General features: G+C 41.0%; 1 protein-coding gene across 1 annotated transcript; it reads left to right on the forward strand.

The window, feature by feature from the left end:
- Positions 1 to 18022: 18022 nt before the first annotated feature.
- On the forward strand, positions 18023 to 60443 carry ATP1B3 (ATPase Na+/K+ transporting subunit beta 3; the record flags this gene model as incomplete). The annotated part of the gene is made up of 7 exons (XM_084232029.1): positions 18023 to 18131; positions 42339 to 42467; positions 47036 to 47143; positions 53047 to 53231; positions 55039 to 55089; positions 57487 to 57573; positions 60273 to 60443. 7 exons carry the CDS (start codon positions 18023 to 18025, stop codon positions 60441 to 60443), a joined length of 840 nt encoding a protein of 279 aa, XP_084088155.1.
- Positions 60444 to 72089: the final 11646 nt, after the last annotated feature.

Here is a 72089-nt window from a genome sequence, read left to right on the forward strand (position 1 = left end):
TCTTGTATGCATAAACAAACAAAATCTTTAAAAAAAAAAAAAAAAGTTCTTCTCCCAAAATATGGAAGCACCAGAGTAATTCTAGACAATAAGTGTTAGGGGGAACAGGATGTCCTAAAGCTAATTCCCTACAGGCTTTGTGGACTCCACCCCCACCCCAGGCCAAAGCCAAAGACACTGGGAACTCCAAATCCCATCACCACAAAAGGGAAGGTGGCTGGGACCTGAGGGTGGGGTTAAGCAGCCAGGTTGATATAAGGCAGACATGTGGGCTTTGGAGGGGTCCCCCATTTTGGCTCTCTACCAGCTAGCAGCATCCGGCCAGCTCTGAAAGTGCCTTTGGGTTTCCAGTTTGGCGGATCGGGTAGGACGCATTAAAGACTTTATTTCCCTATTTTCTCCCTGAGTTGTACATTTTCCTTATTTCCTTTTCCCTTGCAAATAAACATTTTATTAACCTTTTGTGTGTGTCTGTAGTGGAGTATTAATAAGTCCTTTTTAAGCGCGCGGGTGAGGACCCACAGCCAGGCAACCCGTTCAATATCGGGGCTGCCCTATAACATAAGGATTATTATTTTGAGATGTTGATATTGCTAGAAAGTACATAGACTAAATCACAATTCAAATGGTATCACATGAAAGTGCCTGTTCCACTGAATTTCTGAAATCTTTTTCATCATGTAAATAATTTCCACATCTCTCTTTTATAATAAACTAATGATATCCCCCCCCCCCGAAAGGTGGGGGTAGAGGATGAACATAACAATCAAATGGAACCTCTGGTTCTGGATTGCTTCATGATTTCTGTAAACAAACTGGAGAGCATTTTGGGGACCAATGAAATTTGAATATGGATTAAGTAACAGGTAATAAGAAGAAATCATCACTAGTTTTGTTGAATGTGAAAAATGTCATTTTTGGTTATGTAGGAAGTTCATCATATTCTTTAGAATGCATACTGACTTGACTGCATCAAGAGTTTTTTTTTTTTTAAGATTTTTTTTTTATTATTTATGCATACAAGAACTGGGGTATAGGCCAGGCGTGCCAGGGTTGGAAAAAGTGTGAGAGGATTCACCAGAGACAGACTGGGAAGCAGAACAGGCAAATCTACTGAAATACACTGCTGAGGGGAGCACCAGGCACAACAGGAGAGGTCTGCTGTACCATGTGGGTTATCTCCCTGCCTGGGGGTCGCACTCATGCCACATTGGCTGGCCATAGCTTAATAGCGCTGAGACTTTAACCCCTGCACCATCAGGGAGGCCCTGCATCAAGAGTTTAGAATAGTAACCCCAACCTGATTCCTGGCCTCTCACCTTTGTGCTCAAACAGCATGAGCTTCACCACCCCTCCACCTCTCCACCAACTAATGGTCCCTGGTCTCTATGAAGTTGCCCAGCCACAGAGTCCAGCCAGTCGGCAGCCCAGTCTACATCTCCCCAGATCTCGGTGTCCCTCTCTGCCAGCTTCCAGGGCTCTGGACAGGGGTCTGGCAGGCATGGGGAGCATCCAGGGCAAAAATGAGATCATGCAAGACCTGAACAACTGCCTGGCCTTTTATCCAGACAGGGTGAGGATCCTAGGGGCTAGTAATTGGAGTCTGGGGAGCAAAATCCTGAACACCTAGAGAAGAAGAGACTCCAGTTCAGAGATTGGAGACATTACTTCAAGACAATTGAGCAACAGAAGGCTCAGATCTTTGCAAATTCTATGGACAATGCCAGCACTGTTCCTCAGATTAGTAAGGCCCATCTTGCTGCTGATGACTTCAGAGTCAAGAAAGAGATGGAACATCCATATGCCAGTTTGTGGAGAGTGCCATCCATGAACTCTACAAGGTCACTGATGACACCAGTGTCACTCGACTGAGAGGGAAATAGAGATAGAGGTTCTCAAGAAGGAGCTACTCTTCATGAAGAAGAACCACAAAGAGGAAGTAAAGGCTTTAAGCCCAGATTGCCAACATTCAGTTGATTATGGAATTAGAGGTCCCCAAATCTCAGGTAATCAGCCAAGACTACGGCAAACATCAGGGGCCAGTATGATGAACTAGGTCAGAAGAACCTAGAAGAGATGGACAAGTACTGGTCCCAGAAGATTGAAGAAAACACTACAGGGATCACCACACAGAGCACTGAGTGTGTAACAACGAAATGACCCTCACAGAGCTGAAGTGATTGTCCAGACCTTGGAGAATGACCTTGGAGAAATTCACAAGAAATACAAGAATACAAGTCCCTGCTGAACATCAAGTTCAAGCTGGAGGCTGAGATGGCTACCTACTACCACCTGCTAGATGCTGGGGAAGACTCAGTCTTGGTGATGCTCTAGACATCAGCAACTCCATGCAAACCATCCAAAAGACCACTTTGCACAGGATGTGGATGGCAGAGTGCTGTCTGAGACCAGTGAAACCAAAGTTCTGAAGCATTGAAGCAGAAGAAGTGGGGCACCCTTTGGGGAGCAGGTCAATAAAAAGTTCAGAGGTCACTGCACATCAAAAGAGAGAGAGGGGGGCGGAGAAAGAGGGAGAGAGAGAGAGTTTAGGGCCTCCCTGGTAGCGCAAGGGGTTAAGATGCAGCACTATGAAGCTATCCGCAGCAACTACAGCATGGGTTCAATCCCCAGCCAGGTAGCTGACCCACATGGTGCAGCAGACCTCTCCTGACTCACCCGCTGCTCCCCTGAGGAGTGTATTTCAGTCGATCTGCCTGTTCTGCTCCCCACTCAGTCTCTGGTGAATCCTCTCACTGTCCCCCCCCCACACACACCTCTGGCTTACACCCCAGTTCTCGTATGCATAAATAAATAAATCTTAAAAAATAAAGAGTTTAGAACAACAAAGATTTATTTTTCATTAATGCAGCATTACCACCCCAGGTCAGCTGCCACTCTCCTTGTCATCCTCAGTCTGGAAGCAGGCTGCATGAACAGCATTTTCTAAGATGCTGCTGGTCTCCTTGCAGAAAGAGAAAAAAAAGGTGGTGGAACCACACTGTGACTCTTAAAATATAGGCTTCCTTTCCACTCCTATTTTGTTAACTAAAGTGAGTTGCACAGCCAAGTCTAGCGTCAATGGAGTAAGGAGGTACAATTCTCCCACCAGTGGGACAGTGTGATTATTTAGAAATCAGTGACAATGAGAACAAAGCATCTCAAACTCCGAGTCATAACAAAATTGTTTCTCAGGGAGTAAATTATGTTAAATCCAGATGTCAGAAAGAAAGGTTGAAAGTAAATGAACTTAACTTTCAACTCTAGAAACTAAAACAGAATAACAAACCAAAGAAAGTAGAAGGAAGGAATTAATAAAGATAGAATAGATAATGTGAAATAGAAAACCAAAACAATTGACTTAAATTCTGTTTTGACATCAAAACATAGGAAGCCTTTGGCGAGTAGGATCCAGAAAAGAAAACAAAAAAAGACATAATAGCATTAGAAGTGAAAACAGGATGCAGAGATTTTAAGTTTTTGTAATGCTATTTACAACTTTATCTCAATGTTTTAAAAATAAACACATACGATGCAGAATGATTTTATAGAAAAATAGAAAATTACCATATTGACTCAAGAAATAGAACGTCTGAACTATCAAGAATAGCATAAGAAAAGGGAGTCAAAGATCTTCCTTCTTTTTTTTTATTTATATATATTTTTTACATCTTTGTTCATTTTTAAACAATGCTTGCTTCACCCCCCCCCCTCAGGTGTAGTCCCCATAGAATTTCCTTCACAAATGCACCCATGCTCCTCCCTCCTCCTCCCCTGCAGGATGTCTCTGATTTATAATTGTCTGTCAAAGATCTTCCTTCTGAAAAGGAAACAAGTGCAAATGACACACTAGGTTGGATATTTACCAAGCATCAAGGAGGTAACTAAACCCCATATAATATGAAATGTCCCACAGCTCAGTGAAAGATGGGAAGCTTCTCTGCTAAATATACCATGTGGGGCCTCCCTGGTGGCACAAGGGGTTAAGTCTCAGCACTATCAAGCTATCACCAGCTACTGAGGCCTGAGTTTGATCCCCAGCCAGAGAGCAACCCACATGACGTGGCAGACCTCTCCTTTCAGGCCCGCTGCTCCCCTCAGCAGTGTATTTCCGTCAGTCTGCCTGTTCCGCTCCCCACTCTGTCTCTGGTGAATGTTCTCACCAACCTCCCCCACTAGCCCCGCACCTCTGGTCTACACTCCAGTTCTTGTATGCATAAATTAAAAAAAATAAATCTTTAAAAATAAATAAATGAATATACCATGTGACTACATTGTGACCAAGTTCTGGCCAATGAGCTGAAAGAAGAGGGAGTAGTGTATCTGCTTAGGGGAAAGGTTTTCTTCAATAAATAAAGAAGAATGTATGAGGAACTGGCTCATCCTGCTCTGCTACTGCAGCGACCTTGTGACCCTGCGGGCACACACATCTGCCCCATTGAAGATGAGATGGGCAGAATTTGGATGGAATGTGATGTTGCACTAAAACAACCCTACATCTGATGCAACCCTTCCTCAGAAAAAGGTATTCTTATTGTGTAAACCACTTTTCTTTGATTTTGATTTTTGTTGTTGGCAGTTGAGAGCGCTCTAACTAAAATACATGAATGCTATCAAATTTTTACAGAATAAACATCCTAGGTAATATCAATTATTTCAAAGCCCAGGAAAAGTTCCTTTTGCATTTCGCTTGTTGGTTTTGGATATTCCTGGTACTACAACTGGATGCTTTTCTATACCATCTCTGAGGGGAATTTTACTTTTTTCTTTCTTTTTTCCTTACTGAAGTAACATTGGTTTTAAACACTGCTTGTGATTTAGGGGAATAGATGTATGTTCCCGCAGATGTATGTTACCGCTTCACACCTACCATCCAAACACCCATAGTCCTTTACCCTAGACCATTGTTCCCCTCCTGTCTTTGCCCCCACAACCACCCTCCGTGGAATTTTTTCTTTCAAATCCTATACTGTAGTCAGTCATTTTGGTGATAAAATAGAGACCAAAAAACACTGTCTTTCAGAAAAAGATGCTCCAAACAAGTTCTCATTGTCAAAGTGACACATTTCCTTTTTCCTGCCAAGTTAACTTAGAGACAAAACAGAATGTAGTGGTTTTCTTCTTCCTGTTTGAAACAGCAAGATGATTATGGCAATTGTTATAACTATGATTCTTATTTCTTACGTTTTTGATCGCTCTTGAAAACTAACATGGGATTCTTGACCATATTCTTCAGCAGGTTCACATTTTATTTTTTTTTAAAGATTTATTTATTTATGCATACAAGAACTGGGGTACAGGCCAGAGGTGTGGGGGGTGAGAGGATCCACCAGAGACAGAGTGGGGAACAGAACAGACAGATTGACCAAAGTACACTGTTGAGGAGAGCAGCGGGTGAGCCAGGAGAGGTCTGCCGCGCCATGTGGGTAGCTCCCTGGCTGGCCGGGGATCAAACTCATGCTGCAGAGGCGGCGGATTGCTTCATAGTGCAGTGCTTAACCCCTTGTGCCACCAGGGAGGCCCCGGTTCACATTTTACTTAAATATTTGTACTGGTTGTTGTCCATATCACATTGATATTTAAGCTCCTCTTGCATATGCCCAAGTGAAAATATTAACACTCTTACTGTTAAATGAGGATTCCATGTCAAGGAGGGATGAACTATATCAGATGATTCAGGCATAGCAATTTAAATCACACAAATCTAGTTACTGGAGGAAATAGGGGACCATAACCTCACTGAGAAACTGGGAGGAACGCCAAAATACTAAAGACTCGGGAACAGGAGACAGCCAGGAACAAGAAGATGGGCAGGTAAGAGCAAAACCAACTCTTTCCTGAGTCAGTGAGTTTCTGGCCTGGATTCTGCAGGCCTCTTGCCCACAAGCACTGTCTAGAGTTGGACATAGTACTGGTGGGAGGTGGTCGTAGTTTAAGAGCCTAGCAGCAGCTCCAAGATGAGTTCATTATACCAGACAAATAAACTACTTGCTTAGAATCTCAATCAGGCTCAGAAAAACTGAATACCACTGCTAGAGCCATGGGTCAAAAAAGACCTCCTGGGTCTAAAAAGATCTGACTCCGGTGAAAAATTTGAAGGCATGTATGTAAACCCCCTTCCAACCACCAAGTTAACTCCAGAAATCAAACTACATTAACTTCAGAGGATTGACTTCTTCAAGAAGTCCAAAGTACCTAAAGAATATGCCCTAGCCCCTCTTTCAAAAGACTTGCAAGTAAGATACTTTGCTCTAACTTCCAAAGTAACCATTTGAGGATCAACTCTATTTGTAAATCTGGAAAACACAAAAGGAAGTTAATCTAGGCTGGTACTAGCCTGTTGGAGAGAATCCATGGCTAACGGCAACAGTGGATGTGTCAGTTCAGCCCTTGGGGGCTGTCCTACTGAAAATGAGCAGGGGACCAACATGGGTACAGAACTTGGACGAGCGTTTCTTCCTGATCAATCTGCATTTGCTTAGAAATAAACACCACCTTTTTCATGTACTGCTCTTTTCTTTTTCAATGACACCTAAGGGACTTTCACTAAAATATTTACTATAGACATGGAGAGTCACATCTTGGTAAGAATCAAAGGACACCTTTTTTCCAAGTGAGGTCACAAAGCCTGATTCTGTTTTTCTCTAATTTTCCAATGTGTCTCCCTTTTTCCATTTCTTCTCCCACATTCCAAATTTATTATATGCGTTGCTGCCCTCACGCAAGTTACTAGAACAAGTTCCAAAGTCTCCACTAGAGGATCAGAGTGTCCTACTGAATACCAAAACATTTCTTCCCCCTGGTAAAGCAGATAGATATAAATGAATCCTCAGGGTCCACAAATTTAAAGAGAGAGAGAGAGAAAGAATTGTCTTCATCCCAGGCGATGGTATAAATACCGAGGCCTCTGTTTTTTGCTAGATGATATTCTAGGTGTGTAGTAACTTCAGTTATTTCAGAATACTTTCTACAGGCACAAAGTATGGATGCAAACATTTCGGTTGTGTGGTCTTTTATTTTCTCATGCGTTTTTCCAAAGGCTGCTTTCTCAAAGGGAGCTTGGAAGAGGCCTGAATCCTCTATTATCTCTCTTGCTGCTTCCGCTCAGTCAGTGGGAATATCCAAAATATATGAACGCTTCCTGTCCCTTCCTATTTTATATAGCCCACATGCTAGAGAGATTAAGTTTTCTGATCTAACTTGAGCTGGGCCTTGGGTGGCACTTATGAACCATTAGATGCTATAACTGTTCCAGGGCAGGGTGAGGGGCATCCCAGAACCCCCAAACCTGCCTATTTTAAATAGGTTCTACCAGGGCCTCCCCTGGTGGTGCAAGGGGTTAGATGCAGCCTATGAAGCTATCTGCAGCCACTGCAGCACAAGTTCGATCCCTGGCCAGGGAGCTACCCACATGGCACAGTAGACCTCTCCTGACTTGCCTGCTGCTCCCCTCAGCAGTGTATTTCAGTCAATCCGCCTGTTCTGTTCCCCGCTCTATCTCTGTTAAATCCTCTAACCACCCCCCCACACACACCTCTGGCCTGTACTCCAGTTCTTGTATGCGTAAAATAAATAAATCTTTAAAAATAAATAAATAAATAGGTTCTGCCATCTGCCACATCAAGACAAAACAGACTCTAGTGCATAAGATGTTTAATGAAAAAAAACTTTAATACAATTAGCATGCAATACAGAAAAGGGGAAGAATGTTTCCAAAACAAGCACCCAAAGTTACCCATGCCCTCGTGAGAAAATGTCCAACCAAACAGGGTTGGCCCAAAGGAGGGCCACTGAGGTCCAAAAACCTGCCAAAAGTCTAAGGCACCTCCTGGTGGGGATCCATAAGAAAGGGACAGAAGTGGCCCAGCACATCTGGGACATAAGGAGCAAAACCAAAATCAAGATAAAAGCTGCCATTTTTAAACTTCCCACAGGTCTCTCACCCATGTCTGTTTCAACCAATCCAAGGCCAAGAAGCAAGTGCAGGTTCTTCACAGGCCTCTCTGCTCCATGTGCCTCCTCCAGGTCTTTTTCTTGCTCCCTATCTTTCTTCCTTCTCCCAATCTCCTCTTCAGCTTCTTCTCCCTGCTCAGCTCCACCCTTTCTTCGGTAGGGCAGGGAACCTGGAGCCTGGAACCTCCCCGTTGCCTTACCCTGTTACATAACTACCCCTTCCCTCAAATTAGGTAAGAAGTGATCTCCCCCAAAGAAAGAAAAGCTGTTTTCAAATGTCACAGTCAGATAATAATGTTGTAAATCTATGTTCAGAATTGGATCCTTTATCCACATTAGTGATCATCTAATCATCTAACCTAGGCCTGTGAATGGTCTTGGAGGCCTCTCTTAACCTCCCAAATTGTGACTGGTACACCAGGAAGATGTGTCCTGGGTCAAATCTTATCAAAGTTTGGGCCCTGGGTCAAATCTTATCAAAGTCAGTAACCTCTGGTCTTTAACTGTGTTCATCTATAAATTCTCCTTATTGTTTAAGTCCATTGAGTTTGCTTTCTGTTTCTTGCCACAGAAAGATCATTACCTAATATAAGCTTGTGTGATTTGCAGGAAGTTGAAACACAGTGTGTGCTTGATATGGAGATTTCCTAATTCCCAAACCAACATTTAGCTAAAAGACCATTTTCTGCATAATATCCCAGAAGGCAGAATTATCTATTTGTATACAATGCATTAGAGATAATGAATTTGTATAAAAGTAATTTCGCTGTGGGTATACAGTGAGGCAATTGCAACACAATAATTAGAATCAAGGAACTTGAATTCCCACGCCCCTGGAGACATTATCAAGTCTCTTAGGAAATAATGTGGAGATATTGCCTAAAGTGACATTTAAATTTTCCCTCATGTTCCTCTTAGTCAGATTGTGACAGATAGTTCCTGCTTAAAAAAACATAATCATTTCTCTGACACAGTTATCGTCTAGTAAAAGCAAAATATCAAACTCAAAGCAAAAGAGATTGTTTAAATAATATTAAGTTATTTATTAATACTATCAGATCCTGGCAACTAGAAAATTGGATTCAAGATTTGAATTGTTCTAGCCTTGCCCTAGGAGTCATCTGGCAAACACGCCAGAAGACCACAGCTTATTTGAATACAGGGAAATGAGCACTGATCACTCTTTGTGAGATGTCTTTGTTCAAATAAAGATGGAACATGAAAAGAAAGGACCTGCAATTCTTTAAGTTCACATTTTCTTATTCATAAGAGGATGCCCTGGACTTCAGGATATGGAAAGTATTTTGTTTACCATCATTATTCCTGACCTCTGAGGGGCAACACGTTTTTATTTATAGAACTTCTGGACAATCCTGATTTTCCAGGTTTATAAAAGTCCATTTTTAACTAGTTTTATTTTTACAGCACACTGATTTTTTTTTTTTTTTTGGGGGGGGGGATGGTAAGTTTCTGAGTGAGGAAAACAACACAATACAACAGAAAAAAGACCTTCCCAGGAGCTGACCACCCTGGCCCCACCATGTAGGCTGAACCTTGGGGTCTCTCAGTGTCTCAGTTTCCTCATCTGAACAGAGGGGCTTAATCCAGTTGATCTCCAAGGTCCTTTCCCTAAGAGAGAGATGAGTCTGTGAGGACTGTGTTTATCTTTCCATAATGTCAAGAACCATAATTTGAAGCTACATAGCCTCTGTAGCATTTAGTCTTTGATGATATTAGAAATAAATTGTCAGTTATAGAATGTCAATACTCATGAAAGATTCGTGATGAAGAAACCAATACCTCCAATTTGGCAGAGCATCTGTGTTTCATAAAATATAGAAACAGAAACAAAGGCCTTAAGACTAACTCTTACTGGGGCCTCCCCTGGTGGCACAGGCGGTTGAGTGCAGCACTGTGAAGTTGTCTGCAGCCTCTGCAGCGCCGATTCGATCCCAGCCAGCCGTGAGGGTCCCATATGGCGTGGCAGACCTCTCCTGTCGCGCCCACTGCTCCCTTCTTCAGTGTATTTCGTCAGTCTGCCTGTTCTGTTCCCAGCTCTGTCTCTGGTGAATCCTCTCACCCTCCCGTGCATCTGGCCTGTAACCCGGTTCTTGTATAAATAAATAAATAAGTCTTTAAAAAAAAAATGACTCACTCCTATCATTCAATTACAAACAAGTTTTGCTGTAAAACAATGATTAAGTATCAGGTATTATTTATAAGTCTGCTTTGCCCTTGTGTAAGGAAGCTGTTTCTGGCCCCTCTTTAGTTAGAGCTCCTCGTGAAAGAAGTAAATGGGAAAAAATGTAGTCTGTATTACTTCAGTATAGTATGAATCCAAGGGACCTGATGATTTAATAGATGCCTTCACATGACATCTTTTTAGTTTTAAATCTGAATTAAATTAGGAGGTTGCTTTGCAATAGACATTTCAAACAAAAATAAACCAAAACTCACTGGAGATTGAAGGTTTAGCCTTTTTTATGATTGCAAATAGTTCTGTGTTTTTAATTGTTCTCTGTGGGGTTTAAAAATACTTTTATAGTCAAATTAAGTAGAAAATTCAATTCTAAAAACAAAATGTATGCTGTCTAATGGACCATAATTGCAGTTTTGACTTCACTTTTTTAGTGAAAAGAGCATAAATTAAATAGACTCGCATGAAATTGTGCTCTTCTTAGGTCAAAATTTCATTTTGGTTTTATATAAAACCTTGTAAGTCATTATTTTTTAAATGTTAGTTCTTACCCTGTTACCAAAAACTTAAATCTTCCTTAAGGATGAAAAAGTTTGCAGTTAAAGAATGTGAGTTTCAGAGTTTGCAATGAAGGAACCATCTATATTAAAGTGCTTTTCTTACCATTTAACTTAAACTATCAAACTAGGACAAACTAGTGGTTAAAAAGAAAAACTCAACTGTACAAAAGTAAAAAAGGAAAAGTATACTTATCCTGTCCCAATTCTCCCTGGAAAAACATATATGAAAAGTCACTAAACTCCCTAGAGGCACTTTATTTTTTTTTTTTTTATAAAGGTCAATGGTTTAATGTCCATATATTATACACAATGCATATTGTAATTTACATATTTACATGCTATTTTTAAGTTACATGGTACTAATACATTTCTTACTAGGCATTAGAAATCTTAAAATGGGTCCTAGAGGCACTTTAAACCCTTTTTAGCTTTAGGTCATTTGATCACTGCAATGGTATGAATGTTTGAGTCCACCCCACCCCTACTTCCAAATCCATACGCTGAAATCCTAACCGCTGAGGTGATGGTATTAGGAGATGGGGCTTGGAGAAGAATAGGTCCAGAGGGTGGAGCCTTCAAGAATGGAATGAGCGCTCTTAGGAAAGAGGTTTGGAGGAGGTTCCCCTCTCAATTCTCTTCTGCGGTGCGAGGAGACAATTAGAAGTCTGCAGCCTGGAAGAGGTCTCTCACTCCACTGAACTGGCACCCTGATCTTGAACTTACAGCTTCCAGAACTGAGAAAAATAAATTTCTGCTGTTTTCGAGCCACCTGGTCTATGATACCGAGTATCATAGTATTTTGTTATAGCAGCCAGAACATACTACGACACTCTCTCCTTAGCTAGCAATAATGTGCTTATATACCTATTTTTTAAATCGCCAGCTTTTGCTGCCAAGGAAGCTATCAATGAGCAATTTATGTATTATGTCCCACTTCATCCTCCAATTCATATTTTGTTGGCATTAGTATGATGTCAGTATTTATAATATATGGTGTTATTTAGTATTTACTTTGTTTTTCTATAGGTTGTATATATAACTTGAAAGAAAATACTTACCCCCCATTTCGTATCTTTAAATTCTATAATTCCTCATGTTTCTACCTCCCTTTTGTGTAAGAAAAACAATATTTCTACATTTTCCTTCAACTTTCTTCCTTCCTTTCTTCCTTTGCTTTTCTTCTTCCTGTTTCCTTTACTTCCTTCCTTTCCTCCATAGACCTCTTAACGTCTGTCAACTCCACTGTTACTCTTACACTGTCAGAGTTCATAGCATTGATATTTTGTCTGTAAATGGCCATTGAATTGACTTATGTATTGAAAGTCAATGAACTGCAGCTCTGCCATTTTGATTATGTGAATAGTGTTCACTGTAGGATGAAATGCATCAGTTAGGAAAGGTACATCACCAGAAAGGATGCCACAAGCATCAAGGTCAAATGATTACATTCTGAAACACTCTATTTGTTGTCAAAAATAATACTATGTTTTGGAACACTTTTTTTTTTTTTTTTTTTTTTTGCTGTTCTTGTTTTCCATTTTCCTTCCTTACAACAGAAGCACATGCCTGTAGCATATAACTAAATCTATCCAGGATCTTAATCCCTCTCTGTGGTGTGCAATCTACTTTCCATTTGAAGTCATTTCTTTTCTTCAAAACCAGTTCTTCTTTTGGCCTGCTCTACAGCTGTTACTCCAATCTTCTCTTCCTTGCACTCCTGGGTTAGGACTTGTTTCTTGCGAGCCAGGTTTTTCTCATACTTGGGGTCCTTTTCTTTTCGCTGCTCCATCGTTTTTCTTTTCTTTTCAAATAAAATGGCATGCCATACTTAAATACTTGGTATAAAGGAATTACAGTCCCGGGTCTCCCTGGTGGCGCAAGGGGTTAAGATACAACCTATAAGGCTATCCGTAGCCACTGCAGCACAAGTTTGATCCCTGGCCAGGGAGCTTCCCACCTGGCACAGCAAAACTCTCCTGCCTCACCCACTGCTTCCCTCAGCAGTGTAATTTCAATCTGCCTGTTCTGTTCCCCACTCTGTCACTGGTGAATCCTCTCACCCCCCTAACTCTGGCCTGTACCCCAGCTCTTATATGCATAAATAAATCTTAAAAATAAATTTAAAAAATAAAGGAATTAAAGTCCCTATGACATACATAAAACCCTCTCTATCTGGCACAAATACATTCAAACATGCAATGTGAAGTATAATTTCCATTTTATTTCTCCCTGAGGAGTTCTTTGGTCTTTAAGGAATTTGCTTCTTCACATGGGCTTTGGAGGAAGGTATGGGGCAGCACCCATAGGTCCAAATCGGGGTGGAGGTGTTCAATCCATCCAAGCTTCAAGAGATTCTTAACCACCTTGCTGTAAATGGCACAACTCACTCAGTACTGTAGTTTCACATGCAGCTTGGGAAGCACATTGGCATCAAAGGTGCTCCCTTCGGATATATCCCTGACAGCTCTGGCCTCCACTATGTTTCAAATGATGAGCTTCTTGGTGGCCTTGTTCTGGGCACACACCAGGCACAGTTGGTGCAGCAAAGAGGCTGCACATGACTGCCGCCCTTTCCTAAATGACCATTGTTTCCTCTTTTCTCGGTCCTCTTGGAAGCAAGAACCCAAGAATTAGTGATCCATCCTTAATTGATATTTCCAGAAAAACTTTGTGAAAGGTGGACTTTCTGAGACCTCACAGGTCTGAACACGTCTTTGTCTGGGTAGTAGCTTGGTGGGCATAGTATTCTGAGCCTCAGAACTCTGAGGGCAGAGCTCCACTATCCACTGGCACTGACTGTTAAAAGCAGGTGCCAATCGGATTTTTGTTCAGTTGTAGATAACCTGTTTCTTTGGTCTCTGGAAGCTTTCAGAATCTTCTTTTTTCTTTTTAAAGATATTTATTTATGTATAGAAGAACTGGGGTACAGGCCAGAGGTACAGGGGTTGGGGGGGGGTGAGAGGATTCACCAGAGACAGAGCAGGGAACAGGCAGACTGACTGAAATACGCTGCTGAGGGGAGCAGCAGGCAAGACAGAAGAAGGTCTGCTGTGCCATGTGGGTAGCTCCCTGGCTGGCCAGGGGATTGAATTCTTGAGCAGAGGCTGTGGATAGCTTCACAGTGCTGTGCTTAACCCCTTGCACCACCTGGGAGGCCCCAGATCTTCTCTTGGTATTTTATATGCTATATAAGCCCAAGGTTATGGTCAAGTATGGGGGTTTTTTTATTTAGTATGTTTTGTACTCAGTAAGCACTTTCAGTCTAAAGACTCCCATTTTACTTTAATTCTAGGAAATTTTCCTCTATTATTTCTCCATTAATTTCTCCTCTGCATTGTCTGTCTCCTATTAACTGTCAGTTAAATATCCCTTCCGGATTCATCCTATATCATCTTTGAACATTTAAAAATATTTCTTTTCCATTGCCTTTTTGCTTCACACTTTGGGAGATTCCAGTGACATTTTCTTTCAGTCCTAGTGCCGATTTTTTTTTTAAAGAATTATATTTTTCATTTCAATAATAACATTTGTCTGATCCTAATACACACACAAACACGTGTCAACTTGTTTTATGGGTACAATAGCTTCTCAAATTTTCCTAGGGACACAAATTAGAACACACACAGAATAAATTATTTTATATTCCTGGAATGATCTGTTTCCTATGAGGGAGGTCAGCTTAAAAAAATAGATTTTCTAAAAAATATTAAATATATATCTTCTTTTGGTTATTTTTCAACTAAATAAAACAAAAATAAATGTCAGGAAAATTGTCTATCCTTTTCCCATAGTAGAATCATGGTTTCTAAACATTCTATTACAGAAAGTTTCAGGGATACAAAAAGTAAACAAAGTATAATGAACTCCATGTACCCTTTACCCAGCTTCAATAAATATCAGCATTCTGCCATTCATTTTTCACTGACACCTCCACCTACTCCTGTAAAATTTTGTAATTACATCATTAACTAACCTTTCATAGTGAGTTGGTCATTTGAATTTATTTTTCACTTAGTAAGCTATCCTGTTAGATCATATCATATACTTTTTCATAAAACAACTAATAGTGGATAGCAGTATTAAATATTATAACAACACAAAAACCCAACCATTTACAATGCCCATGCTTTACACACACTGGTTCGTTTAAGATGATCAATAATGCAAGCAACTGCTTTTTAATCTGCAAAAGATGTAGAGATGCTTTTTGTTGAAGGATTAGAAAAGGCATTCAATATTAAACCAATGCGTGGAGAAGGACATTTTCTGTAAAGCAGAGCATGTTTTCACAACAATGTTTGTCAGATGCAATAAAATGCCAATACAAATACAGCTCCTGCTTGTTGGGAAGGACTAATGCTAAGGAAATTTTACTATCTGTTCTCTGAGAACAAATGGCCTTTCAGCGACTCAGTGCCAAAGCTCTATCAGTTACAACACCAAGTTATAAATAAGATGCTGCTCTAAAAACAGAAATTCTTTTGTCTTTACGCATGATTCTAAAATTTGGAAATAAACAAAAAGTTTAGCAAAATAGAAAGTAGAAAATAGATTGATTATTGGAGAGTATACTCAACCAGCAGCCCACAACTGTTTCTCTCATTCTGCCTCATTGAACTTTGTGAAGTTCCCCCACCTTTCACTGTGGTGTTGGTACTGGCTGATGGAGATGGTGGACACTTGTATCTACGTGCTGTTTGATAGCTTTTTGACCATTGGCAAATTAATTTCTTTAAACCTTAGTTTATTTACAAAATTAGAAAAACAATATCTCCTTTTTAGGGTATGTATGAAGATTAAAAAATAAATGACATTGAGCAAGTAGTACAGGTTCTACAACTCCAGTATGTATAAACAATCTTTGTTGTTTTTTCAGGATTCAAAGGTATCTCCTGTCAGGCAGGTAGCAAGATACAGCTAGTATCCTGGGTTTAACTTTGAATTTCTGATCAACAAGAATCATTTTTTAATCTAAGTATGTCTCAAGTATTATATGGAATATACTTGAGTATCTATTGTCTATATGAAATTCAAATTTAAGTGCATATCTGTATTTCAACTGGCAAAATAACTTTTAAAAGTGAACTGAGCTTTGGCAAAGTAAAATAAACCTGCAGAGGAAACATTGTGACTAAATTTGATAATTTATCTTGGTGGACTGATATCCCCCCAAACACTCAGTATTCTCTCTTCCAGGTGATGCTCAAGTTATCGCATCTCAGAGAAGCAGGTAATTCCTATGAAGTAGGATGTCAAAGATTCCCCAAACTGAAGTCTATTGGATCTACACTTGATCCTAGCCAAAAGGCTGAGAAGTGATGAGGTCTATTGGATCTAGTTATTATTTTAAACTAGGTGTAGGTTTTGAAGTTACTTACTGAATTATGTTTGTATTTAAGTTTCTTATTTGGAAAACTACAAAGCACTATATAGGAAAGCAGCAAATATGACCACTGGAAAATACAAATTGTAAATCTCTGACAGCATTCAATTTATTTGAAACATTATCTCACGATGTTCTTGTTTACCATGGTTTCTTGGGTGTGCCAGGTATTTATTTCTCAGTATTTGTAATTAGTGTGCGCGCACACACGAAAGCAAAAGGGTTCATATCTTCTTCTTACTCAAACTGATGAAACTGGTGAAGCTGTCTGCTTCAACCGTACTTTCACTCTCCTCTAATTTGTAGTTTTATTTTTAATGAGAAAAATTAGTTAACTACTTCCATTCCTCAGTTCTGCTTCAGCCTTGTTCATAAACTAAAAAAAATACATTCGACTGTTCGCATGGCTTTCATGCCAAATTTTACAAAACACTTCTACAGATAATTCGATGTCAGTGTCCTCAAGAGTAACAGGCTTTCTGTTGTCATTCCCAAAGTTATAGTTATAAATTTACCTTCCTTAAATACAGGGAGAAGGCCACTTGAGAGCGATAACTTCTCCTATCTCTTTTCCAATCGTGAAAGACATAATTCATAATTCATAATTCCTTGCTTTGATAAGTGAGCAAATGAGAAATGTTACAATTGCAGTATCTACGTACTCCTTTAAAAGCATTTGCAGGTTGTGTTTAGACTTTCAGATGGATTACAATTCACCAGTCCGAGTAGTAATGTGTGTGCTACATCTCTTCATTCATGATTTTATTTGCTAATAAAATAGAGGCACTGTTCCATTGCTATTTTTTTCTAAAAACAACGCACTTTCCGCCCCAGCTCGAATCCACTGAAGCCTTTCCAACTTGCTCGGCCGTCGCAGGCGCGCTGAACTCTTCAGCTCCATCCTGTGGAGGAAAAGGCGGACGACACCCTCAGCTCCCACAGAGGGGCGAGTCCAACGCCGCGGAAAAGATGAGAAGCCGGGCGCGCCAGGCGGGCCGCAGCCTTAGACGAAAAACTGATTTCCTGGAGCTGAAGAGCCTAAGGGTGGAGAAAAAGCAGAAGGTCTTTTAGTTGGCAGGAAAGCGTGTGTGTCGATTCCATGGGCAAATTCAACCCAACCTGGCGAAAATGATACTCCGTGTACTTACACGGGCAGCACCGGCACACTCAGAGTGACACTCCCGTCGCCCCGAGGTTCCCCGTGAAATCCGTTACCCGAGCGGCGCGAGCACCCTGAGGCGCGGCGCCCGCCTCGCACCTGCCCCGCGCGCCCCCGCGGCCGCGCGCTTTTCAGTCACGTCACAGAGCCCGCGGGAGAACGGGGGGGGGGCGGCCGGGGGGGGGCGTCACGTCCCCTCCTCCGGGAAGGCGCCCCGGCCCCGCCGCCGCGCTTCTGGCCGCCCGGGTACCGCGCCGCCGCGGGCGAGGAGCCGAGGAGACGCCGGGCCGGGCCGGCCCCGTGTCTTCCTCCGCGGAGCCTGCGGCTCGGGGCGCCCGCCTTTCGCCCGTTCTTGTAAACTGGCTTCTTACTCAGCCCTCGTGATGGCAAACACGCCCTGTGCGGGCCCGGCGCCCGCCCCGCGGCACTTGCAGCCCGAGCGTGGCCCGCGGGCGGGGCCGGGGCGGGGCGTCCTCCGGGCAGGGGCCGCGCCGGGCGGCCGGCAGGAGGCGGTAACGGCGGCGGCGGCGCGGGCGCAGCGGCGCGGGGATTGGCTGCGGCGGGCGGAGACGTCAGGCTCCCGCGGCCAGAGCGGCCGCCCGGCCCGGCGCGGCGCAGTCGGCTGGAGTGAGCTTCGCGGCGAGGAGTCGCCCGCCGTCCTCCCGCCTCCCGCCGCTGCCGCCGAGCCCCGCCGCTAGAGCCGGGACGCGCCTCCGCGCTCCGCGCCGCCTCCACCCCCGCGGCCGCCGCTCCGCCGGCCGTCGACGCCCACCATGACGAAGAAAGAGAAGAAGTCCTTCAGCCAGAGCCTGGCCGAGTGGAAGCTCTTCATCTACAACCCGACCACCCGCGAGTTCCTGGGGCGCACCGCCAAGAGCTGGGGTGAGCGGACGGCCGTTGGGCCCGGAACCCGCCGCGAGCCTCGGGGCGCCGGGCGGGTTCGGACGGGAAAGGAGGAGCGGAGGCGACTCCCCGCGCGGGGGCCTCGGCGCCAGCCCAGCCTCCGGCGCCCTTCGCGGGTCGCGCCCGGGCCGGCGACGGCGGAGCCCGGCCCCATTCATTGACCGCCGGCGGCCCTCGGCTCGCTCTCGCGGCGGCGGGGCCGGCGGGCGGTCCCGGGCCGGCTCCTTCCTCCCGGCCCCGAGCGGGGCGCACGTGCTGCCCGGGCCTGCCGCCCCGAGCGGCGCCGGAAGCCGGGGACCCCCGCCCGGAGCCGAGCCGGGGGCGTGCGGGGGCCCGGCGCTCGGGCCTCCTTTTGTACGGGGCGCGCCGACCGGTGGAGGCCCCGGCGGAGCGCGGGGCGGTTCGGGGAAGCCAGCCCCGGCCCCACGCCTGGGGAGAGGAAATTTCCACTCCCGCCGCTATCTTGTGACTCGTCCCCGCCGCCTCCCGGACCGGTCGGAGGAGTGAGGGCGAGTGTCGAGCGTGTGGGTGCGCGGGTGCGCGCGGGGAGCGGGTCACACAGGAGCACACGCGAGTATGCTCGTGAATTTGGGCAGTGGAAAGACCTTTTAAAAGGCTGATTCATCTCTAATTCCTTTTTAATGACCAAGATTTTCTTACTTCCAAATTCACTCCTTTGGGGAGCGTAAATCCTGCCTGGACAGCAAGCAGTTCGTGTGTCTTTCCAGAACATGTGATGGTTGTATATGTTAGCAGTTTTTCTCTGCAGAGTTCTTTGTTTTTAAAGAAATGTCTAAACCATCCATCAGTGTCGTGCTGCTGTAGGGTGTCTTTTTTTTTCTTCTTCTTCTTCTTCCCGAGAAGTTAATGTCGTAATAAAGACTTGTGCTCTTGCTTGTTTTCATACTTAAGCAAACTCATTTTACTCTTCTCTGCCCTTTGAAAAATATTTTGTTAGTGAGTCTCAGCAGACCTTTTTTCCTGAATGCATACATTTCTAGAAGAAGTGTATTCTAGAGAGCTACTTGGGCATGACATGTTGAGGAGAAGCAGGAATCGAGTAAATTAGCTATAACTCAGAAAACTTGCTGCTGACTGAAATCAGCTCCTCCAGACTGGAAAGGCTTCTTTAATTGCTATCACAAGCTAAAAGGGGCCTTGGAGGTTTTTTAGCCCAACCCCCACACTAAAGATAAGAAAAATGAGACCCAAAGAGGTTGTGATTTTCGCTGTTTGGAAAATTACATACTCCTTAGAGCCAAGAAAAGGACACTTTTCTCCTTTAACCCTAGTGCAGCAGTTGTATTCTTCCACAGATGCCATGCCTAACTTGCATGGTAATTAAATTTTTATTGAAATAACTGTCTTTGGGGGAAGCCCCCCAATAGTGTGGTAAGGAAATCTTGCATCCGGAGTTAAAAGGAAGGAAATGGTGAATGATCATTGGGTTTTAGAATGTACTAACTTTGCTGAAATCTTTAAGTGGTAGAGAGGGATTTTTTTGTTACTTTTTCCTTCCATTCTTCCGAGGTGCTTTCTCCTTTCCAATATTCACCTTTCTTATTGCAGGCGATGTCTCTTCTCTAAACTTTGTATTATATGATGGAGGGGTAGAGATTTTATTTGGTATACACATTTAAATAACTTGTGCGTAAGTTTTCAAAATATAGGGCATTTATATGAAGATAGTACAAGTGAAGTTGGGTTTAGTTTTAGGATTAAGATAATATCCTTTTTCAAAAATAAAAGTAAATATTAACAAATAGTGAATTTCTGTTTACTATATGAATGATAATAAGAAACCCATGCACAATGCCTTAAGTCCCTGAAAATTATTAATGATCTTATGCAAATGTAAAGGCATCCCTCCAAGAATATGCTGTGTGGGGGAATGATTAAGTGGAAACTGAAATTCATACTTAAAAACTCTGGGTATCCGAGAGCATGAGGGTCTACTGAAGAATTCTCAGAAAGGCAATGTGTGGACTGTTTGATTTTATCACCCTGGAGATACTCACTATTAACATTCCAGTGTATATCTTTGGGGGCAGACTTAAGAATGTGTACAACTTTTATGGTGTGATCTCTTTGAATGTAATACAGATGAATTTAATGGAATATTGAATTTGGTAAAATTGCGGAGTCTGTTAGTATGTAGAGAAAGGACTTTCTACCCCAAAGATTTTGTAAAGACATTTGTTTAAGATGTTTTCTGTTTCGTTTTGTTTTTTCATTCAAGTCTTTAGTTCATTTGCCCCATTCAGTGTGGCGGTTCCTTACCAAGTACAGTAGACATAGTAATACCACATATTAAAAAAAACAATTTTGTAGTTGATATTTGGGATAGAGTAAAAAATATTGCATGTTATATCACATTCCTATTTGAAACCTTTTCTGAATAGCTAATTGTATATTTGACTAATATCTTAAACTTGGTGGAACAATTTCAGAATGCTTACATTCATATATAATCACTTCGTTTGATTTTCACAACCTTCTAAAGCACACTAGCAATGGAAGCATACCTAGAATGCTTCTCAAACAATAAGGACACATTGGGAATAAGTAGTGTCATTTATGAAAACACAGGAGAAAGAAGACTTAGCACCCTGTGGCTGCAAATATTAAACTAAATGCATTAAATACAGTTAAAGTGAAAATACTGAACTAGATTATAGAGGCCGTTTGGTGTTATTTCAACTCTAAGTAGTGGGGTCTTGTGTTTCAGTTGCGATTTTTAAAAATAATGAATAGTAAAAATATCAAAGTTTTTAATATTGAGTTTTTTCTAAGGAAAGACATTTCATGAAACCTCTATTATTCGTGTGTATATGTGTATACATGGATATACAGATATCCTAATGTAAAATGTATTTCTTAACTATGGTTCACAGCACGCCCCCCCCCCCAAAAAAAAAAAAAACCCTTGAAAGTCACTAATTTAGCCCAGTGTTTCACTTCATAGGTGAGAGCATGGAACCCTCTGTTGTGATTATCAAAATTCACTCACTTAGTGATAGAATCCTTGAGCCTTTAGACTCTCTCCAAGGTCTCATTGGAATTCATTATCTTGGAGTTATCTGTCAAATGCTTTTTAAATGAAACTAGTTGCTGATTTGCAAGCATCGACAGGTTTCTGAACCAGCACCATTAATACCTAACATTTCGTTCATGTTCCTTTTCTTCTAGCCTATGAAATGCATTTTCTTAGTCTCCTACTGGTGTTCTGCATCATACCTCAGTAAATACACTGCTTTGCAGCTCAGACTCCATCCTTGGGTGTCTGGCTGTAGAGGAGGAGGCAGGTGTATTTATTCTCCCAGTATCACATGATTTTGTAAGGGGCTTTTCTTTGTCCTGTGGAATGTGACATATTAAAAAAAACTTTACACAGGGCCTCCCTGGTGGCGCAGGCAGTTGAGCGCCGCACTGTGAGGCTGTCCGCAGCCTCTGCATCGCGGGTTCAATCCTGGCCAGCTGACCGGCAAGAATCTCACATGGTGAAGCAGATCTTGCCTGTCTCGCCCACTGCTCCCCTCAGCGGTGTATTTAGGTTCTTGTATACAAATAAATAAATCTTTAAAAAAAAAAAAACTTCACACAAATGTGCACCTTTGGGAAAATAACAGAACTTGCCTGGCCCTTTGTGCCATCTGTAAATAAAGGTCTGGTGGGGTGGTCGTGCCATCACACAGCAGGAGACCATTTCCTGAACTGATGGTAGTGGAAGGAGGACAGACAGGGGTAAGATTATGTTGTATTTCAGATACCACTGTAATTATGGTAGCTTGTGCTTTACTATTGTTAAAGAACACCCTTCTCCCACCCCCAAAATAATTTGATTCCTTTCAAATTGATTTTTGACTTTATAGAACTAAATTACATGTATTTAGAAGTTTAAAATTCCTGTCTTTATTAACTTTTCCATGATTTTGCACTTTTCATTAAGGACTGATTGTAATGGAAAAACAACTTTGAAAGATAAAAGTATTTTTTTTTAAAGATTTATTTATTTGTTTGTTTGTTTGTTTATACAAGAACCTGGGTATAGGCCAGATGTGCGGGAGGGTGAGAGGATTCACCAGAGACAGAGCAGGGAACAGAACAGGCAGACTGAAGAAATACACTGCTGAGGGGAGCAGCGGGCGTGACAGGAGAGGTCTGCCTCGCCAAGATAAAAGTATTTTTTAATTAATGCGCTTATTACATTGATTTTTGACATAAATTGCCTGTAGTCTTTAACTGCTCACTGTTAATATTTGATAGTCTTTTTCCTGAGTGTAAAGAAAATGTTTTTAATGTATAAGCAAAATGTTAAAGCATACAGTTAGATACCAGATTTATCACTTAACGTTTAAGGAGAATGTTTCTTATTCCTCTGCCACCTTCTTAGAAGTTGATATATTGGGGGTGTTTGTGGCCATCTACCTCACCTCTGGGAACTGTCCATGCTTCCTGTAAGAATTTATTCTGGTGGCTTCCGTTACTGTCTCTGTTGGGGCTTCCAAATCTATCACTCGTCCACGTTGCCTTTATATATTTATTTTTTTTAAACCAACTGTATAAATCTTCAGTTGGGTGTTTCATAGGCACTTGGAAATCTCCATTGTCCTCAGGAGCTCCTTAGCATAATGTAGCTACTCTTTATAATCTCACTGGTTTATTTCCCTCCTATCATCTGCTCTACCAAGCCACAGTTTTCTCCTACCCCCTTTGTCCCTATTTCCTCACGTATAAACCTCTTTCTTTACCTTGCTGTGTCTACTCACTTGTCAACTAAGCTTGCTTGATAGCTAGTAAACATCTTTGAACCATTTCTTTGTCTTAGGCTGGAGTGATTAAATGCTCCTATGTATCCCATAATACCTTCTGTTCTTAAAGCATTTATGATTTTATACAGTGTTGTTGCTGCCCATTTACTACACTATAAACTTGTTTGTGTCTTACTCATCTCTGATTCCCTAACACCTAACCTGTTGCCTGGCAATAAGTAGGAATGAAATAAAAGTCATTTGAATGAATGAGCAGTATTATGAACTGTTCCCATGCAGTTAGTCTTCTGCAACTTTGTTTTTAATGTCCTTCATGGCATTGGTGTGTCAGTATAAAAGTACCCCCAATGCTTGGGCATTTACCCCCTCCCCATTTTTTTGTGGTTGCAGCACTGATGGGTTTTCATAGAAGTTCAATCTTCAGCTGCAGCTTCGACTTTTCTCATTGGAGACTCATCTGAGTTTGTGAGACTCAACTGAGTTTGTGACACACCTGGTTTATGCGTCTGGTTGGGATAACCAGGGTTATCATCCAGGTCTCCCACTTAATGCTATGTTGCACATTGCAGCTTTTTGGCTTTTTACACTGTTCTCATAGGAACCTTGTAAGGATTTTATCTCTTTTTAAACTTAGCTGCTCTCATATTTGATAGGTTATTGCTAACATTATTGAAAAGAATTCTCTAAATGGCCTCCCACACCTCTTTAAACTTTGTGACTCAGTCAGTGGCTCACGGGAAGGTATAACTTTGGAGCTCATCTTCACTTGAGGCACGGGGTACTTTTCTTTTGGTGTTTTCAAGCCCATTAAAAAAAAAAAAAGTGGCCCTTTATATATCCTTACCCCAGCACCCACTTTTAACCGTTCCTTTCTTTTTTCATTTGTCTGCTCTTCCTTCTTGTTTCCTAAATGCATAGTCTAGGTATTGTCTTTGGCCTTATTTTCGACCTTTTCAGGCAATCTCATAAAACAATTGCAAAAGTTACAAATTTTACTTCTTGTTTAACGTCTGTCTTAAATTTCATTTGTTTCCCATAAACTGGATAACACAAGGATTAGGTGTTTTAACTATATACCTCCAATCCTTAATCTCTACTGAAGTTCGGAGTTGCTGCTATATTTGCACCTTTTAAAAGCAGCATCTGTATTTTTTTTCTGGGCCTCCCTGGTGGTGCAAGGGGTTAAGTGTCAGCACTATGAAGCTATCCTCAGCCACTACAGCACAAGTTCAATCCCCAGCCAGGGAGGTGACCCACAGACCTCTCCTGTCTTGCCTGCTGTTCTCCTCAGCAGTGTATTTTAGTCAGTCTGCCTGTTCTGTTCCCTGCTCTGTGTCTGGTGAATCCAGTCACACACACACACACACACACACACACACACTCCCCCCCCCCCCCGCATCTCTGGCCTGCACCCCAGATGTTGTATGCATAAATAAAATCTTTTTTTAAAAAAAAATTTTTTTTTTCATCTTGGCTCTAAGCAACTGGCCCAGTAGTGCCAGATCTTCTACTACAGCATCTCTTGAATCTTCTTGTGACCCACACATTCACAACCACTACCACAGTTAATTCAGGAATTAATTTTCTGTGACCTGTAGACACCCCCTCCCCCTCTAGCTTATAGAAACACATTCAGGGGGAGTGTGCTCATTTTTCCTTGCTTCATAACACTAACTACCCATTTCGAATGTCATATCACTTAACACTCCTACCCGTTCTATCCCTAGCATCTAGTAGTGCCTTTTCTTCTAAATTCTGATTTTAAAACATCAGATGAAGAGCTTTTGTAACTTTTTCAAAGTTGTTTCAAGTTTAAATAGACCATAAGACTTTCCAGCTTTGCTGCTTTGAGTGATGATGACTTTGGGAAAGGAAGACTTTTTACTCCTAATTGATTCCCAGGAAGATCCAAAGAATCACTTGAATCACTGTGACCTAAACCAGTATAAACTCACTGCAATCAAATTATTTCTAAAGCTGCAGCTTTGATCATAGTACTCTCTATATCCAAAATTGTTTAGATCCCTGCTGCTTTCAGAAGGTGTCAGTAAATTCCAAGCCGCTTGGCTATCTAGGCTTATTCCATATTGGCTTATGGAAGTAAGTTTCCAACCTTATAATCTGTCATTTCCCACCTTACTCCTCATATTCCACATGTCATAACCAAATGAGTGTATCTGTGGCCCTGTGGTCTGGGGTACCCTGTTCATTCTCTGCTGCATAAATTCTTCCAAATTTCAGAGACCTAGGTTGAGTGCCATCTCTGCCATATGCCTTCTCTGATATGCTCAGGTAGCTATAATAAACACATTTATCTCTCATAACACCTAAAACTTTGTATCCTAAACTATAGTTTCATATGTATATAAAATTTTTATATGTTTATATAGGTATTTACCTCCTACTAGCTGGATATTTTCACAGAGCATGATATATATCTGCATTTTATATCCCTACAGCATCTAGCACATAGTAAGCACTTAACTACTTTGATAAACAGTTGCCATTTAATCCATTTCAGCTTGTGGTATACCTATTTGTTGTGCTAACATTGAGAGTATATTGGGTTAATTGGGATATTTGTGCATAAAGGCATGCTTGCCTTAGCTCACTCTGATTCTGCTCCCTTAAGCTTCTGATTCATTTTGAATTTTCTAAATACATGAAAGTAAAATTAAACTGTGGACATAAATGTATTTTTACTTGATAGATCTTAAAAGTATACCAATAGGGGCCTCCCTGGTGGCGCAAAGGGTTAGGATACAACCTATGAAGCTGTCTGCAGCCTCTGCAACATGAGTTCGAACCCCTAGACGGCCAGGGAGCAACCCACATGGCGTAGCAGACCTCTCCTGTCTCGCCTCCTGCTCCCCTCAGCAGTGTACTTCGTTCATTCTGCCTGTTCTGTTCCCCACTCTGTCTCTGGTGAATCCTCTCACCCCCACCACCCCCCCCCACACACACACACAAACACACACACACACCCCCTGCCTGTAGCCCAGCTCTTGTATGCATAAATAATCTTTAAAAAAAAAAAAAAAAAGTATACCAGTAGACTGGGGAAATGACCAGGCTAGAACTCAGAATATAGACCTAAATTCTAGTTACACATACCCATCTAAGCTTAGATAACTCATTATGTAACTTAATATCATCAGATGAAATCTGGTATTTTCTTTTCTGCTATAAGAGAAACTATGAGATTTAAATGTCACTTTGAAATGAAGAGGCTAATGTAAATACGCTTTAGAAAATGAGGCAGCAAACTGTCTTGTTTTCTTTTTTAAGGATTAGTTAACATTTTAGGTTTTGCAAGCCCATACTGTCCTGCTGTTGTTATAGCTTGAGAGTGGCCTTAAGCATATGTAAACTGAAGAGCTTAGCCATGTTTCATATTTCATTTACAAAATCTAGCAGCAGTCATGGTTTGCTGACATGCTCTAGAAGTTAGTGGATGTTGACTCAAGAAACCTGAACCTGGTCTTTAATGAGAGTTGGACTGTCTCTTGCCTTTGTTCTTTTCATATAACAAAAGTAACACTATTGTTTCTTTTTTTTTTTTTAAGATTTATTTATTTATACAAGAACCAGGTACAGGCCAGATGTGCGGGAAGGTGAGAGGATTCACCAGAGACAGAGCCGGGAACAGAACAGGCAGACTGACGAAATACACTGCTGAGGGAACAGCAGTGAGACAGGAGAGGTCTGATGCGCCATGTGGGTTTCTCCCTGGCCAGCCAGGGTTGAACCCGCGCTGCAGAGGCAGCGGACAGCTTCACAGTGCGATGCTCAACCACCTGCGCCACCAGGGAAGCCTTACAATATAGGTGTAATAAGTTCACAGTCATCCTCAGCTTCTTCCCTGAGGAACTGTTAACGTAATGCTTATTAAAATCTAGCATTGCAGTATATCTGCTTTTGATGAAGGTTTGGCAGTTTCTTAAAATGTAAATATATACCTACCCCATACCCAGCAGTTGTACTTGTTTACCCAAGAAAAACAAAAACATCACGTCCACAAAAATACCTGTACACACGTAGAGTAGCTCCAAACTGATAACAACCCAGGTGTCCATCAGCAGAATGGATAAACTAGTGGTTTGGAATTTGAATACTACTGAACAGTGAAAAGGAAAAAATTGCAGATATGCAAAATATGGATAGATCTCAGAATTAGGCTGAGCAAAGAGAAAATACATATTATATGATTTCATTTATATATGAAATCTATAACAAGCAATACTTACTATGCTGGAAAAATATGTTTTTTCCAGAATGGTATTTTTGTCCCTAGAGTGATAAACTTGGGGAGGACAATGAAAGAACTTTATGGTAATGTTCTGTATCTTTATAGGGCTTGGTAATGGTACATTGGAAATGTGTGTATTTCACTGAATGTAATTTTTTCCCTTCAAATTTTATTGATATACATGCTGAAGTGTTGAGGGGTAAAGTGTACTGACACCTGCAACGGGAAATACATTAATAAGATAGATGGTGAATCATATAGAACATTACCTATGGAATCTAGGTGGGTTTTCAAACATACACTTTTCTGCATTTATAAATATTCCCAATTGAATGTTGGACAAAGAAGAATGTGTGAATACATTGATGTTTCTCTTGATTGCCTTCTACCAATATGGAGTCTTTCCTGTGAATAATAGTTTTTCAGTTTTCCTTCCAGTTCTTTTTCAGTGCATTCATATATGTATGTATGTGCACGTTTGTGTGTATGTATATATGTGGTTAGTAACAGAAATGTATATCCTTTTACTCGCTTTGTCTTAACTATGTTTACATGTCAGTAATAAATTTCTCATTCTGTTGAATCATTGCCTCATTTTCCATAGTATAGAGATAATACATCCAATATATTTGTGTATATATATTTTTCTTTATAAATATATATATATGTTTTTTTGTGATGAAATTTATTTTCAACTTTTCTCTTAAAAATTGTTGAGTGGGGACCTCCCTGGTGGCACAGGGGTTAAAGTCTCATTACTATCAAGCTATTGGCAGCCACTGCAGCATGATTTCGATCCCCAGCCAGGGAGCTTCTGCACATGGCACAGCAGACCTCTCCTATTTCACCCGCTGCTCCCCTCAGCAGTGTATTTCAGTAGGTCCACCTGTTCTGTTCCCCACTCTGTCTCTGGTGAATCTTCTCAACCACTGCACCTCTTGTGTGCATAAATAAATAAAATAAATCTTTTAAAAAAAAATTGTTGAATGGGCACATGATGACCTCTCACCTCCAGCTTGCTGCTCCTCTTAGCAGTGTATTTCATAAATCTTTCTTGTTCAAAAAAAAATTGCTGAATGCATGTGTGAACTGTGTTTATCTAGGGTGGATACTGAGAAAAGGTATTGCCAGTTTATAGTATATGCTTATTTTTATTAATAGATTGCCCTCCAGGGGCCTACCTGGTGGCCTAGGAGTTAAGCCTCAGTACTGTCACTCCTACAGCCTGAGTTTGATCCCCAGCCAGGGGGCTAACTCACATATGGCACAGCAGACCTCTCCTGTCTTGCCCACTGCTCCCCTCAGCAGTGTATTTCAGTCAAGTCTGCCTGTTCTGCTTCCCACTCTGTCTCTGGTGAATCCTTTCCCCATCCCTCCCCAGCCCACACTTCCCAGTTCTTCTACACAAAAATAAATAAAAAAAGATTTCCTCCCAAAACCTGTACCAATTTATATTCCCATCAGCAGTGGGTGACAGTGCCTGATACCTTCAACTTTCTGATAGGATTATTATTTATTATGATGTTGTTATCACTTTTTAAAAATTTTTGCCAGTTCGATGAGATGCATCTGGTTACATTTTCAATTTCTCAGATAATTGCAACTGAACTTATTTTTGCATTTGCTCCGTTCCCAGTTCTTTATAGTAACTTGCTCATATATTTGCTTTTTTATCTCAAAAATTGTACTTGTTTTTAATTAACATACCAAATTTAACAATCTCCCATGGGGGGTTCCTAATCACTTAACCCAAAATATATTGAACAGTCAGTCCATTTCTTCATGGATTTGAATGGCCACTTTGTTACAGGCAAAAATCCATTTTATATGGATTCTTTCTTGGATATTGTGTTCCGTTTGTATCTCTAGTCCTGTGTCCTCATCACACTAAAATATATAAGTTAAATATAAAGAATAGAATAAAATGTGGGAGGGGCCTCCCTGCTGGCACAGGGGGTTAAGTCTCAGCACTGTGAAGCTATCAGTAGCCACTACAGGATGAGTTCCATCCCAGCCAGGGAGCTGACCCATATGGCCCAGTAGACCTCTCCTGTCTCATCTGCTGCTCCCCTCAGCACTGTATTTCGTAGATCCACCTTTTCTGTGCCCCACAATGTCTCTGGAGAATTCTCTCACCCCTCCCCCTGACACCTCCTCCCCCCCCCCCCCCCCCCCCCGCACCTCCAGCCTATACCTCAGCTTTGGTATGCATGCATAAATAAATTTTTTTTAAATATTTAAAATAAAATATGGGAAGTTTGTGAATGTACTGTCTATTCAGTTTTGGTATTTGTATAGTGCATGCCTAATAAAAACCATTTAGGTGGGCCTCCCCTGGTGGCGCAGCGGTTTGAGCGCTGGGCTGCGAGGCTGCCCGCAGCCTCTGCAGCGCCGGTTCCTTCCTCGGCCAACGGCGAGGGTCCCACAAAAAAAAAAAAAAAAATTTAGGTAACTTATGGAGTATACAAAAAGTAGTTTATGTACAGAAAAAGAATATTCCTTGAAAATGATTGGTTAGGGGATTGATTAGAAAAATGATGTAGTTGAAGTCATTTAGACAAATTGCCTCTTATTTTTAAAGATTTATTTATTTATTGCCCAAAAATAGATGACTGGATCAAGAAGATGTGGTACATATATACCATGGAATATTACTCAGCATTCAAAAAAGATAAACACATGCAATTTGCAGCAACATGGATGGCACTGGAAGGGATCATGCTCACTGAAATAAGCCAGAAAGAAAAAGAAAAATACCGGATGGTCTCACTCATAGCAGGAATCTAGAAAACTTAAATAAGGGACCAGGAAAATGAATAACTATAAGAAAGTGAAAATCAAAATCAACAAAAATCTATGTACCAGAGACACTTTTTGGGGGGAGGGAGGGGAGGGATTGGGGTCAAAATGGGGGGGTTGAAATTGTATGGGGAATATAAAAATAAAATTTATTATTAAAAAAAAAGATTTGTTTATTTATGCATACAGGAACTGGGGTACAGGCCAGAGGTGCGGGGGTGAGTGGTGAGAGGATTCACCAGAGACAGGTGGGAGCAGAACAGGCAGACTGATTGAAGTACCCTGCAGAGGGGAGCAGCGGGTGAGACAGGAGAGGTCTGCCTCAGCATGTGGGTTGCTCCCTGACCGGCTGGGATCAAACTCTTGCTGCAGAGCTGCAGATTGCTTCATAGTGCTGTGCTTAACCCCTTGTGCCACGAGGGAGGCCCCAAATTGCCTCTTTTAGAGGTAGAGCTCTGATTTACTTTTTGTAAACACTGATTTGAAGGCATTTATTTTCCTAAAAAAATTTTTTCAAATTTATTTGAAAACTGATTTTATTGGTCAAACTTAAATGATTTTGTAAGTCATACATGATTTGAGTTAGTGCATGTAAGACTGAATTTTCTTTGTTCTGCTTGGACTACATTATTAATTTAAATTTTGATTTAATATATTCACTTTGATTTTAGAGAATGTAGCCTCTATTTTTTAAGTTATTTTTAATTTTATTTGTTTATTTATTGGTAATTTAAGCCATGGTCTTTCTGGAGAAAATGGCCCAAGTTTGTAAAGACTATATTTTCTGGGGCCTCCCTGGGTGGCACAAGGGGTTAAATCGCAGCCACTGCAGCACCAGTTCCATCGAACCCACTCCCAACACCCAGCCCCCACCAGAGAGCTGACCCACATGGCCTCAGCGGACCTCTTCTGTCTTGCCCACTGCTCCCCTCAGCAGTGTATTTCAGTCAGTCCACCTGTTCTGCTCCCCACTCTGTTTCTGGTGAATCCTCATGATCCGCCCCCCCCCACACACACACTTCTGGCATGTACCCAAGTTCTTGTATGCAAAAATAAATAAAGCTTTGGGCCTCCCCGGTGGCGCAGTGGTTGAGCGCCAGGTTGCGAAGCTGCCCGCAGCCTCTGCAGTGCCTGTTCAATCCCCGGCTGCTCCCCAGCCACCGGAGGAGGGTCCCGCATGGCGCGCAGACCTCTCCTGTCGTCCGCTGCTCCCCTCAGCAGTGTGCTTTGGTCCTTCTTACTGCTCTGCTCCCCGCTCTGGTGAATTCTCTCACCCTCCCACGCTTCTGACTGTACCCAGTGCTTGTATGCATAAATAAATAAATAAATAAATAAATAAATAAATAAATCTATCTTTAGGGAGAAAATAAAAATAAATAATGCTTTAAAAAAAAGAATATATTTTCTGGTGACTGCAAAGTTCTACATATATTAGATAGTGGTTGTGTTTTTAAAATACTGCTCTTGTTATTGTTTACTCAATTTTTTTTAAAGGTTTTATACAAGAAACAGGGTACAGGCCAGAGGCGCAGGAGGGTGAAAGGATTCACCAGAGACAGAGTGGGGAGCAGAACAGGCAGAAGGACCAAAATACACTGCTGAGGGGAGCAGCAGGCGAGACAGGAGAGGTTTGCCAGGCCATGTGGGAATCGCCCTGGCTGGCTGGGAATCGAACCCACGCTGCAGAGGCTGTGGACAGCTTCACAGTACTGAGCTCACCCACTGCGCCACCAGGAAGGCCCCACAATTTGTATTTTTTGTGTTTTAATTTACTTTTTATTAATACAAAATATCTTCACCCTGTTAATGCTTCTTCACTTGAATTCTTATTTGCTCATAGTAATAATACCACATTTACGTTTCCTTCTGTTAGCCAAGGTCTACTTTATTCTCAACCATTATGTGTTGAAAGTGTGTTTTTCCTTCTATAAATTGTATTCAGTAAAAAAAAAAAAAAATCAGTTGGGTTTTTGGTAAGATTTATTTTATTTCTTTATTTATGCATACAAGAACTGGGGTGTAGGCCAGAGGTGCAAGCATGAGAGAATTCACCAGAGACGAGAGTGGGGAGCAGAACAGGCGTATCTACTGAAATACACTGCTGCGGGGAACAGCGGGCGAGACAGGAGAGGTCTGCTGTACCATGTGGTTCATTTCCCTGGCCCGGATCAAACTGGTGCTGCAGTGGCTGGAGATAGCTTGATAAAGCACTGAGCCTTAACCCCTTGCACCACCAGGGAGAACCCTCAGTTCAGTTAGATTTTTTAACCTCACTTTGACAATGTCTTTTATTTATAATTCATTACTATTAAGTTATTCCTGCCATATTGTTAAACAATTTTTTTTTTTACTTTTTATAAAATACAAACTAATAGTAGTAGAAGGAGATTATTGACTGCCTAGTGACTGCTGTGTGGAGTGCACAGGGGCACAAGGACCCTTCTTCAAGCAATCTAATGCTCTGTCTTTAGTGTAGTTGTGGTTTCTCGGGGTATCTGACCACCAAACTCATTGGGATTGTGCATTCGAAGTCAATAAAAGTTGTCATATGTAAATCTTTGTCAGATCTAATATGAGAAAGAAATTACAACCAACACTTGTTTAGATGCTACCAGTAAGTCTTTTTTTTTTTTTTTAAGATTTATTTATTTATTTGTTTGTTTGTTTGTTTATTTATTTATTTATTATACGAGCACTGGGTACAGTCAGAAGCGCAGGAGGGTGAGAGAACTAGCCAGAGCCAGAGCAGGGAGCAGAGGGCGGCAGGAGAGGTCTGTGCGCCATGTGGGACCCTCCTCTGGTGACTGGGGAGCAGCCGGGGATTGAACCAGCGCTGCAGAGGCTGCGGGCAGCTTCGCAACCCAGCGCTCAACTGCTGCGCCACCAGGGAGACCCCCTACCAGTAAGTCTTAATGGGCGTCTTTTTTCACCATTGTTCTGCATTTTTCCTCTGCCATAGATTCTTCAAGAAAACTTTAAAATATGAAAAAATTATATACATTTGTACTAATTTTTTTATGATTTGGTCTGTGAGCTTTGTCCTTTTTTTTTTTTTCCAATTAAATGTAAGTTTTTCTTGGCAAAACATAAAAAGGAGATTAAGACAGTAAGTAGTTAAAATCCAAATTGTCTTTGATTACATCCCCAAATCCCTACCTTCCTTTTTTAGAAGTAACCACTATTTATGAATTTGGTTTCTAAGTTTCTGGTCCTTTGACAATACTATGTATTTATAGATTTCTAGAATTCTGTAATTCTTGAATGTTTTAAATTTAAGCATGTTGTATGTATCATTTTGAGGTCACTTTCTGCCCCCAACACACACTGTATTTTACTTCTCTTTTAAACTATTATTTATAATTTTCTATCACACAGTTTATTTCTCCTTTGTTTTGTTTGAGGACATTTAGGTTGTTAGCAATCTTTTAGGTTTTTTTTTTAATTGGTGGTGGTGTTTTAATGTTTGTTTTTTCTGATACACTTCAAGTTTCTTTGTAATGAATAACCAGTTCATTCCAGTAGAATTTTGAGGGTGGTGGATTGAGTCCTTGTTTTTTTTGTTTTGTTTTGTTTTTTTGAATGATCTTTTAGTCCATGGTCATTTTTACTCAGCTTGAAATATATTACATTTTGGGCTAGTGTGAGATCCGTTATCATCATAATTTCTACCTCAAGTAACCTGACTATCTTTTTAGAAATTTTCTCATTTTTGGTTTTCAGAAATTTCACTTTCAGAAATTTCAGAGATCGAACTCCTGTGTCTAAGGTATAGTAGTTTCCACAAGCTTTGTTATTTCTTTGTACTTTCTTCCCCCTCCTCCCGTTTCTGATCTAATTCCTATTAGATTTGTTGATATACTGGCTTTGTCCCCTTTGTCTCAACAATTTTCACTTTCCTCCTCTTTTTGCCCTGTGTTGTAGATCACTTTGGATTGATCTTTCAGCTCTCTGAAATTTTCTTTACCTTGGCCAGTTCTCTGGGTTAACCCTTCTAAGTTTCGTTTTTTCAGCACCTTCATTGAAGGGTAATTGACACAGTATTTAAAGGGTACATCTTGAATTTCGACATATACACATATGTGCATGTACATACTATACTCATGAAAACTATCATCTAATCAGGATAATGAGCCAATTTATAACCCCCTAGATTTTCTCTTGCCCCTTTGTAATCCAGCTCTCTCTTCCAGCCTCCCCAGTCTTTAAGCAAAAATAGATCTGCTTTTTGACACATTAGTTTGTATTTTCTGAAAAGTTAAATACATGAAATCATACAGTGTATACTATTGGGAATGGCTTGTTTTATTCAGCATAATTACTTTGAGAAATAGTTCATGAGTAGTGTTCTCTGTTATCTATTCCAGACTTTGTTCATATGTTGACATGCACTTGGGTCATATGCTGTTTCAGTGATTACAGAACTGAATATTTATAAACCTTATCTATGAATATTTATAAACCTTATCTTCTGTGAATATGTGCTTTTTTTGTTTGTTTTTTGGTCAAATATCTAGGAATGAATTGGCTAAACCCCAGCATAGATACAGGTTGCTTACTTTAAAAAATGTCAGACTGTTTTCCAAAATACGGGGTTTTTTGTACATTCCCACTAGAAGTGTACAAGTTTGTACTCTTCTTTGGGGCCATTACTTGGTATAATCAAGTTTTTTAATTTCCCACACTCACTAGAGCGTGTATTGGTAGGTAGCTCATTGTGGTTTTGATTTGCCCTTCCCTGATGACTGAGGATGTTGAGCAGCTTTCCGTGAACTTATATTTGCATTCTTTACATCTTTGGGGAAGATTCTGTTCGAATTTTTTTACCCGTTTTTTAAAAATGTATTTTGTTGTAAGAGTCCTTCTTTATATATTCTAGATGCTAGTAAGTCCTTTATTGGTTACATGTTTTGCAAGCATTTCTCCCAATCTTTGGTTTGCTTTAAGTGTCTGAATTTTTCTTTAGCTTGATAAACTACTGTTTTAGAGTTACTCTTGCCACCACCTTTGTATTTTAATCATATTTGTTCCTGCCCCCTCACTGTTTGTCGTTGATTACTTTCTTTTAAAGATTTATTTATTTATGCATACAAGAACTGGGGGTGCTGGTGAGAGGACTCACCAGAGACAGAGTGGGGAACAGAACAGGTGGACTGACCTAAATACACTGCTGAGGGGAGCATTAGGTGAGACAGGAGAGGTTTGCTGTGCCATGTTGGGTAGCTCCCTGGCCAGCCAGGGATCGAACTTCTGCCACAGATAGCCTCACAGTGCTGTGCTTATTAACCCTTTGTGCCACCAGGGAGGCCCTCTTTATTCTTAAACTCTCCCACCATAGCATACAGGGATGTGTACATAGCATATGTAGCCAAGAGAGTTGGTTGAGGTGCGGAGACTCCTTTATGTTTTTGCCAACCCACCCACAACTTTGTCCAGATTTTCAGCCCTAGCACCCATGTGCCCTGCTCTTGTGTCAGGGTAGATCAGTATCTAGTACTGTTAGTAGTTGCCTGGAGCAGGAAATGTGTGCATTGTAGGTTGGAGCAAAGTTATGCTCACTTAACTGTTCCTGTAGTGGAATCATCTAGACTTTGACCTAGCATTACCTCCTGTTCTCTATCTTTGGTGAGCTAATTCATTTATTTCTGAGAGACTTATTCTTGTGAAGTCTCTTTCCTTCCTCCTCCTGCTAGAGGGGGTGGATTCTTTTTCCTTTTTTTTAAACCTCTGGCACTTGATGTCTTTAATTCTTCACACAGAGGCCTCCCTGGTGGCATATTGGTTAAGTCTCAGCACTTTGAAGCTATCCACAGCAGCACAAGTTCAAGCCCGGGCCAGGGAGGTGACCTACGTTGCACGGCAGACTTTATCTGTCTTCACCTGCTGTCCGCACAGCAGTGTATTTCAGCAGATCCACCTGTTCTACTCCCCTCTCTGTCTCTAGTGAATCCTCTCTGGCCTGCACCCCAGCTCTTTTATGCATAAATAAATCTTCAAAAAAAATTCTTCACACAACTGTCACTCTGAAACAGGACTCTTGAAGAGAAGAAACAAATTTTATTGTATGGAAATATTTAGCACCCAGAAATTTCTGTCATTCTCAATTAACAGGATGCTTGAACGATATGTTTTTCAGAGAATAGGAATTTTAACTATACAAGGTAACAGTCTCAGATTTCCAAGGAGTACAAGCCAGATAAGGTACCACATGGAGAGGTAGTCCTCTGGATGTTTTTCCTACTGGTGGGTTAATCTTAGACAGGTTTTTAAGTGTTGTTTAATCTTTATATTCCTGTAATTTTAATAAATATATAAAATGAGTTTGTTTATACATACACCTTTTATTATAAAATGCAGTATGTTCAGGCCTCCCTGGTGGCACAAGGGATTAAGCACAGCACTGTGCAGCTATCAGTAGCCACTGCAGCACGAGTTTGATTTCCCCACCAACCAGGGAGCTGCCCACATGGTGCTGCAGACCTCTCATGTCTCACCCGCTGCTCCCCTCAGCAGTGTATTTCATCAGTCTGCCTATTCTGTTCCCCGCTCTGTCTCTGGTGAATACACACACACACACACACACACACACACACTCTCTCTCTCTCTCTCTCTCTCTCTCTCTCTCTCTCTCTCTCTCTTCTGGCCTATACCCCAGTTCTTGTATGTATAAATAAATAACTCTTTAAATTTAAAAAATGGCAGTATATTCTCAGTAATTTCAGAAAATTTGCTTTTTGAATGGGGAAAGACTTTTTTTTAAACAAATAGTACTGGGACAACTAGATATCCACATGCAAAACAATGAAGCCGAACTCCTTTCTCACACCATGTACAAAAGTTCACTCAAAGTGGAACAAAGATCCAAACCTAAGAGCTTAAAACTATAAAATTCTTAGAAGAAAATATAGGTTCAAGTCTTCAAAAAGATCTTAATATACAGTTCTCCCAAGAGAAACAAAGATCAATAAGCTCATGAAAAGATGTTCAACATCATTAGCCATTAGGGAAATGTAAATTTGACCCACAATGAAATACTACATCCCACCCTCTAGGATGGCTGTATGAAAAGACAATAAGAAATGTTGATGAGGCTGTGGGGAAATTGGAACCCTGCTGGTGGGAATGTAGAACGCTACAGCTGCTTTGGAAAATAGTCTGGCAGTTACTCAAAAGGCTAAACATAAGAGTTACCATATGATCTAACAGTTCTACCCACAGGTAAATGGAATGTAAATTATGCCTCACTGAGTCATTTTTAAAAATTCAAACATACAAAGGATTTTAAACTTTCTTTTCTTTTTAAAAATTATACTTGCCCCTGCTTTAAATTTTTAAAAACTAAACAGTGCAAGATTTATCCAAGGAGAAGTAGTTTGTGATCATCAAAATTCATTGAGGAGAGGACATTATTTTCTGGTTCCTCAGATAACTAGAAGTTTGCAGTAGTAGTGCATCAGGTCACAGGGTCTCAAAAATGTCGAGTTGGCTGTGCATGTCCAGTCTTTGATGAAGCCTAATGAAGCCTCCTGTTTCCAGATTATGTGTGCTGGTGTTATAAGTAATTTTTATTTGTCCCAGGTTTCTGGCACAGAGCCAAAAATACCAGGTGGAATTTCCTGAGTGATGGTAGGAGCACCTTTTTTATGCTAATGCTGTGCTTTTGGTAAAACCCTAGATTGTTTCTTCGACATGGGGCCTTTTTCCCCAGAAAGACCAGACCTGTTATTAGAGTGTAGGGAGATTGGGTTCATTCACATGGCCAATGATTTGATCAATCATACCCACTTAATGAAACTGCTATGAAGACTCTGGGCACCAGTTTAGTAGAGCTTCCATGTTGAATACCACATTGATGTGCTGGAAGGGTGATATGCCCTGACACTGGTGAGGAGGGGACGGACACAGGGACCTACTTTTCCCCCCAAACCCCCAACCTCCTAGATAATAAATTACAGTCCTTCTATAGTGCTTTCCCGAGCTCCACAAATAATTCTAATAAATCATCAAACTAGGGGGCAATGGGAATTTCAAAGATTGGTAACCAGTTGTTCTCAAGTTTGGGTGGCATCTGAAGTGAGCATATTCTTGTGGCGGACTGATTCCTGAACTAATTGGAGTCTTCTTGTTCAAGGGTTGATGTGTAGAACTGAATTATTAGATACCCATTTGAGGTTGAAAAGTTAACTAGATAAAACCATTTATTCCTGCTTAGTTTCACTTGTAGAATTCATATGTTAGACCTTAATGTTAAAACAGTTTTCTGATAGTAAAGCGCAGTTGAGTAGGTTAAACATTAAACCTTAGGTTTAGGGCCTTCTCTGGTAGCCTAGGAGTTAAGTCTCAGTGCTACCACCACTGTGGCCTTAGTTGGATTCCTAGTCACATATGGTGCAGGAGACCTCTTGGTCTCTCCTGTTCTGCTCCTCACTCTGTCTATGTGAATCCTCTCACCCCCTCACCTCTGGCCTACACCCCAGATCTTCTACCAAAAAAAAATAAATAAATCTTAAGTTTAGCCTTAAGGGCTGGTTGCAGTATCGTTGCAAAAATGTTTCTAGAGGGCTGGGTCCCTGGTAGCTGGTGCAAGGGGTTAAATCTCAGCACAATGAAGTTAGCAGCAGCTGTAGCTCCCCTGCCAGGGAGCTGAGCCACATGGTTCATCATACCTCTCCTGTCTCATCTGATGCTCCCCTCAGCAGTTTATTTCAGTAGATCTGCCTGTTCTGCTCCCCACTCTGTCTCTAGTGAATCCTCTCAAGCCCTCCCCCCCATACACACACCACACCCACCCACCCCGCCTATACACCAGTGATTAGATGCATAAATTAAAATAATTTTTTTTAAAAGTTTCTAGATTGTTTTTGTGTCATCAAATAAATCTCCTGGCTTTTATCTTGCTTTCTGTAACATGAATAATGTTTTTGTTTTTTTTGTTTTTTTTGTTTTTTTCCCCCAGATGGGAGTAGATTAAGGATACTAGGGAGCAGGAAAGTGGTCAGGCAGTATATAAGCCAAGTCTTGATTCTAGCATAGCCCCTGCTGCACTGCCTACAGCAGCACCTATTATACCAGAGTCCCATCACCAAAAATGAGAGTGGGAAGGGATTTTAAAATAGGGACTCCTCAGGCCTCCCCGGTGGCGCAGCGGTTGAGCGCTGGCTTGCAAACCTGCCCCCAGCCTCTGCAGCACCGGTTTGATCCCCGGCTGCTCCCCTGCCACTGGAGGAGGGTCCTACTTGGCGTGCAGACCTCTCCTGGGGCCCACTGCTCCCCTCAACGGTGTACTTTGGTCATTCTGCCTGCTCTGCTCCCTGCTCTGGCTCTGGTGAGTTCTCTTACCCTCCCGTGCTTCTGACTGTACCCAGTGCTTATATAAATAAATAAATAAATAAATCTTAAAAAATAAAATAAAATAGGGACTCCTCAAGGAAGAGAAATGAAGAAAGTGGAGGTGGGTCAATTGCTGTTAGGGTGGGCGAAAGTTTTTAGTCACTTGACAGTTCCTCTGTTGTGTGCCCTTCGATCTCAGCGTGGAAGTATAATACAAAGTAGCAGTTGTTGTGCTTCTCTGACAGTGTGATCATGCAGAATTGCCAATTATAGCATTAAACTTTTTCCAGAGTAATTATTTTGAGTGTCTTTTGGTAATTTTGTTGATGTACAACTATTTAAAAATAATGATGTTTCTTCATAGTTGAATCCATATGTCTTTAGCTAGTTAATAACATAAGGAAATTCTTGATAAGCTGGGGAACATTAGTTATAGAATAAACACTGTTCAGGCCTCGTTGTTTCCTGTTTAACACAAAGACAAAGTTCTCTGCACTGCTGCGTACTACCGAGGGTGACTCACCCTAGTTTGATCCCTGTCATTGTGTTAAACCTGTCATCAAATTGCCTGAGTAACTGCAAGTTTATATAAAGACAGAAATTTAGACAGCTTAATGTGAGTTTTTTTGTTTTTTGGTTTTTTATCCTTCCTCCTGTGGATGTGTTTGGTTTATTTTTTTGTTTATTTTTTTATATAATTCTTACATCATTTTTCATTTTTGCACAATGTATGCATTATCATTTTGGTTATATTGCCCACACAGTTGCATTCCCCCCCCCCCCTTATTTTGACCCTAGTCCTTCCAATGTGAGGTTTTTTTAAAAAAAAATTTATTGTGCATACCAGAAGCATGGTGTAGGCCAGATGGTGGAGGGGGGGCTCCCCAGGGGGGCCCTACTGCAACTGAATGTTTTCAAGTGTCAGGTTTGGAATCTGTCGGAAGGATCTTAACTCAGAACTCTCTTCTGTACTGAATATTTCTTATTTCCTTTCTTTACACTCCCTCCATTCGAGGTTGACTCAATGGCTGTGAGTATATGGCATTGGATTTAGGACATGGCTATTAATTTCTGCATCTGTTTTACAAATGTAACTCTTTATAGTAGGCTTTTAACACTTTTTCTTTGTGTAATGGTTCTTTAGAAGCAGAATTTGATCCAGCTTGTTCACGTGTGCTATATGTGTTTTATAACTGTTTTCCATATTTCATTTGTTACTTTTCCTAGAAAAAAATTTTTTATAAAGATTGATTTATTCATTTACACAAGAACCAGGGTATAGGCCAGATGTGTGGGAGGGTGAGAGGATTCACCAGACAGAGCCGGGAACAGAACAGGCAGACTGACTGAAATACACTGCTGAGGGGAGCAGCGGGTGAGACAGGAGAGGTCTGCAGCACCATGTGGGACCCTCGCCGGCAAGCCGGGATCGAACCCGTGGCGCTCAACCGCCTGCGCCACCAAGGGAGGCCCACTTTTCCTAGAAATTTAAAAGCAGATTATGCAATTTATTTTGAGATGACTTAAAAACATGGCTAAATAATTATACTCATCACTTCATTTCAGACTTTTCCAGTTTAATATCTTCTACATGGCTTCACAAACTATTATAGCCACACTCTGTGTGTTTTTGTGCGATTTTATTGGAACACAGTCTGATCGTGGTCTGCTATATGTGGGATTTTATCCACTCATTACTACAAATATCTAGATATGAAAGAATCATTTCATGATTCTTCTGTATCTTTTTCTTTTCATTTCCCTTTGTGGTAAACTGATCATTTCTTTGAGATTGGTCTACCTTTTCTTTTTCTGCAACAGGATCGCAGTGTGTGGTAGGAAGGTGATGCTGTCTGAAGGTGACATGCTGCCCTCCTTCCTTCTGTCCTCTCGCTTCCTATTTTGGCCTCCTGGTAATTGGGGTGGTGGAGGTGGGGGATGGTAGGGCGGCTAGTCTATACTAAAACGAAATTATTTTACCTGAGGGGGTGGGGGGGGGGCCAGTTCCTGGCCTGCAATTAAGAAATAAAAAGTTTATCCAACTTTTAGGTATAATCTGTTTTGGGCTTATGGGATCTTCTGAGAATAAGAAAAGGCTAGACTGGGAAATAAAACTAATGGTAATTCAACTCAGGGAAATTAAATGTTCTTCATTCATTACTGCCTTATCTGGGGATTATTTAATCTTTCATCAATTTTAAACATTTTATATTGTGTGATTTTAACAATATATCCTAATTATAATTTTGATGGTGATTACTTCTGATGTTAGAACGTTGAATGTAGACATTTGAGAAAAGGAATTGGTTTTAGATGTTCCCAAAATAAATCACTGGGTTTGGATAGATTTGTCTTAGTTTCTCCAGATTGTGATGGGAAAGATGCTGACACTGCCAAATCTTGATTTGTGCTGCTTAGCAGTAGACTTGTGAAGTCACTGATTTGGGGTTTTTGTTACTGATCTTGCCCCTCTGGACTTCTGCATGAGCCTTCAACTCAACCAGTGTTTCTTGAACTTTATTCATTGAATGCCATCTTCTTGATTTGCCTTCTCTGTACTTTCCTTGGCTATATTTTTAATCAACTCAGTTTTTAAAACTTAAAGTTATGCAAATAATGGCTGGGAGATATGGGATCAATGCATTAACTCTTTTCTATTTGGCACTTAAGGGAACATGTACATGTTCGGTACTTTGTCCCCAATCTAAAGTTTTCTTTCTAAAGGCCATCAAGTCCATTTTGGGAAACACTTCCCTGTGTGCTAGAAAATAAATCTTTGACCTTGAATTTGAGATTTCTGATTTAACTGATATAAAACTAGTACTAAAAGCTACTTCTGTACCTGGAAATACCAGAGGAGAGAAAGGGTCATGAGCTGGGTGGGTGCTTCAAAGTATAGAGGCACTTGACTGTGCATGGCAAAGCTTGGAGTCCTAGCCTTGCAGTGGTTGGTTTGTTTTTTTAAGCTGGTATCTGTGTCTCTCACCCACAATGTATTTGTGTATCTCAAATTTTCATAAATTTTATTTTTCTTTACAGGTTTGATCTTGCTCTTTTACCTAGTCTTTTATGTGTTCCTGGCTGCACTCTTCACATTCACGATGTGGGCTATGCTTCAGACTCTGAATGATGAGGTTCCAAAATACCGAGATCAGATTCCTAGTCCAGGTAATTATGTTGCAGTTATCTTGACTTTTAACAACATTAGGTTATTTCTTTACACCATAATTCTGATTTCTATAGCAGATAGAAAGTAAGTCATTAAATCTTGGAATTAGAGGATGTGAAATTTTTTTTTAATATTTAAGTATTAACTTAAAGATCTTCAAACTTATGGGCTGGATCAACAGGAGTCTTTTGCCAGAAGCAAGCAGAAATGAATATTGAGAATTATACTGAAACAGGTTTTTTCAATAACCATATTTTTTAAATGCCATCATTTCAATATTACCTGGTAAGTTTTAAATACTAGTTTTAGGGCCTCCCTTGGTGGCGCAGGCAGTTGAGTGCAGCTCTGTGAAGCTGTCCACAGCCTCTGTGGCATGAGTTTGATCCAGGCCAGCTGGTGAGATTCCCACATGGTGCAGCAGACCTCTCCTGCCTCGCCCATTGCTCCCCTCAGCAGTGTATGTATTTCAGTCTGCCTGTCCTGTTCCCCACTCTGTCTCTGGTGAATCCTCTCACCCTCCCACACATATGGCCCTTACCCCGGTTCTTGTATGCATGAATAAATAAATCTTAATTAGTAAATAAAATACTAGTTTTAACAGATACATACAGCACAAACACTGCTCATGTACACCCCTCCTAACACATACTAGCAGGTCCCAGCACGCACACACTATCATCCCAGTGGTTTAAATTGGAAGGAGACAAGAATTACTTTATTCTGTTGTTGATCTTGATTTTGGGCAAGGAATTGCATGAACTAGTCAGCAGTGCAGCTGTACTGCCCGTTTCTCCCATGGTTTTTTACTTAAGCGTTTCAAATAGACTCTTAAGCATTAGATGCTAGGGCTCCAAGACCACTGCTAGGTAAGATCTAGGAAGTTGAGCATCAGAAATGCAGTTTCAGACAGCTAGGTGTTAAGACAAAATTTTTGTAAATTGAATCATTTAAAAATCCCCTTAGAAATTAGTCATGTAAGGCCTCCCCTGGTAGCGCAGTGGTTGAGTGCTGGGCTGTGAAGCTGCCCACAGCCTCTGCAGCGCCGGTTCAATCCCCGGCTACCGGCGAGGGTCCCACATGGCGCGCAGACCTCTCCTGCCATGCCCGCTGCTCCTGTCAGCAGTGTCCTCTGTCTCTCTGCCTATTCTGTTTCCCACTCTGGCTCTGGTGAATTCTCTCACCCTCCCACGCTTCTGACTGTACCCAGTGCTTGTATAAATAAATACATCTTTTTTAAAAAAATAATTAAAAAAAGAAATTAGTCATGTAAAAAAATGCGGTTTCTTTTTTATAAAGAATAGACCTCTTCAATTTGGAAGTCTGGATTTTGTTTGTTTTTTAAATCAGATTGTTTTATGGTTGAGTTTTTCTTCAAGTCGAATGTTTTTATACAGTTACGTGCAATTTTTTATTTTTTTACTGGCAATATATTATATCTTGTTACTGCTATAAAACCTTAAAAATAAGAAAAAGCAATCTCAGATGTAGACAGGCGGTCATGTCATATACTGGTTCATCAGAGGTGTTATTCTATATTAAACACTTAAAAATCAGAAAAGTATTACTATTTTTATTGTGATTTAGCAGTGGAAAGGAAACTAGACCTATAGGATCATCTAAATCTAAGTGATCTGATACTTTGATGTGGTAGGTGAGTGGGGAGTTTAATCAGAGACCCCTGTGCATGGAGGTGAAGACATGCTCTGCTGTTTAGCATCATCATGTCCTTTTGGGTAGTATTGATTCTAGTAACTCAAGAACCTTTCAAATCAAACTGGGTCGCTACATGCAAAAGAATGAAGCTTGACCACTACCTCACACCATACACAAAAATCAACTCAAAATGGATTAAAGAACTAGACATAAGACCTGAAACCATAAAATACATAGAAGGAAATATAGGCCAAACACTACGTGATATTCACATCAAAGACATCTTTACAGACACATCACCCAAAGCAGTGATAGTGAAGGCAAAGATAAACAGCTGGGACTCCATCAAATTAAAGAGCTTCTGCACAGCAAAAGAGACATTAACAAAAACAAAGAGAAACCCCACCAACTGAGAGAACATTTTTGCACACAACACTAATGATAAAGGACTGATCACAAAAATCTGCAAAGAGCTGATGAGACTCAACAACAACAAAGAAAATAATCCAGTCAAAAAATGGGCAGAAGAGCTAAAAAGAAACTTCTCTGAAAAGGAAATGCAAATGGCCAACAGGCATATGAAAAAATGTTCGACATCACTTGTAATCAGGGAAATGCAAATCAAAACTACCATGAGATACCATCTTACACCAGTGAGAATGGCACATATTAAAAAAACTAGCAACAACAAATGTTGGCGAGGGTGTGGAGAAAAAGGAACTCTTCTGCACTGTTGGTGGGAGTGCAAACTGGTCCAACCACTATGGAGAGCAGTGTGGAGATTTCTGGACCTACTAAACATAGAGCTTCCATATGATCCAGCAATTCCACTCCTAGGTATTTACCCAAAGGACACAGAAACATCAATTCCAAAGAGCACCTGCACCCCTATGTTTATAGCAGCACTATTTACAATAGCTAAGCTTTGGAAACAGCCCAAATGCCCAAAAATAGATGACTGGATCAAGAAGATGTGGTGCATATATACTTCTTGATCCAGTCATCTATACCATGGAATATTACTCAGCATTCAAAAAAGATAAACACATGCAATTTGCAGCAACATGGATGGAGCTGGAAGGGATCATGCTCAGCGAAATAAACCAGAAAGAAAAAGAAAAATACCGGATGGTCTCACTCATAGCAGGAATCTAGAAAACTTAAATAAGGGACCAGGAAAATGAATAACTATAAGAAAGTGAAAATCAAAATCAACAAAAAAACTATGAACCAGAGACACTCTATGTGGGGTGGGGGGCGGGGAGGGGAGGGATTGGGGTCAAAATAAGGGGGTTGCAATTGTATGTGGAATATAAAAATAAAATTTATTATTAAAAAAAATTTAAAAAAAAGAACCTTTCAAATCAACACAGGAAATCATTTAGGACTTCAAAGGAACTGGATCTGATCTAAAAAGCATTAGATGTCATTGAGCAACAATTTTAATTTTCAGATTCAATGAAAGGCATATCTATAATAACTGACATGGGTAATATTTAGAAACTAGTAAAAAGTTTAGGATTATTTTAAGAGTCTCATGTTCTACCAAATGAGTTAGCCAGACATTTTAGGATTATCTTAAATCGCATGTGCATTAATTCAAAATGAACTAATGATCTATTTCTGGGCCTCCCTGGTGGCCTAGGGGTTAAGTCTCAGCATCAAAGGCCTACCATGAAGGCCTGAGTTCAGTCCCAGGCCAGAAAGTTAACCCACATATGGCACAGCAGACCTCTCCTGTCTCACCCACTACTCCCCTTAACAGTATATTTCAGTATATCCACCTGTTTTGCTCCCCATTCTGTCTCTGGTGAATCCTCTCACTCCCCTGCACCTCTGACCTGCACCCCAGTTCATCCACGCAAAAATTAATAAAAAATATTTTTTAAAGATGATCTAGTTATAATGCTTTTTAAAAAAAAAAAATTCATTTATGCATACAAGAGCTGCGGTATAGACCCCAGCTGGGGTATAGAGATGCAGGGGGTTTGGGGGGCAAGAGGGGACGGTGAGAGGATTCACCAGAGACAGAGTGGGGAACAGAACAGGCAGACTGACTGAGATACACTGCTGAGGGGAGCAGCAGGTGAGACAGGAGAGGTCTGCTGCACCATGTGGGTTGCTCTCTGGCCACCAGGGATCAGACTCGTGCTGCAGAGGCTGCGGATTGCTTCACAGTGCAGTCCCCAACCCCTTGCGCCACCAGGGAGGCCCCTAGTTATAATGCTTTTTTAAAAAAGGAAATCTTATATTAAAAGTTGTGAGCCTGCTGTATTTTGAAATATGTTTATATTTTCTCTTTAATAAACTCACACAATATGTTCTATACAACTGAGTGTTGACTGCTAATACGAAATTGTTGGTGGTTACACTCCAAATTCATTATGTGAAAGTCATTTTTAATTATAGAACAGTGCTTATTTTTGAAGTTAAAATTGTGCAGGCCTCTTTCATTGAAAAAGGTAAGCTGTCTTTATGAATGTTTTCATATAGATGTAATTTGAAAGACAAGAGTCTTTCAACTTTGATTTGCTAAAATATTTCCCTCTGTGTTAATGATGAATTGACAAAATCTAAGTGATAGAAAAATGAACATAGAAAGTAACAAAACAAAACTTGCTTAGTAAGGAACAGCAGTTATAACTAACTGCAGATAATCAGATTTAGGGGAGGTTCCTGACAGTTAACATCTGAGATAACTTTGAAGAGTTGGAATGCTTGTTTATTTTAGATGTGTCTGTGCTTTCATACTCAGCAGGAGTAAGTTCTTAATAATTTCAAAATACCTGTGAACACAATTTTCCATATAATTTACTAAGCTTTACCTTTTAGGGATAAGAGGAGGAAGGAAGGAAGGAGAGAAGAGAAATTGCCACAGCTAATTCCCACTCACCCCCCTTTCATCTCTTCTTAGGACTTATGGTTTTTCCAAAACCAGCGACTGCGTTGGAGTATTCATTTAGTGTCGGTGATTCAAACACCTATAAAAAGTATGTTGAAGACCTTAAGAAGTTTCTAAAGCGTAAGTACATTTTTTTAGAGTCAGGTAAAAGATTTTAGTCCTAGCAGTAACTAGTTCCACATTATGATGCTTTTAGAAGCATCATTTTTAGAATTTGCTTTATCTTTTTTTTTTTTCTTTTAAACACAATCAGCTGAGAGGACTTGCCAGTTGATTTTATAATTAGTTGTGAAAATGCCCTAATTTTTCAAAAGACTTAAGGGTCTAAACTAATCGGCAATTGAATTAATTTTTCTTCCTGGCCCAGTTTTATCTACATTTTGCTTGACCTAACTCCACAGCATAAATGATTAATCACCACGTGCCCTAACCTATTGGTTTTTGATTGCTAGTCTCACCTTTTCCCTAGCCACACTTACCTACTAATCTTCTAGAACTTGTGGACTCCATTTCCAAAACCTGTTACTTTCCTAGCACAACCTCCTGTCATTCTAGTCTACTTTTTCGCTTATCTCACTATTCTTACATTTCATTGGGATTTTCAGTTCACTAACACTTTTATTTTATCCTGGTTTCCTCTCTTACCAAGCTTGTTGATTCCATGGGTTTTTTTTCATTTAATTTTTACTTTTTGCCAGCACTCTGAAATCCCTTGGCCCTCTCAGTTTGTTTTGTCATAAACTTGTAAATGAGGAAAGCCATTTAATTCTCCTAGATGAAGTTGTTCTTTGGAGTCTGCTTCTTGAGCAGCTGGAGAAAGATTTCAATAGGACTAAGTACTATCCCAATGGATATTTGATTACCTTGCTCCATCCTCCACTCCCTGACTCTCCTACTGAATTTCTCTGAATAATTCTCTGAGGGGATTATTTCAAACCTCTAACCTCTGACTTTTGCCCCTGTAAATCACTTTTGTCATGTAACCTGGTTTTCTGCTTCACAAATAAAAGTACTGGGCCTCCCTAATGGCGCAAGGGGTTGAGCACCGCACTGTGAAGTAGTCTATGGCCTCTGCAGCACAAGTTCGATCCCGGCCCTCCAGGGAGCAACCCACATGGTGGAGCAGACCTCTCCTGTCTTGCCCGCTGCTCCCTTCTGCAGTGTATTTCAGTCAGTCTGCCTGTTCTGTTCCCCACTTTGTCTCTGGTGGGTCCTCTCACCCCCCACATCTCTGGCCTATGCCCCATCTCTTGTATGCATAAATAAATAAATATTTTAAAAAAAAAAGGAATAAAAATACTCAGAAAAGAACTACTGCCGTTACCAGTAAAAGAAACGTACAGTTATAACCATTTTATCTGTAATACTGCTCCTGTTCGGTGAGGCCCCCTTTCTCTTCCAAGGCTACCAGTACCAGTCATGCTTTGGATCTCATCCTGTATCGCTGCCTCAGAAACATAATACTATTTGCTGTCTCTGCTCATGTCTTTATCTTTTCTTTACTGGATATGCCCTGTCAGTATGAAAAAGTCCACAGCTCCTTCCTATCTTAAATTAGGGACCTCTTATGATCCCACATCTTCTAGCTATTTCCCCGAGTCTCTTTTTTCCTTGATAGTTAAATATCAGTACACACTTATTTAAATAATTTAAGGATGTGGGCCTCCCCGGTGGCGCAGCGGTTGAACGCTGGGTTGCGAAGCTGCTCCCCAGCCACCGGAGGAGGGTCCCACATGGCATGCAGACCTCTCCTGCCACCCGCTGCTCCCCTCAGCAGTGTACTTTGGTCCTTCTGCCTGCTCTGCTCCCTGCTCTGGCTCTGGTGAATTCTCTCACCCTCCCGCGCTTCTGACTGTACCCAGTGCGTGTATAAACAAAACAAAAACAAACAAATAAATAAATAAATAAATAAAACATGCCGCTATAAAAAAAATTAATAATAATTTAAAGATGTTTTGTGTCTATAATCCAGAGTTTCAAAATCAAGTAAAGGTCTATGATGAAAACAATAGTTCCCTGACCTTTCTAGCTGCAGTCCCATTAATTCAACAAACTTTTTGAAGGTATTATTTAAGGAAAATTTGTCTTCAGAAATTTTGAAGACAGGAGCTTATAGTCTAGTGGCATATTAGAAGGTAATAAGTTCAGTGTAGGAAAAATAAAAGGGTTGAGAGAGTTGGGAAGGGTTGCAGTTTTAATCAGGGTAGTCCAGGAAGACATCAATGAAAAGGAATGCTTGGAGGGAAATCTGAAGATGAGGGAAATAGCTATGAAAGTCTGCAACGGTAGACTTAAAATGCCTGTTGTGTTCAAGACACATCAAGGAAACTAAAGAATCTAGACAGAGTAAGCCTGGGGGAGAGGAGTAGGAGATCGAGGTCAGAGAGTTAAAGGACCAGATTGTTGTAGGTCCTTAGAGGACATTACATTCTTTGGCTTATACAGTGACCAACTTGGATCTTAGGCAGCATTTCACTCATGTTTTTTAAAGGATCATTCAGGTTGCCTTTTTTTTTTTTTTTCCTTCTAAAATTTTTTTTCACTTTTTTTATTTTTTTTATAATAAATTTTATTTTTATATTCCCCATACAATTGCAACCCCCTTATTTTGACCCCAATCCCTCCCCTCCTGCCCCCTACCCCCATAGAGTGTCTCTGGTTCATAGTTTTTTGTTGATTTTGATTTTCACTTTCTTATAGTTATTCATTTTCCTGGTCCCTTTTGAGATGAGGCTATAGTGGCGGGGGAAGGAAGCTAGGAAGGAGACCATTACAATAACCGTGATGTGTGTCAGTAGTGATTTGGCAAGCGGTGGGAGCACTGAAGGCAGTGAGAAATAGTCTGATTCTGGATACATTTTCTGTAGGAAGTAAGTTCATGCTTTAAGTTTTCTTTATGAAATGTTTCTTCTGTATCTTTGTTATACTTTTTTGGTAGTTCTTGATTTATTGCATTTGTACATTGATTTATCAATTTTATGCATTGTCTTCATTCCTGCCATAATAGATGATGCTTTAATTCGCAAGTTTTAGGTGTCTCTCCCTCTTCTCAGTTCAGTAGCCATTTAAGTACTACTGGGAGTTTCAATATTGGTTTCCTTTTTATTATTTTTTTTAATTATCTGTAGACATGCTTCTTCTAAATCTCTTACTTGTATACTATTTGAAGTTTTTGTTTTTGTCCTTTATTTCTGGAGAATTCCTTCCTAGAGAATTTCTGGAGAATTCCTTCCTGTAATCTGTACTGGTTACTATTTAGGCCTTGGACAGTCCAGCTGTGTTGGTAGTTTATAACCTTTTTTCATTGAATGCACTGTTCCTTGGTTTCCTGCCTTCTTTTTTTTCCTAATTTACTCCCTAATTTTGGTGGAGTCATAGTCTCAAGTAACTTCATAAGATATGAGAAATGTAAATTTTGAGTTCTTTCACTTCCAGAAATGACCTATTAGTGTCGCTGGATATAGAATTTTAGTTTATTTGTATTTGCCATTTTCTCCTCTGCAATGTTGAATTCTTTGTGTTTAAGTTTATTTGCTTAGAATTCTAAAATTTTTGTGTTTTGGTTTCAGTCTCCAAAATATCACTTTTCTGGGAACTTGATAGGGGTCTTTCAGGATAAAGACTTAGGTTCTCCATTTTAGTGAAGTAATCATCTCTCTTTACTTTGATAAGTTCCCCAGTTTATTTTTCTTGTTCTCTTTCTAGAACTATTCTGTTAGTTGGGTATTGAGTCCCCTGTTTGTCAATTTTACTGTGTTATACTCTGGGGAATTTATTTTTACTCTATAATGTTCAAAAAAAAAAAAAACTCTGTTTCCCCCAACATTTAAATTGCCTCCTGTTTTCCTATTCTAATTTCCTAATTAGAATTAAAAGTTTTATTTTGTTCACATTATATCTTTATGATCTTTTTTATTCTGTCAGTTTTTCTTTTTCTTTTTTTTTCTTATTTTTAGACTTTCCTCAAGTGTTATGGGTTCTTGGGTTACTTTTAATGTTTTATAATCATGCCCTTGACAGGGAGTCTTCATTCATACCCAGCTCCTTGCCTTTAAAAGGAAATGGAAGTCAGCATAATACAAACTTGTTGTTTGAAGAACTGGCCTATACCAACAGAGTATATGCAGAGGAAGCCCTTGGGAAAAATGGAATGTTTCTTGCCAAGTGATCTTTATGATTGTGCCAAGAAAGTAATGGGCAGCATATGCTACTGTTTTATTGTACAAGTTTACCTCTGGCCCCCAAATACCTTATTCAGTCTTTTTTTTTTTTTTTTTTTTAATTTATTTGTTTGTACATGCACTGGGTACAGTCAGAAGCGCGGGAGGGTGAGAGAATTCACCAGAGCCAGAGCGGGGAGCAGAGCAGGCAGAAGGACCGAAGTACACTGCTGAGGGGAGCAGCGGGCGGCAGGAGAGGTCTGCGCGCCATGTGGGACCCTCTTCTGGTGGCCGGGGAGCAGCCGGGGATCGAACCGGCGCTGCAGAGGCTGCGGGCAGCTTCGCAACCCAGTGCTCAACCACTGCGCCACTGGGGAGGCCCACCTGATTCAGTCTTTATATTTAAATGGGGCATAGCTCTCATGATACCTTAATTTTTGATAAAATTAAAACTTTTGATAGCAGGTGTTTTAAGGTAAAGACTCACATTTCCTTATAAAGTCATATGAAATTTTTGGTTCCTTTTTTGGTTGAATTCATTTGAATAGGCCTTTTTCTGGTGCTAGTTATACACACACACACCATATTTATTGAAACACTATTACTTGCTTCATATCTTAATTGTTTATTAGCAAGTGTCTTTCAGTAGACTGGGCAGATTATCACATCAGGTTTTTGCTCAGAGTTGACCTCCTATTCCTAACTCTTTCAGGTATAGAGCAAACATCTGGAAAACTATGGGTTACTTCTTTCTCTCCTTTCTTCTCCATCTCCAATATGTAACCATTTTGTTCCTTTATTAGCACTTTTGGATCTATCTAGGCTGTTAAAAACATCCTTCTCTGAGCTAACATTGCCTCACACTTAACTGTTAGTTCAGTTACAATCCTCTTTGCATAGACTGCCATCGCACTAAATAATCTTCACATCTTTCAGCTACTATTTACTGTCTTCCCCCACTACACTGTAAGCTCCTTAATATACCTTTTGGACCAAGCGCATAGAAGGCATTCAACTAATGCTATAAACCATGACTAGTGCTACCTAATGGTCTCAAAAGAGACTGATCTGTGGGCCTCCCTGGTGGCACAGGTGGTTGAGCTCCACATTGTGAAGCTGTTCGCAGCCTCTGCAGCGCGGATTCGATCCCGGCTGGCCGGCTGGAATCCCACATGGCGCAGCAGACCTTTCCTGTCTTGCCAGCTGCTCCCCTCAGCAATGTGTTTCGTCAGTCTGCCTGTTCTGTTCCCCTCTCTGTCTCTGGTGAATCATCTCTCCCTCCCGCACATCTGGCCTGTACCCCAGCTCTTGTATAAATAAAATCTTTTAAAAAAAAGAGAGACTGGGGCCTCCCCGGTGGCGCAGCGGTTGAGCGCTGGGTTGCGAAGCTGCCCGCAGCCTCTGCGGCACCAGTTCGATCCCCAGCTGCTCCCCGGCCACCAGAGGAGGGTCCCACATGGCGCGCAGACCTCTCCTGCCGCCCGCTGCTCCCCTCAGCAGTGTACTTTGGTCCTTCTGCCTGCTCTGCTCCCCGCTCTGGCTCTGGTGAATTCTCCCACCCTCCCACGCTTCTGACTGTACCCAGTGCATGTATAAACAAACAAACAAACAAATAAATAAAACATGCCTTTAAAAAAAAAGAGAGACTGATCTGTAATCTAGTTTGTGTCAATGTGGAAATGCAGTCAGCTATGCACCACTCAATAGCTGTTAAAGTTAACAAAACAAATTTAACATTTCTTCCCTAAAATTAATCTGGTAATCAGTGATCCTGACAGATGTTCTCCAAAGGATGTTATTCTCCTAGTTGTACTTAAGATCTTTTTTGGCTCATCCATGCACACATGTATGTTTACTTTTTAGCATATAGTGTCGAAGACCAGAAAAACCTCACAGACTGTCCTAATGGAGCACTTTTTGAACAGAAGAGCTTACCTTATGTTGCATGTCAGTTTCCGCTTCAATTACTTGATCTATGCAGTGGTGAAAATGATCCTCAGTTTGGATATGCCGGGGGAAAACCGTGTATTCTTGTGAAAATGAACAGAGTATGTACACATTTTGCTGCTGCTGCTCTTTTCTAACATCCTCTGTTAAGCTAGCAACTATTTACTGAATGTTACCTAATTTGTGTGAAAGACTATCAGTGATATCAGTAGACCTTTGGAAAATTAATCCAGAAAAAAATCCAAGATTTGTTCATAAGAGAAGGGATTTGTTCATAAGTTTAGGGAGTATAATGTGCATGCTGTTTGAATCCTGTGTTATAATTTAAAATTCCATGGTAAATAAAGTTTTGACTTAAGTAACCTTTTGTAAATATTTAGTCGCAAAGCATTGTTTTACAGTATATGTATATATAATTAAATAGTATAACTACAAGTAAACTTGCTTTCTAATGCATTCAGTGGGTTGGATTAGCCAAAGTAGCAGCATATTGCTATGATGTATAGAAGAGGTGCTGAATTGTATAACCATTAGCAGATTAAGAAGCTAATGTTCTCTGTGTAAATTAAAATGACCTGGGGTCATTTGCAAAGATGCTTTACTCATACAATGAAGTGATTCCTAAACCTCTGAGCCTTGCTACTCTATAAATGCGTTCTGCAGAGCTGTGTTCTGACAGTTATCCTATAGAGGCCTACAAAGTCTCCCTTGAAGAATGAGCTCATTTCTGGTCATTTACTCTGAGAAAAGGCGGTATTCTTAAACAGCTGTACACTTCAAGACCATGAATTCACTTATCACTAAAATCACAATTGATAAGCAAATTACTACCATCACTAATGAAAGTAACACTTGGATACTTCTGAAGTTGGCTTTGCTTAGTAAGGAGTTTCCCTGTAGGAGGTGCCAAATTTTAGGTGAACTAAATTTATTCACTTTTAATAGGGATTTTTTTTTTTTTTTTGGTAATGCCAATCTCCTAGGAGTGTCTTCCTATGTACATTGCTAGAAAATGAGTATCCAATATAAAGCCACGGCAAGAAGTTCCGGTTCTTTCTCTCATAGAACCAAACCTCTGAGTTTATTTTCTTCCTCCACATAATCCTCTTTGAATTAAGAGGATCTGAGATTGTACTTGGTGGTAGGGCCATGACTTTTCAGGGCTTGACAGGAAGATAACATCAGGCACATATACAGAAACTTAAGAAATAAGATGTGATTACTTTTTCCAAAGACCTTGCTTGAGCAAAGAGGTTGTAACATTTCTTGTATTTTGAGTAGACATATGTAAATGCTTATAAATACAAAATGCAAAAAAATTCCTCTTGTGAAGCAGATAAATAATATCTATTACCATTCATACAGTCATATCAACTATGCACATGAAAGTGGCCTCATTACACAGATCTAAATGGTACTTTGAGAATCTTAAAATGGGATTCTTCTCACTACGCATTTTATGGAAGAGAGGGATGTGATATAGTGAGGCTCTGTGGAAACCTATGAAAAGATATGTTGGTGATTGTGACCTAATACATTTTCACAAAAAACAGTAATTAAATTTTTCCTCTGCAATTCTTACTTGCATTAATAATTTGTTCATATAAATAATGAAGTTTAAAATGTTTTGTTTATTCCTTGTGTTAAGGATCACAAAGTATACAATACCATGTTTTGGTCAATTCTTTGGCAACTGATTTATTCTCTGTTGCCCCAGTACAGTAATAAGATAGTTAATTGGTAAGATGATTGAAAGGACCATTTTGTTCTGCTGAAGTCAGAGTAAAAAAAAGGTGATGTAATAGGATTAATGTTCATCTCAACCTTCCTGCCTTAGTCTGTTTGTAGCAATTAAGTCTGTTATTTATTTTTATGATGTTTCAATTAATCAGTATTTCTTTATCTTAGATAATTGGGTTAAGGCCTCACGGAGATCCAAAGATACAGTGTACTGCAAAGGTTAGTATTAAAAAAAATTAATCAAACTTCTGTTACAACTTTTAAAGAGACTTTAAAAATAAGGAATTATAGTCATCTTTTTCTTCCATGTCACATTTTTATTACTCTAGTGCAATTCATAGAAGAAAAATATTCTACCAAACTTGGGGTAAACCATCCTTATTAGTGATAATTTGAAAAGACTTGTTTTCCATGTGTATCTGATTTCACACACTTTCCTTTACATTTACATATGCCATATTTCATTGATTCTAAGATTCACTTTTCCCCCCCTAGCTTTAATAACACTAAAATTGGGATGGCCTTATAATTGAAGTGACTTAATAATGTATCATAGTGCATAATTTGTATATAAATGGGCATCTGAGATTTAATGAAACATGGTATGTTTTCTTAAATTAGAAGCATTATTTTTCTCCCTTATCCCAACTTTATTTTTTTCCAGAGTGCTATGCATTTTTCATCTCATTACTTCTTTTGTTTTCTTTCCATGCTGCAAGTGCAACTAAGACAAATATGTAAATGATGGGTAAGAGTTCTGAGGAAAAACTGTTCTAAGTTCTAATTTTAATTTCATTATTGTGCAGAGTATTCACATTCCAACTCAAGTTGTATGTTAGAAATATTTTACTTAAAATGTTACATTGAAATAGTTGTGAAGATAAATTAGAATTTCTAATTTAACCATGAATGAACTTTGGATTTGAGCAGAAACTTCTTAATCATGGGCTCTCAAATTCAGTCGTGCATCAGAATCACTTTGAGGACTTGTTGGACCTAAGTTTCTGACTATAAGATGTCTGGGTTCACCCGGAATTTGCATTCTAAGTTTTCAGGCAGTGCTGATGCTGCAGGTCTGAGACTTACACTTTGAGAGTTTGCACTTCCAGTTCTTCAGTAGGTAGAGAGCTGCTCACAGTTTCTGATATGAAGCCATTCATATACTTAGAAAACTATGACATGTATGTTTTACGCTTACGTATCTCGTCATTATTCAGGTATGTATTTCAAGATACGTAATTTCTAAATGCTTGTTTTCATTGAAGGTGTAAAATGAAAGCTTAAATACAAGCCTGCCAACAGGTGGTTTAGGTACAAGCCAAGAGAATAAGTTAAGAATCTGTCACACCTGGTGGTCTTGAGCATGTGACCTTAACTCCGTCCTCCTCTCTGTAATTGTTGCCTCTCACTCTGGGGACCTTAGATCCACAGGAGGGGAACCAGTGAAGCACTCATATCAACATGATTTTCCCCTTCTTATATAAAATGCTATTGTAGACTTTTTTTAATTAAGGAGTAAAAATAAAAGATAAAAGATGGCATTTGATTAGTGATTGAAAAATGGCTTTTATAATTTCTTTTGGCTTCGTTATCTCCTGCTCTTTGCACATATCTTTGACCTGTATCATTAGAGCTTGCCCTGTTTGTGGAGTGTCATCACTATGCCTTGCCCTGTCTTGCACATGTGCCACTCCATGATAGTTATGTGAAATAAGCAGAGAAGTAGGACTTCCAGTTCAGGTAGATTTGTTAGTTTTGCAATAATTTTCATGTGTGCTTTCAAAAAAAGATACTGGTTTATTCAAATCTAAAACTGGAGTATTTAGCAATGTTTCATTTTACATATTGTTTAGTGAACTTACCACTCATTAATCATTGTTTTCTATAATGTACTCTTTATGTGTTACAAGTTATAGTCATTGAAATTTGGACTATTGGAATGTGTTACAGAGCAATTTCCACAAATTGTTTTTTCACCAAGAATAATACTAGAGATAACTAAAAGCACAAAAGAATTGGATTATGTATGATTAGATTTGTATTTGCCATTTCTTTTTAATACAAGGAATGTAATCCCATTAGACTCATAGTGCTTCTGATTGATTTACACGTGTCTGGCAGATTATTCAAGGAAAATGTGATGTTTAAATTGTTTAGGAAGGCTTTTCTTTTGAAGTACCTTAAATTTTTCTTAATAGTTTTTGTCAGTCATATCATAGTTTCCCCCTTTGCTTATGGCTATTTTATCACATGAAACTTTTGGAGCTTCCAGGCCTGAAAGCACAATGTTTTATTCATTTCAGAAATACGCCAGTCGTAAACCAATATTGACATTTGGTAGTTGGAGTGCAGATAAGATTTCACAGACAGTACAGGAGTGGATCTGGCCATCAGAAAGGGCTCCCATCAAAAATTAAGAATTAGGGTGGATTGTGTCAAAGTTTAAATCAAAATAAACAAGTTTCTTCTCAAAAATAAACTTATAACTAATGCAATTGGAACAGCATATTACTAATCCAATTAATCATCATACTGCTGATAGTTGATACTGCTTTAATATATACTTTTTTAATTGTGTATATAGTCTAAAATCATTTATTTTGCTTTCAACTTTAGGATAACATGACATCAAAAGTAGTAACGTATCCTCCATCTGGATATATTGACTTAAAATATTTTCCATATTATGGGAAAAAACTGCATGTAAGTATTAAGAAGTCCTTAATTAAGTGGTTGTAACTCATGAAATTGGCATGTATATATGAAAACGTCACTTCTCAGTGGTGGGTAGCCATGTACTATATATAACTTGTGCATTGTCTATTGTGGTTTCTAAATAAAAAGTGGAGATCCCACATCTATAATTCAAAACACAAAACCCAAGCAGATGGAATATATTCCTGTAGACACTTTACACTTTATCCAGATTTCCTAAATGTTAATACTTTTATCTCATTGGTTTTATTGTTTGCATACACTTTTTTCACCTGAACCATTTTTAAGGACAAAGTTTTCTTTTTTTTAAAGATTTATTTATGCATACAAAACCTGGGGTACAGTCCAGAGGTGTCGTGGGTGAGAGGATTCACCAGAGACAGTGGGGAGCAGAACAGTCTGACTGACTGAAATACACTGCTGAGGGGAGCAGCAGGCGAGGTAGGAGAGGTCTGCCATGCCATGTGTGTCAGCTCCCTTGCCAGGGATCAAATTCATGGCTGCAGTGGCTATGGATAGCTTGATAGTGCTGAGACTTAACCCCTGCACCACCAGAGACCCCCAAGGACAAAGTTATAAATGCAGCGTCATCTTATACTAAATGCTTGAGTGTTATTTCCTAAAAATAAAGACATCTTTTATGACTCTAGTGATTATCAAAGGAAGTTAACATTGATACAGGATATTATCCAGCCTACAGACCTTGTTGTAATTTTGCTAGTGTCTCAGTGATGTGCTTTATAGCAAAAGGAAAAGTCTGGGGGAGGATATTCATCTATAAGCTGGAACAGTCCCCCAGCTTATCTGTTTCATATCCTTATACTTTTCAAAAATGTGTACAGGCTTTTTGGAGACTTACTTTGTTAATGTCCCTCAACTTGAGTTTGTCCAGTGTTTTTCAGGATTAAGTATAGATTGTACATTTCACAATAATGTCCCAGCAGAAATGTTAAGTTCTTTTCAGAATAACGTATCAGGACAGACATGGTTTTGACTAACAGTGATAGAAACCTTGAGCACTTGACTAAGGTGGAGTTAGCCAGGCTTCTAGTTACTTGGCGGCGGGGGCTGGGGGGAACAGATTGCAGTGCAGGTACTTTTTCCCATAGCTTTTAGCATTGTTGATACTTGTCTGAGTCAGTTGCCATGAGTATTATATCCAGTTGTTTTCCTGGTCCCATTCCTTTCCATTTTTTAGTTGGTATTCTGTTGTAAGGAAGAGCTTTTTCTTCTCCGCCATTTACTTGTGTATATATGTACATGCACATACATAACCTATCAAGATTTTTTCCTTAATTCAGAGGTTTATAATTGTTATTTATTTTTGGTGCTAAAATTGTCCCATACTTGGCCACTGAGAACCTTTAGGCTGACTGCTTTGCTCCTTTCAGCAGTTCATTACATTCTGACACCATGAGACATTTCAGGTTCATCTTATAGTCTCTGCACCAACCCTAAAATCAGCACCTAATTCCTTTTAGTGAAGAATTGTATCTGGAAACCATAATGATGGTAAAATAATTATGAGTATATTTGCACCAAGTTATAGAGCAACCTGTAAATGAGGATATGATGTGAGAGACATAAGGAACATAGTAAGCTCTCTAAGAGCTGATGAATCTTGTCCATGTTTATGAAATAATAATTTATAATATATCAAATATTTGTATATATTAATATAATATATTGATATATGCTTAATATAATCAATATCTAATATATTAATATATAATTATTATGATACTCATTATGTTAATAATGAATACATATATCCTCCAGCACAGCTGGATCAGTCACAAAATTTGTCATAAAAATACACCCTTGAGGGCCTCCCCTGGTGGCGCAGCGGTTGAGCACTGGGCTGCGAAGAGGCCCACAGCCTCTGCAGTGCCCACTGCTCCCCTCGCAGTGTATTTCATCAGTCTGCCTGTTCTGTTCCCCGCTCTAGCACTGGTGAATTCTCTCACCCTCTGCGCTTCTGACTGTACCCATTGCTTATAGAAATAAATAAATAAATCTTTTAAAAAAAATACACCCTTGACCTCACAAAATAGTGCTTTCTGGTGACAATTTGATGAACTAGAGATTAGAAGGACACTGTGGAAAGAGGGAGTGGGTGGAAAGGGGTAGTTCAGACCAAGGTTGTGGAACATCTAAGAAAGAATGGTAATGAGGGTCTCCCTGGTGGCACAAGGGGTTAAGCACCATACTACGAAGCAAACCGCAGCCTCTGCAGCACGAGTTTGATCCCCTGCCAGCCAGGTAGCAACCCACATGGTGCAGCAGACCTCTCCTGTCTTGCCTGCTGCTCCCCTCAGCAGTGTATTTCAGTCAGTCTGCCTGTTCTGTTCCCCGCTCTGTCTCTGGTGAATCCTCTCACCCCCTGCATCTCTGGCCTGTACCCCAGCTCTTGTATGCATAAATAAATAAATCTTTAAAAAAAAATGGTAATGAAACACAGCATAATCATAGTTAATGGGATAGATTTAGAACTATGCTCAGAGAACAGTTTGTAGCTACAAATATCAATAAAAATTAAGGTACTAAGGAATGAATATCCAGTTTCAAATAAAAGATAGGGAATACATAACCCAATAGTTTAATTTACAAACTAAACCAACTTCTGATAAAGTATAGATAAAATTACTGTAGAAATTTAAATTAATGTGTTTTTCTTTATTTACCAGGTGAATTATCTACAGCCCTTAGTCGCTGTCCAGGTCCAATTTAATAATAGTGCTCCACAACGCGAAGCAACAGTCGAATGCAAGATTACAGGAACAACCAACCTACTAAATGAGGATGACCGTGACAAGTTTTTAGGACGAGTTGCATTCAAAGTCACAGTGCGTCCATAGTAAGAGTTAGGATATCTCCACGAGGAAATATGTTGCCTGTCTTCGTTTTATATCAGCTGGACCTGCCATTCTAGAACTAGGATACCACCTTGGAGCAAGGTGGGGTGAAACCTGACTGGGGTGACATCATGATTTTCTTCAGATCATAGTGTTCAGTGTCCTCCGAAGTAACTGCCTGTTGCCTCTGCTGCCTTTGAACCAGTGTACAGTCGCCAGACAGGGACCATGAACACTTGATTCTGAATATGTAGAGTGTGGGTCTTTCATATTTTCACGTGGTTTAATTGCCAACTGTCTAAAGCTTAATGTGTGCTGTGCTATGTAAATATTTTATAGAATTAACACTGGTTAACTGTCATATTTTGATGCCAGCCAAGTTTTAGGGATGAAATGGTACCTGAAAAATATCTTGACTCATTGTAAAGTAAAAAATGGGCGTTATATGGAAACGACAATAAAACAAATTTGAAACATTGTTGTCAATTTTTGAATTTTTTACATGCTAGATTAGTCTGGGTCACTTTCATTAAGAGCAGGAACTTTTTGTTAAATATGTTTTAAAAAATAGTTGCTACTGGGCCTCCCCGGTGGCGCAGCGGTTGAGCACTGGGTTGCGAAGCTGCCCTCAGCCTCCGTGGCGCCGGTTCGATCCCCGGCTGCTCCCCGGCCACCGGAGGAGGGTCCCACATGGCGCGCAGACCTCTCCTGCCGCCCACTGCTCCCCTCAGCAGTGTACTTCGGTCCTTTTGCCTGCTCTGCTCCCCGCTCTGGCTCTGGTGAATTCTCTCACCCTCCCGCGCTTCTGACTGGACCCAGTGCATGTATAAACAAACAGACAAACAAATAACATGCCTCTAAATAAATAAATAATAAAAATTAAAAATAAAAAAATAGTTGCTACTGTTTTAGTGCTGAAGCTAAGTCTATACATTAAAATATTTTACACCATAGATGAAACACAATTTTTAGGTTAGCATAAATATATATCTCATTTTTTTAAGATTTATTTATGCGTACAAGAACTGGGGTATAAACCAGAGGTGCAGGGGGTGAGAGAATTCACCAGAGAGAGTGGGGAGCAGAACAGGCAGACTCACTGAAATACACTGCTGAGGGGGGGCAGCGGGCGAGACAGGAGAGGTCTGCTGTGCCATATGGGTTGCTTCCTGGCTTCCTGGCCAGGGATCGAACTTGGTGCTGCAGTTGCTGGCAGTAGCTTGATAGCGCTGTCTTTAACCCCTTTGCCACCAGGGAGGCCCTGCCTCTCATTTTTTTTATGACACTCATGAGATTGTGAAATATCTTATTACTGCCTTCATTAGCAGATTGTGAACTGTAATGAAAAGTATCAATTGTGAAATATAAAAACTTGGAACTTAAGCTTCAAATGAGATAGTAGAGTTTTCTATCAATCAGCATTCTTTGCTAATTGTCATGAATAGTACCTTCATAGGTGTTTTGGTATGATTCTTTGTCATAATGTGAGCTCCTTTCTCCGGTATGGAAAAGTGTGTGCTCTCTGTGAAATGACTGCTATTTTAAAGCCCATTTTACCCTCTCCTTTCACAAAGGGATAGCCAGGATAACAGGGACCCAACCCAATTGGCTCAGGAATGGCTGTTGGAGAAAATGTGAATCCTCTGGGTGACCTTGAGGGCCAAATGACCTTGGTGACCCAGTGGCAGCCCCCACACTGTGGTACTGGGCACTCATCCTCTTGGAGAGTTTTGTTTCTTCTCTAAGATCTCAGTGTTTTCAGAAGTCTTCTTTGCAGCTGATGTAAATAATTCTTTGAGTTGTTAACAAGGTAAATATGCTCTGGACTTTGATTTTCCTCTCTTAAAAATGTAAGACAAAGATAAAATATTGTGATGCCAGACCAATGGCATGGACTGTGGCCAGGACATCACTTTAGTTGGCCCAGCATGACCAGAACCTCAGCTGTCAACTATGGCTCATGTGAAATTCATATTAAATATTTGATTAATTTTGTATGTTTGTGTCTTTTGAAGTATAGATCTTAAATCACAATGTGGTTACCCAATAAACCCATTGTAAGTTGGAAATAAAAGTTGGAAATTAATAGACCTTACCTATCAAAGATAGATTAGCCTAACCAGCCTTAAATGTGCTGAGAACACTTGAATTTGCCTGTTCTTTAACAAAATGTTGACTATCTTGTGTAATTACTGAATAATAGACTGAAACAGTATTGGTTCACCCTTATGATCTCTGTTGACTGGGAGCCGCTGCTGTTCAGCATTATAAGAGTATCCTACCACATTTTGCAAATCTGGGAAAAGATCAAAATTCAACTGCAGTTTCTACTGAATGCTTACCAGTGTTTGAATAAGTTTAAATAAAAAGCAAACATTCTCAGAACATGAAACAAAAATTAGGATAGTCAAATCAAAGGAGTCAGTTTTAGGAAGGAATAAAATTAAACGTGAACATAAGTCACTAAATCATATTTGTGTCTCTTGGTTCCAAAGTTTGGGTGCAACTCAGCCCCTGGCTGCCTTGAGTTTTAGTTGACCAACCTTTTTTATTTTTTCCCCATGAAAATTGATTTATGTCTCCATGAACTTGGGTGTAAGCCAGAGGTGCAGGGATGAGAGGATTCACCAGAGATAGAGTGGGGAGCAGAACAGGTGGACTGACTAAAATCCACGGCTAAGGGGAGCAGCAGGAGAGACAGGAGAGGTCTGCTGTGCCATGTGGGTCAGCTCCCTGGCTGGGGATTGAACTCGTGCTGCAGTGGCTACGGATAGCTTCATAGTGCAGAGACCCAACCCCTTGCGCCACAGGGAGGCCCAAGACTGGTTTATTCTTTTTTAAATATTTTTTTCATCATTTTTTCATTTTTGTACAATGTATGCATTGTCATCTTGGTTTTATAGTCCCCATAAAATTCCCTTGTTTTGATACTACTCTTTACCCCGCCCGCCCCCGCCCTCCTTCAGTGCATCTGGTTTATAGTTGCCTGTTGATTTTGATTTTACTTTATTATAATTATGCTTTTTCCTGATCCCTTATTTGGGTCTTTTAAATTCCTGCTATAATTGAGAATATCCAGTATTTTTCTTTCAGGCCTATTTCACTGAGCATGATCCCTTCCAGGTCCATCCATGTTGCTGCAAATGGATGAGTTTATCTTTTTTTTTTGATTGCTGAGTAATATTCCATTGTGTATATGTACCACATCTTGATACAGTCCTCTTATTTTTGGGCATTCGGGTTGTTTCTATAGCTTGCCTGTTGTAAATAGTGCTGCAATAAACATAGGGGTGCAGGTGTCCTTTTGAATTAATGGTTTGGCGTCCTTTGGGTAGACACCTAGGAGTGGAATTACTGGGTCATATGGAAGCTCCACCTTTAGCAGATTGAGGAATCTCCACACAGCTCTCCATAGTGGTTGGACCAGTTTGCACTCCCACCAGCAGTGCAGGAGAGTTCCTTTTTCTCCACATCCTCACCAACATTTGTTGCTAGTTTTTTTAATATGTGCCATTCTCGCTGGTATAAGATGGTATCTCATAGCTTTGATTTGCATTTCCCTGATTACAAGTGATGTCAAACATTTTTTCATATGCCTGTTGGCCATTTGCATTTCCTCTTTGGAGAAGTTTCTTTTTAGCTCTTCTGCCCATTTTTTGACTGGGTTATTTACTTTGTTTTGTTGAGCCTCATCAGCTTTTTATAGATTTTTGTGATCAGTCCCTTATCATTAGTGTTGTGTGCAAAAATTTTCTCCCAATCAGTGGGGTGTCTGTTTTGGTTACTGTCTCTTTTGATGTACAGAAGCTCTTGGATGTAGTTCCAGCTGTTTATCCTTTTCTTCACTATCACTGCTATGGATGATGTGTCCTTAAAGATGTTGCTGAAGTGTATGTCATGTAGTGTCTCACCTATATTTCCTTCTATATATTTTATTGTTTTGGGTCTTATATCTAGGTCTTTAATCCGTTTGGAGTTGGTTTTTGTGCATGGTGTGAGGTAGAAGTCAAGCTTCATTCTTGTGCATCTAGCGGTCCAGTTTTACCAGCACCATTTATTGAACAAACTTTCTTTGCTCCTTTGTCAAATATTAATTGAACATAAATCTGTGGGTTTATTTCTGGGTTTTCTATTTGATTCCATTGGTCTGTGTGCCAAGACTGGTTTATTCTAAAGGTCCCTCTCTGAAACTTACTTTTGTGAAAAGGTCCTAAGTTACAGGCAACATTTTGTGGAGGAGCGGATGGCAGGGTCTGTGGAGCTGGGTCTGTGGGAGCAGATGAAGTTTGACTCCTGCAGTTGAATCTACCACTAGCACTGGTGGAGGATATTGACTTTTAATATTTAAAATTCAGTGACTTTTTTTTGGTGAGGGTAGATGCAGTTCAAGAAGGTGGCTTTTTTTTTTTGTTTATTAAATTTTTTAATTTTTTACATCATTGTTCATTTTGAAACAATATTTGCTTCTCCCCAGCTCCTCAGGTGTAGTCCCCATAGAGTTTCCTTCACCAATGCACCCGTGCACCATCACCTCAGTCCCCTGTGCTCCTCCCTCCCCCGCCTCTGATCCCTCTCCCTCCTCCTCCCCTGCAGGATGTCTCTGATTTATAATTGTCCGGTTTTGCTTTGTTGTGTTTTGTACTGTCATTATTTTTCACATTGATGTCTTATTTGATTCCCCTATGTTCCTGCTATAAGTGAAACCACCTGATATATTTTTTTTCCTTCTGGCTTATTTCACTGAGCATAGTTACTTCTAGCTCCATCCACTTTGCCATGAATGGCATGAGTTTATCTTTATTGATTGTTGAATAATATTCCATTGTGTATGTATGCCACATCTTCTTGATCCAGTCATCTATTTGGGGGCATTTGGGTTGTTTCCAGGTTTTACCTTTTGTAAATAGTGCTGCAGTAAACATAGGGGTACAGTTGGTCTTTTGAATCAAAGTTTTTGTGTCCTTTGGGTAGATCCCTAGGAGTGGAATTGCTGGGTCATATGGTAGCTCCATTTTTAGTAGACTGAGGAACCTCCAGACAGCTTTCCATAGTGGTTGGACCAGTTTGCACTCCCACCAGCAATGTCAGAGAGTTCCTTTTTCACCACATCCTTGCCAACATTTATTGTTGCTTGTTTTTTTGATATGTGCCATTCTTACTGGTGTAAGGTGGTATCTCTGGTTTTGATTTGCATTTCCCTGATTATAAAGGATGCTGAACATTTTTTCATATGCCTGTTGGCCATTTGCATTTCCTCTTTGGAGAAGTGTCTTTTAAGTTGTTCTGCCCATTTCTTGACTGGATTGTTTACTTTGTTGAGCCGTGTGAGTTCTTTTTATATACTCGTGATCAGTTGGATGGAGTGCAAAGATTTTTTCCCAATCAGTGGGGTGTCTCTTTGTTTTGGTTAATGTCTATTTGGCTGTACAGAAGCTTTTCAGTTTGATGTAATCCCGGGTGTTTTTCTTTGCCTTCACTATCACTGCTTTGGGGGATGAGTCTTTCAAGATGTTTCTGAGATGTATTGCTTGTAGTGTTTTCCCTATTTTTCTTCTGTATATTTTATGGTTTCAGGTCTTATGTCCAGCTCTTTTATCCATTTTGAGTTGATTAAAATTCAATGACATTTAATATTTAAAATTCAATGACTATTTTGTTTTTAACTCAAGGAAAGTTGTGGATCAGCTGCCTTAGGCCTCCAAGTTGTTTCACGTTGGAGTTTATTATGCCTGAACTCTTTGACTTAGGTAGATAGTAGTTCAGTCTGCCCTATGTTAGGGCAGAGATAATAGGTTTTCAGCCATATACTGTGTTATAGTGTCTCATGAGGTTTTTTTTTTTAAAAGATTTATTTATTTATGTATACAAGAACTGGGGTACAGGGCCTCCCCGGTGGCGCAGCGCTTGAGCGCTGGGTTGCGAAGCTGCCCGCGGCCTCTGCAGCGCCAGTTCGATCCCCGGATGCTCCCCGGCAACCAGAGGAAGGTCCCACATGGCGCGCAGACCTCTCCTGCCGCCCGCTGCTCCCCTCAGCGGTGTACTTCGGTCCTTCTGCCTGCTCTGCTCCCCATTCTGGCTCTGGTGAATTCTCTCACCCTCCCGCACTTCTGACTGGACCCAGTGCTTGCATAAATAAATCTTTAAAATAAATAAATAAATAAATGTCCCGCTAGCATGTTTAAAAAAAAAAAAAAGAACTGGGGTACAGGTCAGAGGCATGGGGGGTGGGAGGAACCACCAGAGACAGGGAAACAGAAAAGGCAGATTGACTGAAATACACTGCTGAGCAGAGTAGTGGGCGAGTCAGGAGAGGTCTGCTGCGCCATGAGGGTGGTCCCTGGCCGGGGCTCAAACTAGTGCTGCAGAGGCTGCAGATAGCTTCATAGGTTGCGTCTTAACCCCTTGCGCCATCAGGGAGGCCCCGCATAAGGTTTTCTATAAAGACAACTCTCCACCTAAAACTAGTTCATCCTGTAAGTTCTGTGTCCTTCCCTAGTGGTCATTTCCCCCATGCATTTGATGGTGAGATAAAAAAAAAGGCTGGCTTGCGCCCTTCACAAAATCCAAACACGACTGCCTATCACTGAAGGTGCCACCTGTAAAGAGACCTCTCCAGATGTGTAAAGTCTACTGGAAGGTTAAATTCAGGGGTCCACGCGATCATTTTAGAAGGAGAGGAAGGTAAATCTTTGTTGACATTTGATTGCTTAGAAGTCTCAGGAAGGTTACTTCTGAGCAGCAATTCTCTCGAATGATATTGATGCCATCCTTTGGGGTTGCAAGGGTTCAGGGAGAAAGGACAGTGCCAACCTCTAGAGGTTCATAATGTGAATTTCCAAGGATCATCCTACTTGTGAAGTTAGATTTTTCAGGTGTTTCTTTCCTAGTAACTGAAAATAGCGCGTATAACTGCAGTTTTGCTACTGTGCTGAAGTGGTGGTTTATCCTCCTAGAGTGTTGAAAGGGGGGAGTTAGAAGTTTTCCGTCTCTGCCCTATAGCCCTGTACAACATGCTTCATATGGAAGGAGGGGGCACAAATGTGTGAATAGCTTGTATGGAATTTGAATTCTCTTGCTTCAGTAAAACTATGAAGTTGGAATTTAATGAAAAACGAATAGTTTGCTCAATTCAGAGTTTTACCACTTCTGTTCTCACTAGAGAAGTTGTGTTTTGAGCAGTGTATCCTGTTCTCACCAAGAGACGTCTCCCATGCTTCTGGAAGAATGTTCACCTAGGCTTCACTCACACTCTTGCCTCTAAAGATAGAACAGTCACTAGAAGACACTTTCAAAGATGAATTGATGAAAGAATGTCTCCTACATCAGTCTTTTCATAGTATTTGGTGCCTTGGGATAACGTTGAAAGGGCTTCCTCAGAACAAATTGGATTTGACTAGTGACCAACTAGCTAGTGACAGGCTGTCTCCAGTTTGGGATTTGCTTGAAGACATGAACACTCGATCCACTCAAATACGAGTCTCTTGGGTGAGAATGCAGGCCTGCTGGTGGCAACGTGCCTGAGCAAGTAACCCCAAGAAAAGGAGGCTGGGCTGTTGGCTTTGGGGGAAACGCTGGGGTGGTGCAGAGCTCTGAGATGTCTGCTGACCTCACACTCCCTATGGTTTTCTGTCAGTCACAGTGCTGATCCCCTAATGTGGTAGCCAAGGGAAATGATGGTTGGCATATTTTTCTGGCATTAGTCTCACCATGTTTCTTCTAGGTGGCTGGGAACAGTTGGGGATAATGTGATGAAAACTGGAATTTACCTCTCTCTGATAAGAGCTCTCCTGGGGGTGGAGGGCAGTGCGATGGCTTGAAGAACACTATATGGCAGGGTGGAGTGTGGCCACTGGCTAACTGAAGTGAGACTGACTGAGGACCAGGAAGGAAGAACCAAGCGGGGTGTGGCAAGTGGAGAAGCTGATGGACATGACCCAAATTAAGAGCATTTTGTGAGTACCTTCCTGAGATGGCTAATCTCAGATTCTATTGTGGATAAAGTTGTGGCTGGCAGAATTCTGACCCCATGACCTTTGCTTCTGGTATCGCTTCTATGGTTATGTCACAATACATGGCAAGGACTGCTGATGAAATTAAGACAGCTATTTTTAAAGTTGACCTTTAAATAGGGAGACTATCCTGGGACTCTGATGTAATCATGGGTACCTCTACCAGAAGTCAAATGGAAGCACTGAAGGACTGGCCATACTGTTGCTCTCAAAGTTGAAGAGGGCCATGTAGAAAACAGAAGGAATAAATTCTGCCAACACCCACTGAGTTGGGACGCCAAGAGTTCTCCCAGCTTCCAGCCCTGCAGCCGCATGAGGCACCAAGCAGAGGCCACACTGGGCCCCGACTGACCACGGACATGGGCAAGTGGGCACTTAACAGGTGTCTTAAGTCACTAAACTAGTGGCAGCAAATAGAAATCTATATGGTCATTTTCTCAATGAAGATGATATACTCTAACCTAGTGTGCAAAAGGACTTCTCAAAGAGATTCTGTTCAAAATGCAGTGTCAGGGGTGGGATAATATTCTTTCCTAACAAGCTCCGGTGCTATTGCTGTGAGCACCACATTTAAGCACAAGTCTCTTATAAATGCCATCATGGTCGGTATAGTGCCTGGATTTCAGCTAGGACAAAGGAGGGAGGAAATGGGAAGAAGAAAGGCGTCAGACAGGGGCCTTCCTGGTGGCACAGGGGTTAAAGACAGCTTTATCAAGCTATAGCCAGCCACTGCAGCACAAGTTTGATTCCTGGCAGGCCGGCCTCTGAGAAACCCACATGGCACAGCAGATCTCTCCTGACTTGCCTGCTGCTCCCCTCAGCAGTGTATTTCAGTAGATCTGCCTGTTCTCCTCCCCACTCTCTCTGGTGAGTCCTCTCACCCCCCACACCTCTGGCCTACATCTCAGGTTTTTTTTTTAAGATGTATTTATTTATTTATTTATTTATAGAAGATCCGGGGTACAGACCAGATGCGCGGGAGGGTGAGAGGATTCACCAGAGACAGAGCGGGAAACAGAACAGGCAGACTGACGAAACATGCTGCTGAGGGGAGCAGCGGGTGAGACAGGAGGGGTCTGCCGCACCATGTGGGACCCTCGCCGGCCGTCCAGGATCAAACCCGTGCTGCAGAGGCTGCGGTCAGCTTCACAGTGTGGCGCTCAACCGCCTTCGCCACCAGGGGAGGCCCACACCCCAGTTCTTATATGCATAAATAAATAAATCTTAAAAAAAAAAAAAAGGCCTCGGATAGATATTGTTCAAGTGTGAAATAACAATGACAAAGGAGATGTTGAGGAGATGTGTGTTCCATTAATGGACCCCTGCACTTTGTTTGGCCTTATTCATCTTCCGGTGTGGTCCCTGGCCTGCAGCTAGATGAGGCCACTGTGCACATCATGACACTTTCATGTCCTTTGCTCCTTTCTGTGGCATGTGGGAGGAAAAAGCCAGCAGCCATGGGTCCAGCTCCTTAATTCACATGGTCATTACCATACCCCAATGCTCCCCACCAATGGGAAGGTAAGCTGAAGTCACTGCTTGGAGACTGAAAGCAAGTTACCTCATCAAGGAAAACTGCAGAGTTGCTATCAGTCCTTAGAAAGAATGGACTCGTTCTTTAAAATATAATAAAATTTATTGGGCACCCAGTGTGTGCCAGACACTACACCATGAGCTTGGGGTACCCCAGCAATCAAAACAAGATCCTAGCAACTGGGCCTCCCTGGTGGCGCAGCAGTTGAGCACTGGGTTGCGAAGCTGCCCGCAGCCTCTGCAGGGCCGGTTCGATCCCCGGCTGCTCCCCGGCCACTGGAGGAGGGTCCCACATGGCGCGCAGACCTCTCCTGCCGCCCGCTGCTTCCCTCAGCAGTGTACTTCGGTCCTTCTGCCTGCTCTGCTCCCCGCTCTGACTCTGGTGAATTCTCTCACCCTCCCGCGCTTCTGACTGTACCCAGTGCATGTATAAACAAAACAAACAAGCAAGCAAACAAATAAATAAATAAAACATGCCTCTATTAAAAAAAAAAAAAAGATCCTAGCAACTACAGCCAAGCTAAAACTGAAGCAGTGGTTGTCCTCTGCGCTGTCGGGAGGGGGAGGCTCTGGAAGACGAGGGCTGAGGCCAGCATGGATGTGGCACACTGGCCACAATCTGCCTCCACTTTCAGTCCCTGGCAGGACGGGGTTGGAGATAACCATGCCTGTGCACACATGACCTTCAGGAACCTTATTTTAAAAATAGTCTAAGACAGGGCTTCCCTGGTAGCCTAGGGAGTTAAGTCTTAGCCCTGTCAACGCTATGGCCAGGGAGTTCGATCCCCAGCCAGGGAGCTAACCCACTTGGTGCAGCAGACCTCTCCTGGCTTGCCTGCTGCTCCCCTCAGCAGTGTATTTCACAATCCGCCTGTTCTGTTCCTCACTCTGTCTCTGGTGGATCCTCTCACCCCCCACACCTCTGGCCTGTACCCCAGTTCTTATATGCATAAATAAATAAATCTTTAAAACTTAAGCCATATACAGACAAGTGCTTTTGCTTTTAAAAAGGGTCTTCCTGGGCCTCCCTGGTGGAGCAAGGGGTTAAGCACAGCACCATGAAGCTATCTGCAGCCTCTGCAGCACAAGTTCGACCACCAGCCAGCCAGGGAGCTACCCACATGGTGAAGCCTCTCCTGTCTCGCCCGCTGCTCCCCTTAGCAGTGTATTTCAGTCAGTCTGCCTGTTCTGTTCCCCGCTCTGTCTCTGGTGAGTCCTCTCTCTCACACATACACACACACTCACACACACACACACACACACAGCCTGCACCTCTGGCCTGGGCCCTCAGCAAGACTGCTGTGGTTAAGTGGGGTGTGTGTGCTTGTCTACCTTACCGGCCCATCTCCACTCAGCCTCCTCACAGCACTCTGATATTCCTTCCTTGAGACCCTCTGCTACACTGATGCATTTTCAGGAGTGAGGGGCTGCCCAAGCCAAGCATGTCTGCATTTGTTCTTCCCTGCCATAATTCGTGGGCACGGGACCCAGGCTGGTTCAGGAAGAGATGCATTTACCCTGGGCTAGAGGCTGGAGGCCAGCGAGGATTCCTGCAGCTTCTGGGGAGAGGGCTAGCCTGAGAAAGGAGCCCATGAGGGTGTGGGCAGCTGGCGAGCAGGCAAATGCAGGCAATTTGTTGGCACAGCTCCCTGCTGGAGACCTCAGTCCCATAAACCTCTGCTCTCTTGGAAAAGGATGGGGTAGGGAGAGAGAGGAGCTTTGATTTGCTCTCCTGTGCAACTGTCCCAACTGCAGCCTCTCTCTTAGGCCTGGACTGATTGCCCTCAAGGACTAGAGCACTGACCTCTCCCTCCTTCCTAGTGTGTCACAAATGACAGGCAACCCATTTGACCTGGATTTGTTTGTATAAAACTTAAGCCATATACAGATTGGAGGGCTGCCTTGGAGGGTCTTGAGTGATTCTGGGTTATCCTTAAGAGCATACTCTAGAACCGAACTTCATTAGTTAAGGTTCTTTCTTTGGGGCCTCCCCTGGTGGTGCAGCAGTTGAACACTGGGCTGTGAGGCTGCCCGCGGCCTCTGCAGTGTCAGTTTGTTCCCCAGCCACTGGCGAGGGGCCCACAAAAAAAAAAAAAGATTCTTTCTT

Source organism: Talpa europaea (assembly GCF_964194135.1).
Source record: "Talpa europaea genome assembly, chromosome: 4".
NCBI classification, from domain to species: domain Eukaryota; kingdom Metazoa; phylum Chordata; class Mammalia; order Eulipotyphla; family Talpidae; genus Talpa; species Talpa europaea.